This window comes from Thermobia domestica, chromosome 2 (assembly GCF_964235325.1).
Source record: "Thermobia domestica chromosome 2, izTheDome1.hap1.1, whole genome shotgun sequence".
NCBI lineage: Eukaryota > Metazoa > Arthropoda > Insecta > Zygentoma > Lepismatidae > Thermobia > Thermobia domestica.
The window spans coordinates 140,041,961-140,114,049 of NC_137455.1; the positions used below are offsets into that span (position 1 = coordinate 140,041,961).

General features: G+C 34.9%; 1 non-coding gene across 1 annotated transcript; it reads right to left on the reverse strand.

Annotated features, from left to right (window-relative positions):
* Positions 1–33,661: 33,661 nt before the first annotated feature.
* On the reverse strand, positions 33,662–33,735 carry TRNAQ-UUG (transfer RNA glutamine (anticodon UUG)). The gene has a single exon. It is a non-coding gene; the product is annotated as a tRNA-Gln (tRNA).
* Positions 33,736–72,089: the final 38,354 nt, after the last annotated feature.

Below are 72,089 nucleotides of genomic sequence, written 5' to 3' on the forward strand. Positions count from 1 at the left end.
GGATGTGATGCTTTAGTATTTTTTAAAAAAAAATCAACACTTCCAGTGTACCCGTAAAAATGTAATAAGGAAATAGTGGCCATGTTTTTTAAAATATTCAATTAGAACTGCACAATCTACATGAAATTTGCAATAGATCAGTGAAAAAGACATCATTCTAGAGCCTGTACTTTCCAAGACCTCATTGTCGAAAGGATTGGCCACAAACATATAAACGTCCATAAACATATAGTTTAAAAGGACTCCAAAGATGGCAGCACAATTCATTTTCATTGATTTTAGAGAAGACTTATTAAAATACAAAGGCTTTGAACAATAATTTTATATCATAAACTTTATGAAAAAGATATAGTTAATTAATTTAGACTATTTAAAGTACAAATACTTAAAATGTTTGTCTCTGTTAAACGTGAAATCACACATAACCGTAAATGAAAGATTTGAAAGCTTAAGTTATAGGTTAGAGCTCAGGCGCTTTTAACTCTGGCCACAGAGAAGGTGTTGCCTTCTACGGCCTGCCCATCCATAGGATGGGAATGAAACTCTTGTTTTAAAAAAGCGCTTTTAACGGAACTTGCCACCTGGAGCTCTAACCAGGTTTTAAAAAATAGGGTATTCGTAGCTGGCGGAGAAAAATAAGCGAGTTATTTAGTATTTCCATTCCCTTTGGTTGAATCGCGAACATCTTATATACGGTTGGATTACTTGCCTCGTTGAGGTCAAGGAAACAACCGTCGAGTTGATTTGAAGCCTCCACAGAGGCTAACTAGCTGATCTTACCTATCTACGACTTTGCTATTCCTCTTGGTTTTACGGTTTATTTGGCATCATCTCATACTCGGGCTTAGCCCACCAGGCGGTTTTCACTATGGCGGACAATGGCATTGATCGTGGCAAACGCACAATCAGCAAACACACTTTACCAAGTATCATCCTTGGTCCTTCTGGTTGCTCCACTAAGGTGGAAAAACGCAAGGTACAGTCACAAACCACTTCTAGTCGTACCAGAAGCTCATCTCAAAGCTTTATTACGTCTGTGGCTTCTCGCTCTTCAATCAAGCAAAGTTATTCTAACCGCTTGCAATTCTCACCACCTGCAAAGAAAGCACACACTACACCAGATAGAGTGGACAACCCTACGGACATGGAAACAGATTCTACTGCGGCTCCAGCTTTATCTCAATCAATTTACTCGTTTCTATTGACCAATTTCGATTCACGTTTCTCGACTGAGGAACAAATTGCTTTACAACTGCTCAAGTACCTTCCTCGTGCCTCACTCAAAGAAATAGTCAAGACTAGGAACGGCTTTATTTTCAAAACAGAAGATGCAAACTTGCTCAGCACTATAAGGAACAAAGTACCTATAGATACCTTGGGCAAAGATGCTAAACTTACTAACCTCAATGCATCTCAACGCAAGCAAATACCACCACCTCGCTGTCCTCCTCTCCTTTCCGTGGTGATTCGCGGTGTTGATCCTTCTTATAGCGATGAAGAGATTCAGGAGGAACTTACCTACGAAGGACACACACTCCAGAAAGTTATACGAATTAGAAATGCTGCAGGCCCCACGTACATTGTTCGAGTACTAACTCCTTCTCAAACCACCATTAATTCTCTTCTGACTGATGGGGTATACATTTATAACAGAAGACACAGAGTTGAACCTTCACGGTTACCAGCACGCCTACCACATCAATGCGAAAAATGCCAGACATATAATCACCACTTTACCGCAACATGGCCAAATATCACTATCTGCGACTACTGTTCTGGTGATTACTCCACTCGTTCATGTCCAAATCTACAACCACCGAATTGTTACACTTGCCATGAACAACATCCGACATATAGTTACAAGTGCAAGGGCAAACCTGCCCCTACCGAAGCTCACCCTGAGTACGTGGCACCACTACGTATATATAACTATTCTGCAGACGTTCCATATAACTATTCTGCAGACGTTCCACAATCACTGGACTTTTCTATAACAGTGCGCAATATGCTTGCCTTTCTAACGCTTACTCTTCAAAGTATTCAGCCATTTCATCGTTCGCATGTCTTAAAACAAATTACTCATGCAGCAAAAGAAATATTCCATGTTACATTTAATGCTACTTATTCTGGTCAAAATATCTATTTTCATACATCATCTTTGGAAACTACTGTCTAACCTACTGATCATGGATATAGTCTTTATATTTCTCAATATTAGATCCATTCGTTAGAATAAAGCTTTATTCGAAGTGTTGTTAGTGGAAGAAAGAGCTGCAGTGTTTATCCTTAACGAAACCTTTCTCACTCCCTCTATTTTCCTGTCACCTGGAAAACCTCTAAGATGTTAATGTTTCCAAAACCAAAGAAACCTCCTGCCAACTTATCATCCTACCCCCAATTCAATTAGCATCTACTTTTAGTAAAATACTAGAACTTATTATAGTAAGACGTCTGCATGCATACAGAGAAAGGCGCCAGATACTTCCCATACACCAAGCAGGATTTCGCCCAGGTTATTCGATCAACGATCAACTACTTCGCTTAACCACCATGGTTACACAACACTATAACTCGGTCAAACCATCATGTCTTGTATTATTTGACATCGAGAAAGCATTTGATAGGGTATAGTACATCGCACTTATATACAAATTAATTCATCTTCGATTTCCTGCCCCATATATAAGACTGATATACAACTTTTTAATCGGCCGTCTGTCATATGTTTCAATAAATAACTGCCTCTCCCATCCTATTTTCCTTCACTGTGGAGTACCGCAAGGATCGGCTCTGTCACCACTTCTCTATCTTCTCTATGTTGCCGATATGCCTCCACTTCCTGATAAAATTCACCTCTTTCAATATGCCGACGACACTGCCTTTTTTGCCTTAGGATCTAGTATTCAATCCATCAACACTGCTCTACAGTTAGCAATTAACAGTTTTCTTCGCTGATGCAGCAAATGACAGCTAACGATCAACGCCACAAAAACACAGGTCATTGTCTTCATTCCTCCGAAAAGAACATCAAGAGTCCGTAGAAATCCTAACTGCCTTTCACTAGAAGTAGACCAAACTCCCATCCAGGCACATTCAACTGTGACTTACTTGGGGCTCACAGTCGATAAACATCTCACTTGGAAACAACATCTTCAAACAGTCACAAAGAAAGCATACAATAGATTTAACTTATTAAAAAGGCTCACCGGAACGTCCTGGGGACTGAAACTGAACACAATTATGAATACATACAAGGTATTTTACGCCATTTTGCTGACTTACGGAAACGTTGCATGGATTGCGGCCACCCGCACAATTTACGAAAGTTATTTGTGTTAGAATGACATGCTTTCCGCATTGCATATCGAGTCAAACTGCCTAGTGCTACAGCAGACTTGTACAACCGAATTCAGTTTCCTATACTTCAGTTTCTTCTTGAAACTTTACGTTTCGCATACATATGCTCTCGTTATAAAACCCAACAACCTTTACTTCTGAATACTATGCACCACTTAGCTCTCCATTCTTCTCCATCTCGATATTACCCTCCACCGCTATCGTTACTCTATACTCTCTACTGCTACACTCTACCTCCTGACGCCTTAGACCAGGAGCTCCTCACAAACTATCAAGTTCATGATCACCTTCCACTCATATTTCCATCATTTGCACACTGAATCCATCTGCCACTAACAGGGCTCCCATTGTCTATATTGAAGCCTAGAGCAGCCCCTAGGCGAGAAGATAACTTCATCTGCCTGACTAACACTTCTGTGTTGTGATGTGATAGCACACCTCGCCTCATCCCTCATGCTCATCATTCACAATGTACAAGTATGACATACTTTATCACTAGATATCCATTATTCTTTCCATATTTCTACTGTTCCAGTTCTGTACAATACTACATTAACTGCAATTTCCTCGTTAATTTCCTACCAAATGTTAAGTATCGGAAAGATCCTTAAAACCTTAGCAATTATTATAATGTAATAAAGAAATTCTATGAGACCATCACACAATCCCTTAAATCCTCCATGTATCCAGCACACTTCCCTAAGAGAGGGCGTAACCCTGTAAAAGGATGCTAGTCATGATGACTAGCTATGAACGAACGAACGAATGCGCTTTTAATTGCTATTGTAGCATTTTAATAGATAGATAGATAGATAGATAGATAGATAGATAGATAGATAGATAGATAGATAGATAGATAGATAGATAGATAGATAGATAGATAGATAGATAGATAGATAGATAGATAGATAGATAGATAGATAGATAGATAGATAGATAGATGTTTAGGTACCTTAAAGTGGACCTACACAATTACGTGTGAAAGGTTAAACTTAAAAATGTTCAATTCTTATAAAACTTGAGCTCCATCAACAGTTGTATATTACTATTGGATGGAGTTATAACACACCTAATTGTTAGATATACAGTTTTTCAGGGAGAAAGAGCAATATTTTGGAAGATGGTAGTATCGGTGATTTTAAGCAAAAACGTTCATATGAACATGGGTCATATGAAGGGAAATTTGGAAGTTCAGATTATTTAAGGAATTGGATGACAATACATATGTACAAATTTCCCTCAATACTTTCCTTTCCCAAGACACTACTGCCACATGTTGCATACCATTGGAAAAGCCATTGCTTAATCTTTTAAATGTGCATGTTTCATCTCTATAGAAGAGCTACAGGATGAAAAATAAGCAACATAAGGTCAAACATGTTTATAGCCTGTAGCTCTCAAACCGTTAAGAATGGAATCTATGTTGAAATGAAACTCTTTTAAGCAAAGAGTTTCATTTGAACATAGATTATATTCTTAACGTCGTCTTCAACCACATGTTTAAGCAATCAGCCATACCACCATCTCCCAAAATATTGCTCTTTTCTGCTGAAACATCCTGTATATAGGTGTTGGAATAATAGCAATACCGGAGATAGTGGTCTTGTAGGAGGCCTTGAAAGAAACAAAAAAAAGTGTCTAGTAAACATAGGGAATAAAGTGTTTCCTTTCAATATTATAAGCTGCCAAAAACGACGGAAAATAAAATTTAGAACTCTATAGCTCGAGAACTATGGGACCTATTATAATCGGATCAAGCAATTACACACAAATTAGTATACTCCCTATCTAAATATCCAAATTTTAGATTCTTTTAATAAAGGCATATCGAATTTTATAGAACTAGTTGAAGTACGAGGAGACATATTTAAGTAGTAATCAAGCATACATGGCAATATTCATGTAGAATGTTACTTTAAAAATCACTCATCGCTTTGTTAGTAATCGAAAATGGCTAATATTGGTTTTCTCCTTCATGTAACAACCAATATTATGTTCAGGAGTTATGCAACCACACACGGGAAACTTCAAAGAAAAGGTTTATTTTTTTTTAAGTAATAAACGGATCAAATTACGACATTTTATATAATTTGTTAATGTTTAAAGGATGTATTTACTAACTTGTTCTTCTTCAAGAATAAAAATAACAAAAGATATATCTTAGAATTCGACTGTCATTTTTTTCTTGAAATACGAGTTGTTTCATAAGAGCTAAAAATGCTGATCTAGTTGGTCGTTAGAAAGTTCAAAAGAATGAAAAAATAACATTTTACCGTTTAATTGGTAGAGAATTGAATAAAGTTTCTGATTTGCCTACTGTTTGATTCTTACTGAATGAGCAGAATTTTTTTATATATTGATAGTGTTTCAGAGCATTGTCTGAAAGCTATATATTTAATATGTAGCTTTTGGCACGTTTAAATATATACACACACACAAACAAACAAATAAATGCTTTTAAAGTGTCTTCCTAATAGTTTGTGTGTCTATAAAATAGCTCCCAGGGTCGTTAGTTTAACGAAAGTCTTTAGAGTAGCAATAAGGTGCAGCACAGGGGCGTCATTTAGAGGGGGGCAGGGAGGGGCATTTCCCCCCTCCATGAGTTTGAGATGTATATAGATTTTATCAATAGAATAGTAGTAAATCAGGGAAAAACGCGAAATTTTACTTATATCAAGTGGTCTTGCCCCCCCCCAAACAAAATCTGAAATGACGCTCCTGGTACAGCAACGAGGAAAGGGAGAAGTACAAATGGGATCTCAGTATCCCAAACGCTTTAATACACCCCTAAGTCTTGTGCATTTATTAAACATATTTATTATGTGAATGTTTTACAACAAATGAAGAACGTTTATATTCGATTGCTGCGAATGAAGTGTCCGCCCCAGATACGTCAATTTTAGAGGCCTTAAACTGTAGCCTTTAATATGTAGTTACTGAAAATACTCGCCATCTTCAACCACATGTTTTATTATTATTATTATTATTATTATTATTATTAGTAGTAGTAGTAGTAGTAGTAGTAGTAGTAGTAGTAGTAGTAGTAGTAGTAATAGTAGTATTTTGCCATTGTAAAGCCTACGATTAGATTGCATAGTAAAAAAGTCTGGAGTCTGTGATGGCAAAAAAATCCGGTCCTCAACAGTACGTTTCAACGTTCATTACTCAGGAAATATTTTCCTCTCAAAATGTAACCGAGATACTGAAAGACGTGGTAGTCAGTGGGGGAATACAGGGGTAGGAGTTTCATACTGCTACTCACACAGAATCTGTACCGTTCTTTGCGAAACAGCCTTATGCCGTGCAACATTAGGACACCATGCCACCATGTATATAACGCGAGCATGCGTTTCTAATTACTATTGGTGGATACTAATTAACAACTTTGTAGTGCATTTCATGGAGTTGAGCACTGTAACGATCTACATTGATGGTTGGTTTTATCTCGCCTAAGAAAGACTTGATGAGTAATTCCCATTATTAATAACCATACCAGCGACAACATATCCTAAGGATAAGAAGTGCTTTAGGAAACCGTCGTGGACATGGATCACTATCAAATCATTGTCCTGACAATTGTTTACGATTGTCATAGCAAATCCACTTTCCGATGCAGGAAACTGTATACTAAAGTATCATGTTTTCACGAAGTACAGCGCACATGGAATAATGTTCTGAAATATAAGAAAATCTAGTAGATACGCTGAGAAAATTGTTCCTTGCTAAGTGTGGGTTAAATGAAAACTTGATATCTAGTAGTCGAATTTTTGTTAAAAGCACTCTTTTTGAAGAAATTCTCTGGGTTACTATTAACCGAGCATACATAAAAAATATTAGTCTCTGTATTAAAGTACATTTTATTCTGTTCTATCTATCAAAATATTTGATATTGTATAGCTTCCTACTTTACAACAGACCATCACGGAAACATTTGAAGTCATAGCTTCTAAAGTCCGAAGTTTTTTAACTTCACATAAATCATTTAATCTTAATCTATTAAAAGCTCTGTCCTCAGCTTATTGTGACATGCTGCCCAGGTGTTTCCTTTACCAAAGCATATCTATAAATTATATAACCAGGTATTGTTTTTCCTATGGCATAATAAAACTTTATGCATAGCTCAAACCCAACTGCGTTTGACTGTAACAGAAGGAGAGGTGGAGTTTATGAATATTGAAATTCAGACAAATGTTCTTCCCGTGAACCGAAACTGTAGTAGGGTGTGTTCATATCCGAATTCTTTCATTGCTACGGTTTACAATATCTGTTTTCAGTGTCTTGACCTTGTGCTTTCAATTCCTATCTTTCCTTATGCGATTAAGTTCCCTCAACTTCGTCATGTTGTTGTTGAAATGTTTGTTATATGCAATAGTAGCTCAAAAACAGATCGAAACTAGGTTGCTTAAGGAACTTTACTGGCAATATCTGCGCTCTTGTTTACGTGTTCAGCCACACATAGTGGTCCGCATGCCATACAATAATTTGAGTATTATTTGTAAACACATCACTGCTAAGTTTTAAACAAACAAACAAAAAGAAATATCGTGTTTTATTGTTAATAATATATATGAAATGCTCAATGGTTATTTAATTTAGGGATCACATCTACTAATATATGTCACAATTGTAATTAGATAAACACTCTTGAACACAGATTCCATAACTGTCTACACATGTCATCCATTTGAAAGAGTTTTAGCTCTATACTTAGTAGAATATGTTATCGTTTACTCAATGTTTTGATGTACATAATGTAATCTTGTTTCCAGATTTTCACTACTTTCTAGCTGCAAACATAATATTGTAATCTGATTTACTGCACAAACTAAATAATATTTATTCTTGTAACAGCATAACTATTATCCATTCAGATGTATGAAATGTATATAACATGCCGGGCTAAGAAGCTCTCTGCTACATGTAATCGCAAACACTGTATTTTACCAACTACTTATCAGCAGTACCCCTCACATATTATTGTAACTAACAAAACAATGAACTGAAAAAGTGAATTTTCCTTAACTACTACATTTGAGTTTCAGTGAGGATGCGAAATATGTTAATATCTTTGTAAATTATCTATATTTTGATGTACAAAATAAAGTTATTTGAACAAAGAAAAAAAGATGTAGCCGACCATGTTACTGCTTTATCATACTGATTCGTGAGTCGGTGATTCAAACCATCTCAATGCTATTCTATTTCTTTCCTAATTTTGTTAATGATCTATACGCACTCGATCAACTAATCCCCTCGGTTGAAATTAGTCAGCTACTTGGTTAAATGAACAAATACTAACTAATCGAGTAGTACTTGGTTATAGTAATCGTGAGCTCGGTGTGCAATGTATTGACAAAGCAACTCATTGCTAACAACCGAAGTAACCACATGGATTCTTATAATTATTTTACGAATCAACCAGCTGTTATGTAGAAATTTCAAACTAAATATCTTCGAAGTTTTAAAGGAGGAAGAAGAAGCAGTTCCCAGGAAAATTAGAGATTTACTTTTCCTCTCCACTTCAACATAATAATTAAGAAATTATGTTCCATCAATGTAAATAGTCAAGTGCAAAACAATAATTCAAATTTTAGTTATTTTCATTTTCTCGTAAAGATATATAACAAAATTAGAAAAAAAAACTTATATCCCAAGTACCGAAGCAATAAAGCAAACGTAGTCAAGCAAGAAACATGGCTTCAAATTCTCTGCCAATTAGGGTAAGATGCTTTCGCAATTTGTACCTCTTACTTGTTAGTAACCAATTATCTTAAAATCGTTAGCACTCATATAACAACTACATATTTCAAGATAAAAGTAATTGACCGAATCTGAGATATTTTTGCTATTTTATTCTTAAAGAATAATAAATTAGTAATTACGTTGTTCAAATATTACCAAATTATATTTTAACATCAAAATTTATTTCATTTCATTATGATTTTTTTGAAGTTATAATGTGTTATGTATGGTTACATAACTCCTATACATAATATTGGTTATTAGATGAAGGTAAAAAAAAACTAATATTAATCATTTTCGATTACTAGTGAAGAAACGAAATGATTTCTAAATGACGTCTGCATGAATATTGTCATTTATGCTCAATTAGTATTTAAAAGCATCTCTCCGTATCTCAACCTCCTCTATAAAATTCAATGCACCTTCACCGCAGGATTATGAAACATGGATATCTGGATAGAGTTTTTACTATCTTCTGAGTAATTCCTTAACAAGACTACGAAAGGTTGAATAGCTCTCAAGCTATGGAGCTTTAGAGTTTATCTTCCGTCGTTTTCAGCACCTTATAACTTTGGAAGAAGGTATTTTCCGTCCTATGTCTACTAGATATTTTTTTACTTCTTTCGAGAACTTCTACAAGATAGTTATCTCCACTGTTGTCATTATTTCAGCACCCATTATAATCTTCGTTCCGATGTATTCAAAACAACTGTCGAAAATAACGAGTTTCGATAAGAAAGTTAGGTTGCGATATTTTATTTAAATGATTGAACTTGGGTAACTAAATTAGATTCTTGTATGGTACAAAAGTACCTTGATATCTCCCAATACTTTGTATAATTATAATACGTTTAATTGTAAAATTAGAATTAGAAGAGAATAGGAGAGGAAGAATTGCAGGATATCTAAAATATAATAAATAACGTTATTGAAAAGAGCAATACAAGATTATTTTCTTACAAAAGGCATTTACTTCGCTTTGAGTTATTTCACATTGCGTTTCGGTTCATGTAGCTCTTTGATCGTTTATCATTATGTCACGAATTCGTAAAGAGCCTAAAGATTAATACAAACAGAGAAAACCCTAAAACTATTCCTAGCTTTTTGTACTCTTTCCATTAGGTCTATTGAACGGCGGTGGCTTCTCTTTTTCACAATGTGATGGAATTAAGGAACAAATCGTAAAGCATATTAAGGAAGTATATGAACTACCATTTCGTTGCGTTTCGAATATAGAGGAAGCTATGTGAAGGAATGGAAGAGACGCAATAGAAAGAGGAACTGAGAAGGAAGGAGCAAAATGAAAATTACTTGGGCTATAAATTGGGAAGCAGGTAGTCATAGAGTGCAGCCCACTTGCAAATAAATCAACCTTCCAGGTCAAAGGAACAGTTCATGAACACTCGGGCTTTAGATGACGACACTAAGTTAAAACTTCCTGCCTTCGTTGTCTGGTTCGTTCTATGGTGATACATGTTCCTGTGATTTTCACTTTCTGTTAGTGATTCAATAATAATTTCTGGCTGTATATTGCAATGCAATAGTGGCAATTCGTTCCTTCTATTACTCTAAATTTGTAACTACGCATATCTTACTCTATATTTTGATATTAATGCGTTTAAATGTTTAAATTCATCAATTAACTTGTTATTAATCAAAATGATTATAAAAATCTACATCTACGGAAGAATTGCTCAGAATATTGCCTTAGTATTCCAAGTGTTTGTTCCCACTCTTAATGCATCCTCAGAATTTCTACCGCATTTCATTGATTACTTTTGCACAATATTAGATTCTAGCTTTTGTCCTTTCTCGACGATAATCCAGATCAAACGTTTTATAGTATACATCTCTCTACGTTAACTTGATTGAATTTAGTTGATCGTGGTAACTATTTCATAAATCATCTCTCAAACTATCGTATGAGAAACATCAGTAATTATTATTATTTCAGCAATAAACTTTATAGCCGCCGTATAGAGTGGTATATAATTTAAAGGAATAAAGAATATTAATTTTGTACGTGGTTGGGCAGAAATTTTATTAAAATCTTCATATATATTAAAGTAGCTGAAACTAGTTGTCGTAAGCAAATCTTAACTAGATGATTGTGTATTCGTTTTCACATTTTTGGTGTACAGGTATTCATTATTGTTGTTGACCAACAATAGTTTTAGGATTTGACGGCAGATAATTCCCATTACTTGTAAACAGTTTACCGTTGAATTTACCTGATAAACCTCCAACCTTTTCTTTAATATACGTATTTACCCTTTAATCATAAAGACGATAAACACTTTTTTATATATATCTCGGCGCTTCATTCTCATGGAAAATAGTTTTACATTAATTTCAAATTCCAGGCAGGTGAGAATTTAATTGCAGAAAAGGACGATGTAAGAAACAGTTGATTTTCTTACTTAAGTTATTATATGTGGTGTAGATTACAGGTAAAATACTTTTTTTTAAGTCTGGAGTCAAGCCTTGCAATTTCATTGTGCCCAATATATATAGAGACACATAATGTATAAATAGATACCTTGCAAGTAACAAAATGATTTGAAGAGCATTTATGGTCGTAATTTTTTTCTTTTTCCATGTGTGGACAAAAGATTTCACAAAACAACGATTCCGCAACTCAAAGGAGCCAAAGATTTGGGTTATTTCGAACTTGGTCTGATAGTGGGATAATGCGCCCTAGGTTCAAGCTAAAGACAAATTTCCCGAAACCTTTAGATTCCATTGTCCACCATCAATTGGGTTATTACCTAGATGAAAAAGCATCACAAGAGAAATGTGAATTTATACGTTCTTGTCGGCCAGACCCAACGCAATGCTAGTTGAGGACTACTAAAATGAGTTTGGAACAAAACTCCCAATTGCAAGGCTGCAGACCTGGAAGAACATTTGAAAGTGGGCTTGATTACAGCTGTCAGATATCTCCATCGACTAAACAATCGCGAAAGAATTCCAAGACGTAAACCATTGTTTACGGCAACCGATATTAATAAGCGGAAACTGTGAATAATAAACATGGTGCGACACGATGTTAAGTTTTATGAAGGCTATGGTGGCTCAGTGGTAGAGCCTCTACCCCTAGTTTGTGGGACTTTTGTTCGATCTCAGCTACGTTTCTTGTGCCTACACGGCATAACCATGAAATACAAAACTGAAAATTTTGAGCTTTTCTTAAGTTTTGATGTCAAGTAATTTTCTCCGGTGAGTTTATACTTCCCAATTTTCATCCAGCTAGTGGAAACGGGTCTCCAGACAATACCTTTAAGAATTCCACTTGGGTCGTTTTTCCCAGATGGTGTACAAAGCCACTTGGACTATGGACGTTCCGAGTTGCTGGAATGTGTTGTCACGCTCAACAGCGCTGAATATTTTAACATTTTGCAGAGGGACCTGCTACCGATATGATCCACTGGATTGATTTTAAAAAAAACTCTGTGGAAGATGTCCCTATAACGCCAAAAATATCCAAACCTAACAGACACAAAATAGCAACCAAACACTGCCGTGAGTCAGTCAGTTCCTAGATATGAACCCAATTGAACATATTGGTGAACTATATTGTACCATCAGTCAGCGTCTTCAGAAACACGTTCCATGTGGAAAACTTCTTCTTTAATTGTATGAAAGATAGGGAGAAATCCTCCAAGCCAAACTTACGAAATAAATTAATTCGATACCCTAGTAGATTAATACCTCGCTCGAAGCTAACGGTCAATCAACAAGATATTATTGACCCTGCGTTACCCGCGCTAGAAAAGTTACAATAATGCTCGCGCACGGACTGAGAGACCATGTTTCCTTTTTATTGCTAAAATTGGGTTATAATGGAACGGAAAGTTGAAATTTACGGAAAACTTTAATATTGCATACAATAGCAAGTATGCTAGTGGTAATTACATGTTTTACGTAATTACATGCATACAATAATAGCTGCACTTAAAAACTTCTACTAAAAACTTGTAACTAAATATCTGACTAAAAAAAAACTTTTTACTGGAAATAACTTATCAAAAAACATTGCTTTTGGGCCTGTATGCTCTCCACAGATGTATTTCTTGTATCTGGCACTTGTAAATCTGGTTTTTGTGTTCTGATTCCACGACCAAAACGAGTATCTTCCAGCATTACCTTCGACAGTTGCAGGTTACTGATGATCTGGAACTCCATTGCTCTTCGAACTCTCATTTGCAGTTCACGAGGAAGGTTTATCTTCGCTGCTCTGGACTTGGAGAGGTAGAAACGGAAGCTATACGGACTGTCCGCACGTTTTACCAACTTATAACGATGAATTAACTTTAAAAACCTATGCCCGGAACGTGAGACCGTGCGCGAGTAACGCAGGGTTAACCTATATCTCTGTATCATTTTGTTACTACTTGGTTCCTATCAAGTGGATACAGTTTAATAAAAGGAAACGTTTATAAATAGAGGTATCTATTCACTTATGATTTGTCTGTATGTATACACAGTGGCCATAAAATTGTTCAAGTTCAATAGAAATAGTAGTGACAACAATAGGCGTTATTCGTCCAACTCTTTAGGCATCCATGTTTATTTTGTTTACTACACAGCATTCTCTTAGATAAAGAAAGGCAGTAAATTCCATTTAGTAGGAAACCTGTTAGCCCTGATCAAAAAACAAACAATATGTTAAATATTTATATATGCCTCGTTTCCTAACCTTGATTATAGTATGTAACTTTCAATTAATAATACATAGTGATCCACAATTTAAAAATTTAATAATATATAGTGTTGTGAATCGTTTGTGTACACTTGTTACCCGTCACTGGAACTGTGATTTACTGGAACGGTTCTTAGTAATTTCCTTCAGTTTCACAACCTAAAAATGTAGCTCTGTTCTTTTGGAAGTGCTTAGATCGTTGTCGAATGAAATCTCCCTCGGTTTTGATGCAAAGCTCTATGCACCTGTGTTCCGCCAATATATAGACAAGGAACTACCGTGAGACACACTGGTAACATATGAAATGGTTTCGTACGAGGAACGAGAATTTCAAGTAAGTCGTCTTGCTCTTTTCCGTGTAGTTCAATGACGATGTTTTTTTTTTTTTTTTCAAAAAGAATATTTTATACATCAATGTCAAATCGCTAAGAAAAGGTGGTATTTAAATATTTAAATTGCTATTTAAAGAATACGTTTGATGTTATATCACTACATATATGTTATTTGCAGTGATATAACAAATTTTCCAGTGTAGTTTTTGCAGAAGTTGTAAAGTCTAAAACTAACAAGGGAACTGATGGACTTCATTATCTTAAAAATAAAAGCGCTTCACATATCCGTAAGCGTTATCAATAAGCTTTCACAAAAATGTCTACCAAGTGAACTTAAATTACCTTCGTCACATGAAGATCCGGAGTATTCTTACAATGGTTATCCTCTTCCATAGTCGATTCTGCACTTTTATAGTATATTGCAAAATCTGTGTCTACTGGTATATCTCCGAATCTAACAAAATGTATATATCTGTGAATTTTTGAAGGGTAAAAACATTAAATTTTATATATGGACTTCTCATTTAACCCTCTAAACACATATGTGACATGTAAACACAGACTTTTCGGAGAATTTTCTCAAAACGTATTCGGAAAATATTTTTCTCATAAATATATATTTCATTAGACAAAATATATTATTTGTTCTAAACAAATTTATAAATGGTAGTGGTTACGCTCGGAATATTTTCTCAAAAGTGATTCAGATAATTTTATTCACATTTCATAAATAAATCTTTGATTAACAGCCTGACAATATAACGTAACTCATTTGTCTTAAAATAAGGTCCACAGGGGGTATTTTATAATTGGTGGTCAGCATTTTTTGGGTCGGTAAGCCAAGAAAGTAAGGTAGTTGAAGTTACTTAGGTAATTTAATAAATTAGTTTATTTTATTTAATCAAATGAGTCCTGTCTTGTTTTGCAAAAAAAAAAAAAAAAATACAAAATATATTGTATATTAAGATCAAAGAAAAAAATGAAATGAAATCTTTGAGTTTTACGTCCCATGGTTATACCGGTTAGGCTAAAGGAGACGGTGATGATGAGAGATGAGTGAAATGGTGGAATGAAGAAAGTGGGAGGAAACGGGAGAACCCCGAGAAAACCCACGAGCACGGTGTTTGTCCACCACAAAGTTCACTTGGCGGGGGCTGGGATCGAACCCGGAACCCCAAGCACCAGAGGTGAACGCTCTACCACTGAGCCACCGCGCCCCCCAAGAACAAAGAATAATTGGCAACGTTGCATACCATTTTGTGCGCAAAAGTGTTAAAATGATTATTTGTTTTGCTTCTTATCTGATTGGAATGATAAGCTGGAAGAAAGTATGCGCAATGGATCGATTCCTCGCGAACAACTCAGCAGATTTTGTTCATAATTCATAAAAATAAATGTTTTAATAATAACTCTATAGTGGGAAATAAATTACTTCCTACGAAAGTATCCACAAATGTAAACTATTCGTAAAGTATCCTATTTACGTTTTAGGGTCAGTGTTTCTTTAGACAATTTTCTCAAATACAACTCATGCAATTTTGTTGATATTAGATAAACAAACATTTTCTTAATAAACTGAATATTTGGCATAAGTCATCTCTTATGAAAAATCCAAAAGTTGTAGTTTAATTTTGACAGTAACTTTTCTTTCACAGAGTTTACAGAGAATGTCTTGTAACGTAGTTTCTTATTTCAAAGAAAATATCTCATTGACAACTGCAGCTCATGATGATTTAATATAGAACTAAAAGGGAAAAGATCTAGTGCCCGTACCTTTTACTTACTCTTCTTGAAGATGTCTAAAAATTCAACTTATTCCAGTTCATTTCTTAACTTTAGATTCACTACTCTAGTCTTTATAACTAGAGTAGTTGATGCAATACAATGCAATGACACATATCAAACAAGCTTTTCCTGCCATTTGCAAATACATTTGCCAACTTAAAATATACGTATACATAATGTTCTATGCTCCGATCGCAATCCAGTCTACCTACAAAATTTCACTGGAAGTAGAGCTTATCATTGTCTTTCCCGCGCCGCTCAAATCTTTAATTTTAATTGATAGGTTAGTGTACTTCCCTTTCTTTTCCGCGTAAATCTTCTGCTGATTGTTATCTAATGGTACTGCAATAGCTATTACGATGGTTGATTTTTTGGTTCTTGTCCTTTAAGATAATATCTGATACATTGCATATTATAGTTTTGTATGTGATGATGATGATGGGTCTGTCCTAGCATAGTTTGAAAGTTTTTTTCTTTTTTTTATGCGAGGTATTGGCCGTATTTGTAATATGTAAGTTTTCTGACATCATTTCGAATTGTGTTGCTATGATATAGTGTACAATTTTTGTTACATTATTATATTCTTCTGGGAATTCAGTTCGTGTTTTACTCTCACATTAAGCAATGCACAGACTACTTTTATCAACTCAACGATCGGTATGCAATTTATAAGGAAGAAAACTTTACCTTTTCAATGTCTACGTGGAGTTTACGCAAAATGTGGGTAATAATGTTTTCACTTTTTTCATTATTACCTGCATGTTTAGCCGCGTTTGTGGTGGAAACAGAGTGTGATTAGGTGTGCATGATGGAAGGGGAGAGTATTTCGATGTACACAAAATTTTCTGTTAGAAAACTTGAAAAAGTCTTTTATCTTCCTAAGAAGAAACTCCGCCGCTTCATCGTTAAGGATTCAGGTCGTCTTTCTTTCAAGACCAGCTTTCGCCTGATGTTCGTTAAAACTCGTGGGTAAAGTTCTTTCTTTGTTTCGGATAGAGAATTTCATGCACGGCGAGCACAATTTACACTTTTTTTTTAAAAAGTATTTTCTTTGTTTTAAAGGGGATAGAGACCAGGTTTCCTTCTTTGAGTTGCTAATTATTATTATCGTTCTCGCCTCCATGGTTCTGCTCTCCTCACTTCGCTTAAGAGTATCGGATTTTGTTTCTCTCCTTCTTTCATGTTTTCTTGTCGAAGAATTTCCTTTGCAGTTGCTTTCTGTGGTAAAAGATTTGCCGCAAAACACTACCGCCGCTGTTTCTCAAGGAAATCCAGCAAAATTAAAACATACAAGCTCGCTTCATTTCAGAAAACTTTTTTTTTTTTTTTAAGTTAGAAGATACACAGCTCTGTACCACTAAATGTTGGTTGTTTCAATAATTAAATCAATCACAATGGACAACCAATGACTCACGTTAATGATACGTACCTCAGTAATTTGAGAAACTGATGGTATTGTAAAACTGAAAATGGAGGTTCGATGCTATAACATAGTACAAAGGATCTTTGGGTTTAGCTTTGTGTATTTTGTTTAGCAATTATTATTATTATTTATTTATTTATTTTATTTAATCATAACTCATCATATCATAAATCAACTTTAGTACACTCTTCGCCATTAAAAATGCAACACCAAGGAGGAGACAAGGTGGCAACGGCAAAGTTAGAAGGCAGAGACACGATGGTTCAAGTAGCAAATGATTAAGCGTACCGCTTTGTGCGATATGTAAAAATGTAGTGATTGTGAAACAGAACTGGCTAGTATAAGCACATTTTGGGTCCACCATAGAGGGCCTAAACAGCTGGAATATGACGAGGCAGAGAGAGAGGATAAGCCCTTGGATGTCCTTCTGGGATATGTGTCTTCGACGATACGATACCACAGCTTATTTTCCTAGCTAGTGCCTGTAGCTAGTGCAATTCGCAACTGTGAGCAGCGTTGTGCAACAATCTACCAGATATGGTAAATCGGCAAGAGGTAAGGGGAACGCGCCAACCAGGGAAGTAGTGGAACGTTGGTCCAGCCAGGAAAAATAGGTCAGCACGTGATACATGAGAGTACGCATTATCCTGCTGAAAGATAATATCTTGCAGAACCTGAACTAAAGGGGCCACAATCGGATCCAATACCTCGTCAATTTACGTTGGCTGGTCAAATGCCCATCAATGCATGTGAGGAACGGAACACAGTGGCACCACAACAGTGCCAGGTCGATGTGGCGGTGCAAAATGCATATGTTACCCAGTCTAGTGCCTGACATCTAACAGTTTTACGTATATCACATGTATATACTTATGTTACCTTCGTCAGCTATATGTTATATATATAGCTATACGTCAGCTATACGTCCATTTGTATGTGAGATCCTGACCGCCTACATTGTTTCATTCGGAAAGTACGTATAGATGGAACACTTATACAGAAAGAATTATAAATTATGCGTTTTCAGTTATACGTCTGCTGTACGTTAAGTCCAAAAACTACAGGAATTACGCATGTAACCTATCTTTTTAATTACGCCACCTGCAATTATTTTTCTCAGTATACGTAATTAACACTATACAATTACAAATCCTAATAATAATATCATAAATGCAATGCATTGATAAACTTATTACAAACCACTGAATAGTGTCGCGTGAACTTAACTATAGTATCTAATTTTTACTATAGTTACTATAGTATCTAATTTTTCTTCAGAATCTTAAATTTTTAATGCTGATCGAATTGTAAGTCGTCTATAGCACTAAGTATATTACAAGAAACTAGTTTGTATTAAATAATATATCGTAAGAATGAAATGTAAGTGTAAACACAAAATACGGAGAAAAAGCAGAAAAAGGTCATACTTGGGAAAGTTAAAAAATAGAATAGGTCAAAATCATGGTAGAATTCGTGATTCAAAGAGCGCTCGCAATCCATATAGTCGAACAAAGATGAAAGGATTACGGAGGAAAATATAGAATGTTAAAAGATAAAATGAATCGTGGGGAAATTAATACATGTATGTATAGGGTAAAGAAGTAATGTGTAGAAGAGAATGTGTAAATGGAAATCAACTGTAGTCCTCTCTGGGCACTATGTAATGATATGCGCTTAGTCAGATCCACACACTAACTCAATGTCTAATTCTCCGTAACAATAAATACACTTATTTTTCGTCTTCAAATTACGAAAGTAAACTATATGAAATTAATATAAGTCATTCGTTGCCAATCGTGATTTACCTACTCATTCAAATACTCAACAGTAAGCAGCAAATTTTAGAGAGTTATAATACATTTTAGACCATTCTACGAAATAGTTTATACAAAGTCAGAGGAAGTTGTAGCGTCCAAACGTTCTACAAACATTCTGTAGCTCAGGCTTGAAGATAGTTGCTTGGTCTTATTAATCATTTATCTTTTAAACAATATTGAACAACATTTATCTTTAATTCCCGCCAAGTGGGTTTGTGGTAGATAGCACTGTGTGAGGGATTTCTTCGGATTCTTCCATTTCCTCCTAGTTTCTTCTTCCGAACATTATCATTCACCTCATTGTTATCGTCATTAGCCTCGGTGCATAATTATTGGACGTTAAACTAAAAGTATTGCTTGATTTGAAATTTAAATTCTTCGGCAACACTGATCTTATATGGAACGAAATCTGTAGTTTAATTCTTTATTTACTAACGGCACTTTAAAGTACCACCGGAAAGAAATCATTATGGGAAAGGACTCGTACGCTGTGTTCGAACGGTAATCCTTAGAAACAATTTTCTCTGTTTTGCAAATTGACTACTAGCTGGCAACATGATGTAGAAGAAAGATATTTCCCGCTAAAGCCATTTTGTTTCAGATAGCATAAGAGCTGAGTCGCTGTTTTCACTTTCCAGTGTTTGAGAGACTCGTTAACTTAACCCTACAATGCATATTGTATCATATTTGATACAAAATAAATTATGGCTAGTATTAGTGTTCAGGTCGTGAGCTGTATCACAAATACATATTGTATTATATCTGATATTTCTCCTGAGCACATAGTGCACCATATATCCGGTAGAAGTCAGGAAAATGTTGCTTCAGTACAGAGAGAAAGAAGTCGTGCGCGTGCTTAGCGAAGGTGAGAATAGAGGAGTTTATTGGTCGTCTACTCTGAAGAACAAAGAATAGTTTCGAAGTTACAAAAATTCCAAGTTCATGAAATAAGTTTTCTAATTGTTTTCACGAATGCTATAATTTGATTTTATACGAGAGAGGAACATGAACTGTTGATGCATAATGTATCATAAGTGATACAAAGTATTTTCATATTTTAGCACGAAAAATTACGTTAGAATATTTTTCTATTCGGATATTAATTAGAAGTCTCTTATACATCTGTATATTATTTCACTTAAATACAAAAAATCATGCACTATAGGGTTAATCTAATAAGGTTAAGTGCTCGGATATTTTTTATTTTATTTTTATCATCACACTTGGTAGTCATGTGTTCATTGTTAAGTTTCGGAATCCTTTGAGTGTTGTGTGCGAGTGAGCCAACAATTGCTTTTTTTTCTAAACTTAGAAGTACCGTCCGGGCTGGAAAAGTATACTTTATGGCTCTTTTTTCTTTCGTTTTTGATTTTTTAGGAAGAATTTCGAGTACCCTTCTCCACGAGTTGTATTTGAAACTTCTTTGAATAATTGAAGCAGACATATGTCTGACTCAGAAGTCAGCAGTGACGTACGTAGGCTTGGGTAAAGCGTCATTTCTCTCCATAAAGTTTTGTTATCATGTATAATGTATATTTGAAATAATCTGAAAAATGGATACGAAACATGTAACGTGAGGGGTTTCAGATAAATTAAAGTAAATATTACAACGAGATACTTTGTATCGTTTAATAATTATCTGTATCTTGGGCAGAAAGTGCTTCTATACAAGCACTATACTTGATATAATGCTAATTAAAAAAATAACAAAAGAAGAATGTTTTTAATATATGTAAGAAATATACATTATTGTATAATTGGTTGCTATGTAGTTGTTTATAGATACCTATTCAACATGTATGATTGCAAGACAGTTTTGTGTGAATAAACGTTAAAAGAGAAACAACGAATAGATTATTTAATACTCACCATCGACTTGTAATTTCAGTAGAAAAGGTGAGAATACTAGTGGATATAGTTACGGAGGATATTTTAAGGTGTAAACAATTACTACCACTAAAGATTTACTTATATTATTAGCCGAACCAGGTTGATGACTACCTTTGGTGAGTCGTTGTAAAAATTTTGGTGCCGAAACCCGGGAATCTTGTAAATTCATATCCTGAAGTCTAAAGTAAGGGTGAATTTACTTCAGTAAGAAGGTTCATGACTACGAACTTAACTATACTTAGAAGTGGTAGAATAATCACAAGAAAAATTATGATCGGTGAGGCAGTGGAGAAAGAAACTGTTGACAGTGGTAACAACGAACAAAATACAGCACCTATTGTACCTGAAATGTTGACATTAGAAGACAAAATTTTAATGGCATTACAGCGACAAGAACAAAGCCGAAAAGACGATTTGGAAGCCATGAAGCAAAATTTGGCTCAGATGTCCAACGAATTAAAGCAGACGATGCAGCAGAAATCCGAGGAATCCAGCAAACAGTATGAGGAATTAAGTAGACGATTGGAGCAGAAGTCCGAGGAATCCAGTAGACAGTATGAGGAATTAAGTAGACGGTTGGAGCAAATAGACCAAAAATCAGAAAAGACGAAACAATCTATTATCCAGGCGGTGAGTGACATCACATTACAGTTCGATGAAAAGCTAAAAAGAGTATCTGAAGATTGCCAGGATAATTACAACCATGTAATCCAAGAAGTCAATTGTGTAAAAAAGGATTTGGAAGTAATAGAATCTTCTGTACGTCAACAAAAGATTCAGGTCACGGATAATTCTAACCAAATACGTGCAAATACTCAGTTGATATCTACTTTACAAGAGGAAATTAGGACGCTACAGATTAAGGACAACGCATACCACAACAACATGGTTAATGATCGTTTGGAGTTCCCTTGTTCACAAGAGATGACCTCGCCTTCACCCGTAGCAGATCAATGTGGACCTTACGTTATCTCTTCTTCAAGTAATCCATCCGATGAGGACATTATTTTGGAAGGAATTCATCCAAGGAAAACCGATGGGCGGAAAAGAGATGGTGGAACTACACATCATGCAGTAGGTAGGAATTGTCACTCAACACGAACACGAAATGGTGAAAGGAAGGTAAAGTTAAGTGTAAAGATGAGCGAAATACGTGCTATGAGTAAGTTCAGTGGTAAATGTAACGAAAATGCTACTTCTTTCCTAGAAAAATTTCAGGATGAGTGCAATATAATGTGTATAGATAAATCGCAATATATGAAACTAATCCCTCATTTATTACTCCCACCATGTTCTTTATGGTTTAAAGCAGTACGAGATCACGTCAATACATATGATGAATTCAAAGCAGCGCTGATTGCAAATTACGAAAATGACTTTTTACTTGCAATCAGAGATGCCACGATTAGAAACCAACCTTTTAATCCTCGTTTGCACAAATCTGTAGTTGATTTTGTTGTAAATACGTATAACGAATTAAAAGTCGTAAATCCACTGCAATCGGAATCTAGAGTGATTGCATCAATTCGAAATTTACTACCGTTTAAACTACAACAGATCCTGTTTTCTACACAGTGCATGAGTTTTAATCACTTATTAATGCTTGTCCAATGTTATGAAACTCAATACCATGCTCAGAATCATCAAGCGGGATTAGGCAAAATTAAAAACAATTCAGATCACCTTGTACCTGTTCGGAATCTAAATATCCGTAATGTGAACGATACGGAACACAACCTAAGTCGAGCAAATTTAAACAATCAGAACGATCAAAATAGGCAAAGATATGTTGGGAATCCACCTAACCTAACCAATCGAGACAATAATTATGTCAGATCACCTAATCGAAGTAGACTCAAAAACAGTCGAAATACATGGCGAAATTCTAGAAATGCTATAAATCCTATGGATAGACATAACCGTAGTTCAAGAGATGGCACTTTGTATCAAAATCAAAGTCATGACGCGATTCATATACAAAATAATGCGGAACATAATCACGATTGTGCAGTACAATGTACTTTATTAGAATCATATGCAAGTACGAATTTAAACTTACTGCAGTTGATGAAGTAAGGGTTAAACCCATATCAGCTATAGATTCTTATGAACATTTATCTTCAAATTTATGTGTTAATGTCAATCAAGGATATAATAACAAACTACTTCGTTGGTCGTTAGAGCTTCAACCCTTATGACTTTTAGATACTTTATCATGTTTGTTTCAACAAATGATAATTTTCAAATGATTTTAATTCTTTCTTGTTAATGTGAAGAATTATAATTTAATTCATAATTGATTAAAAGCAAAGGTTATTTATATTATATTGATCTGTGTTGAAACTTTGTTGTCAAAGATTATGTTAAGTATAAGGTTCATTCTATTAAGCTAATTATTCGACGACTGTCTTCATGCGCTACCTTATATGTTACTCGAATAAGATTCTTCTGTATTCTGACGCCTTATTGATACGATGTATACATTAAAAATATCATCTAACGTTGTTATTATATAATGCGCCCTGAAAAGATCAAACATTTTTTTTAACATCACCGTTTTTAATGATGATTGAAACTGTTGATCATTGTGATTTATGTTTTAAAATGTAATTACCTCTTACGTTTTTGACTTCGCACCCTTGGTTGATTATATTAGTAAGCGACGACGTTTTTATAATAAAAGATAAATATTAATGGAATAAAAGATTTATTATAAATGTATCTATATGTAGGAAATTTAATGAAGATACATACGAGGGGCGATCAAAATGTAAAGGACATAAGTAATGTAATATCATTATTATAAATGGACCAGTGGTTCTTAAATATAAAAGCCAAGCTCGCTTGTAACTTTTATATTCAGTCCCATCGTCGGGAGACATTTTATACAACGAGATACTTTGTATCGTTTAATAATTATCTGTATCTTGGGCAGAAAGTGCTTCTATACAAGCACTATACTTGATATAATGCTAATTAAAAAAATAACAAAAGAAGAATGTTTTTAATATATGTAAGAAATATACATTATTGTATAATTGGTTGCTATGTAGTTGTTTATAGATACCTATTCAACATGTATGATTGCAAGACAGTTTTGTGTGAATAAACGTTAAAAGAGAAACAACGAATAGATTATTTAATACTCACCATCGACTTGTAATTTCAGTAGAAAAGGTGAGAATACTAGTGGATATAGTTACGGAGGATATTTTAAGGTGTAAACAATTACTACCACTAAAGATTTACTTATATTATTAGCCGAACCAGGTTGATGACTACCTTTGGTGAGTCGTTGTAATATTCATATTATTTAATCGTAAATTGATGCATATGATAGAGAGTGGAATGGAGTATTCTTCTCCCATATTTTATTATAGGCTTTTTTTTAGGCATCAGATGGATCCAGCGGTCTGAGTGAAATTTGCCATTACTTTTGCGATACGTTTGTAACGCTGGATCCATCTGATGAATTGTGAAAATTGTTAATTTCATTTGGAAATAATTTTAATCTGAAAAAAGTGGATAATGTATGAAAAAAGTGCACCATACATTATCAACTTATTGTGAAGAATGGTAGGAAACAACAATAACTTAGGTGAAAAGAAAAGCGTATCTGTAGGAGTATGGCGCAATTTTTCTCAGAAAATTCCTTATTATTAATATTGAAAAAGCAGAGAAACAAATACCGACCGCTACTCAGTATAAAATATTCCAGTCAAGAGTTAACAATGCCATGAAATATATGTCGCATTCTTTGTTAGAAACCAAAATGACGTGTGGGAGCAAGCGACAAGGAAGGGGGATAAGTGGTAAAGTCCAGCAGTTTTTGAATGTCCTGTAAATAACAAGGAAGGGTCACGAAGTGGCTCCGCTGAGATCCGAATGAGACAATTGTGTTTGCATTTGATATTTTATAACTATACATTGTTCGGCGTAAGCTCTAAACTGCGATAAACAAAGCCACGTGAAACTAAATCTCGCTGATTTGCTGTTGTCCTACCGACGCTTGTATTCTTCCGCAAAATAGTTCATGTGATTGCATTATTACTTTTACTATGAAGCTTCATATAAAACTGCTATATTATTATAAATGACAAAAATATAATACGGATTATCTAATAATACTGCAAACGAGTGTGACTAATGAAACAATAGAAATAAACACTAAGCATGCGCAGTAATTATGGCGCCAACTCAACTGTGGACGGGTGTTCTGCCTTTAAAGTCTGAAAGATGGCTGGCATGAATCCCGGTTCCGCGAGTGTTGCGGTGAAACACCAACAAGGTAAACCTTTATTCACTAAGCAACAATTGTTTACCAGCGAAATTCAAATACTTTTTTTTTTAATCTTTCTGGTTTCTTTTCTTTCTTTTCTGCTGCTGCTGTAAGTATCTGGACAACACGAGACAGTATTGACAAAATGCACATGTATATTTTGCTCCTCCCCGTGGGGAGTAGGAGTGATACATCACTAGCCAATCGTATTTGTGACAAGCGGGAGCATACAAATATTTTGTTTATCGGAGTTTAGAGCTTACGCTGACCAATGTATAGACGAATCCCAAAGTTATACGTGCCACTGGGCGGGATATCGTGAGCTACAACATATTTTGTAATCTAAAAGCTACAGAAAATTACCAGGCAGAATAGTTTGAACCTCGTTATTTGTTCGAAACGGTTGAGTAAATGGAAATTTCGGGGAACATGTATCCCATCATTTTCAAGGACACACTTTTGGAGGTAAAAAAAAGTTTGCCCCAGGGTCCTCCAGAGGGTCCTAGATGGAATCCAACTCAACAGTTTCAAATGGCAAATTTCCTTGTATGCCGTAAATTTTGGAAAACTGACATTTCTGACCTGACGGTACTTTTGAGTCAAAGGGACTGCCAAAAATTCAGAAATAACTTTTTTGCAATTGTTACGCAAAAATATTTCATTGTGGACCAATTCAAGGAAAAGCACCTCACAAGTTCATGTCTAACTCCATTGTTTGAAAATGTAAATAAAGGATTAAACTGCAACATAAATCACTTTAGTGTGTTCAATACTTTATCAGGAATCGAATCCGGAACTGCGTGCACTAAAAGTATGCTCACTAGCCAATTCTTAAGGAACTGTTTCTTACTCCTCTTATTTTTGTTCTTTATACCCTAACCCTTAATAAATACCAGGTTCGATAAGAGCACGACCATAGAAACATGGAAGATAATTAAAATACCCAAGCTCTTCAGACAGAGGGAAACCCCTAATACATCTTGACTTACGATCGTCAACCTAACTCTTCAGACAACTTGACTACATCACACTAATATAACTAGATCAGCGAAAAGATTAAAAGGCATTGAATTTATCTTGAACTTACATTGTTGACCAATTACCAGTTTTAATCGCTTTATTTCACTCAAATCAGTAATAGACAAATTACGTTTGCAATTATTACGCATAGACAAATGATGACAAGTTGACGTAATTTATATAGATTTTGAAAAATCCTTTGACAGATTCAGCTATTTGATGCTATTAAATAAGCAAAATTGCTATCATTTCTCTTATTTCTTCATCAATTTTTTTCACACTATATAAGCAACATGGCCATGCTGTTCTGCATAATGAATTGAAATGCAGAGTTGGCGTAGGTCAAGTTTTCTTTGACCCACGACCCACTGACCCACTACCCAACGTGACCCACGACCCACAATGACCCACCACCCACCATGACCCACTATGACCCACCATGACCCACCACCCACCGTGACCCATTGTGACCCACAACCCACCATGAACCACTCTCATCCACTGTGAGCTACTCTGACTCACCAAAATACATCGTTATCAACTCTGAACACGATCCATGGCACCTGTACTGACTAAAGAGTTTACACTTGTAGTAAAACAAGACTGTGAAACTGTCACTAATCTGAGTTTGAATTTCTAGTCAATCGCTCAAGCACCACTCTGTTACAATAACGGTGGATCTGACCTTTACGTTATAAAATGTTAAAGTGTTTGTTAGTGAGGAAATTGAAATAGTTCGAGATGGGGGGAAATTAGTGTGTGCCTAAAATATACTTGTACTAAAAGAGTATTCTTGCAAGTGTTAATTTCTCAACGCATTCCAAAAGAAACTTCTGTTTGCAGGAAAATATCCCTGTACAATATGGAAAAGGTTATGGTTTCTCAGTTCACAGTATTTTTCTCACAAAAGACTTGAAAAATCAGTTTTTCATAGCATATAAAGGTGCTCGGGTACCCTATGTAAGAGCATCTCCATAAAGTATGCTCATAATTGTAATTTGTGTAATCACTAAAACACCATGTTAAATTTAAGTTACAAATATACATAATTACAATTATTATGAATATTCTTTCAAAGTACTTAATAAAAGAAGAGACTTACTAAAAATTAGGTACAAAGTTGAATAACACAAATAAGCCATTAGTAATACAAGTATACATTTTCCATAACTCATAATTTTCCACCTTAAAACAAATCTGAAATCGGGTTTATTTCGGTGGTAAATCATCCGCAGAGAAATGATGTCCATCCTTCAGCCAAGAAAAAACTAGCTCGTCTACTTTGAGCTCGTCTAGCAGTGGGCCATTAACATTGATGAACAACAAGTTCATCGATAATCGATAATCTTTGAGCACTTAGTCTACTTCTAATATCAGTCATCTGTAAATTCATAAGGGGAAATTGATAGTACTTCTACCCGATTTCTACAACTCCTCATCGACAATCTGCTTGTTAGACTTAAGTCTGATAACGATTTTTCTTATTCAGTTTTGAAATACTCAGCAAGAAGTATCATCTTTCTATCACCATACAACATCTTTTCAATATCGACCATGTCAGTTGATAATGTCGACTCATCGAAAACAGAAACTTCATCTACCACGCCTTCGATAGGGAATCTTGTGAATAAATATCAATTAAAGCCTGATAAACTGATGATTTCTTATTTGTTTATAATATAATTTTTGTAATTACACATAAATGTTGGATGCCATTACCAAGTTCCCTCCCCCGTCTAGAAAGCGAAAGGGAACGAGGTTCCTGGAAAGAGTTCAGTGGTGAATGGGAATTTCCCTCCTTCTTCCCCTTCAATTACCACATTGCTGTTTGCCATGTGCCAAATTACGATGAATTTCAATTAAATTATCACAGTATAATTATTTCCTTGTTGAATTATCGATACTTTTCAGTGGAAAAAAGGATGAAATTTGAAAATTCCAAATCAAGGTAAGTAGACCAATGTAAAAGGGAAAAAAACTGTAAAATTTTCCATATAATTATGCGTACAATCCAAACTTAAAATTTTCGTGCAATTAAGCTTACAGTACAAATTTTATGCCTATTTTTCTCCCAACTTTATTGGTTGATTGCCCTGTGCTGTAAGCGCTCCATATAATAAATATAAGCTTAAGCAATTATTATAGTAGAAAGCAATGGATATATGAAGCCAAGCACTGTATTTTTTATTTCTGATTTTTTGTTATATAACATCGATCGTTTTCGAGCCTTTTTACAAACCAACTCACTACAAATTCTCCATATATAGAAATCCCCCCCCCCCCATAAAGAAGAATTTAAAAAATGGTAAGATGTTTATTTTCAATAAAGAGTTAATACACTGAATTTAAGCTCCGTAAGTTTCGCGGCTTGCGAGATACTCATTTTTTGCCGCAAAAATTCGGATTCTCACTACCTCCTTAGGATATTATGCATTATAATGAAAGCAATATAACAACCCAGTTTGGATTAAGGCCTAACTATATACCAAAAGTAATTTAATTTGACTTTGCAATTTGACCGTGATGATCAGGCACACATAGTTACATTCATTTTTGTTAATAATTTATATATTACAGTGATTCAAAAATGTATTTTTTCCAGTAGTTAGCTCCTCTAAAAACTCTCAGGTCTCGAAAGCCAAGTAGTAGTATAAGTTCTATTGCTATTATTACAATTAAAAATATCAATATCCAAAAGTGCCTGAAGTTCTTTTTTCACTTGGTTAGATATACTCACCTCAGGTAAGTAGACAGAAACAAATGGAAAAGGAAGGAAAATGAAGGTCTTGAAAGTAAAACAAGACAAATTTACCAGTCTTCAGAAGAGATTGTCTACAATGCAGTGAGCAGAGTGGGTCGGTAGATCATACTGAGTCGGTGGGTCGCAGCGGGTCATGGTGGATGGTAGGCTGCAGTGGGTCACGGTGGGTGATGGATCACAGTGGGTCAGGGTGGGTGGTGGGTCGCAGTAGGTCACGGTGGGTGGTGGATCACAGTGGGTCACAGTGGGTCACATGCTGTTGACCCACGACCCATTGACCCACTCAGAAAACTTGACCCACTTGACCCACTGACCTACCAACCCACTGATCCACTCCATCTCTGTTGAAATGAAGCGAATGTGTTTCCTTTTCAGTATTACTCACAGTCTAACCTACGTCAAAATATATTTTTCCTTTTTTATTTTATTTTTTAATAATCTTCCTGGTTATGTATCTAACACTGAAAAAATATTATTGGCATATGATTTCAAAATATATTTCAAAATACATACTAATATAAAAATTCATCCGTGATTCTGATAATTTACATTACTTAGGCAATATTAATAAGTTATTAATATTGCCTATCAGTGACAACAACACCACATATATAACGTACTATTATTTATTTGGAACAAATATTAATTAAATTTTAATTATGAAATAAATCAATACTTAATAAATATTTAAAACTACAATGAAAGATCGTGATACCACATTTGATATCAAATTAACATTCAATCATACCACCAGAAACGTAATCATGAGGTTTTAAAGCTACTAAAGTTCATTCTCGGAATAGAAATTATTTTAAAATATTAATAAAAGTGTATTTTCCCTGTTTAGCTCGAAATTAAAATATATCGTTATAATCTGAAACTCGTTCCATCAGACACATGGTTAGCAAGTGGGAAAAGTACAAACAAAATTTATTAGATATCTGGCTTTAAAATAACTGGAATTTATTTCTTTTATGAGAATTATATTACTTCATAAAACACTTTAGTTTCATTTCAACAAAACGTAAGCGCAATTTTAGACTTCCAAATATTATGCTATGCATAAGTGTCTGTCTGTTCGTCCATAGACAAGTATCAGAACAAAACAGTAACAAATATCGAAAAGCAGGTCTTTGCAATTGATTCAGCATTAAAATAATTGGTTCCTAATCCTCCATTAATCAAACTAGAAGTAGTTAAAATTTCCAGTTTCGATCGTTTCCACCGTAGAACGAAAACGGTAACAGAAACCAGGAAGCAGTATTTTGTAAACGATTCGTCGTATCAAGACAACATGTCATTACCACCAGCAATACTCTACCAAAACCGAAACTAGTTTAAGTTTACTAGTATTTCCGGGTTTCAATAACGATTTCCAAAGAGCAAAGACAGTGAGAGATATCGAGAACCAGTATTTTGCAATCGGTTCAACGTCGCAATAAAATAGACTTCATCTCCTTCAACTCCCTATTCAAACAGCAAAAAGTAGAAATCAACCACTTCCGGTTTCAACGTTGGTCTCCATTGAACAAAAACGAGGTGCCTCCAGAAAACATAACACCACACCAACAGTCTACCAAAACCAGAAATGATTGAAATTTACTTGTACTTTTAGTTCCAATGTTTATTTCCATAAAGCAAAGTTTTTTTTTGACAGTTTCTGTTTCTCAATAATGAGTTTGGTCTCAAGTTTTATCTATCTGTTCAAATTGGAAGTAGTGAAAAACTAGGGTTTTCCGGTTACAAGACTGATTACGTAATGAATAAGACGGAAATAGCGAAAAGCAGTTTAAAATATGAATTCAATACTAAAAGAATTTCACCTATGATTTTATTCCCCTATTGGAACCGGAAATGATGGACATGAATTAGTACTTCCGGTTTCAAATATTAATCCACATGGAGCATAAACAGTAAAAAATAGTGAGCAATGGCTTTTAGGTATGGATTCAGAAAGTACAGGTTCTATCTTTGATCTTATTCTTGTATTGGAGCCAATGAGAGGCACGGTGGGTCAATGGTAGAGCGCATAGTGAGGTTCCTACTGTGTGCGCCAGCAAAGGTGGCTTCTGACAGTTGCAAAGAGCACGTGGAGTATTGGAGGCGCTGTTGCCAGAGGCTCAACAACAGAGACAGCAGCTCTGGCGATAAACTTAAGACGTTTAGCAAGTCGTCTCAACTACTGGCAACAGCGCGGTCAGTGACCTTCGTCGCCAAGAAACAGCGTGGAAGGATAGTGCTGTGATTGGCGAATAATCTTCCCTCTCGTTTTGTTTACACCATGTGCAGCTATCTGTCAGAGGCCACCTTTCAGTAACGCGATAATAGTGAGCGCTGTGAGAGATCCCTAGCTCGATCTCCGGCCAGGTAAGTTTGTAGTGGACAACATGGTGTCCGTTTGTTTTCCGGGATTCTTCCTTTTCCTCCCACATTCTCATTCCACAAATTCCTCCATCGCCAATCACTTGCCTTCATAAATCGTCTCTCTTAGCCTAAAGTAAATAATCCAGGGACGTTAAACTGAAATATTTCATTTCTATTGCAACCAATGGTTACAGATTTCAAGTTTGAATACACATAATTTGAAAATTTACTGTAGTTCCAAACTGCAAAACGAAACTTCCTGGTTATTGCATTGATCTGATATTTAGTAAAAGTAGTATAAAATGAATTAGATTGCGTGGATCTTATATTTACACATAAACATCCATGTATTGTCACTTAAAACTCGAACAGAGAAATACGACGTCTTCTATTGAAAAAGAAGCTGAACTTATAAATTCGAAAAAATGTTCTCACAGTAAAATATGTTAATACTTCTGTATAACGAAATTGATATGTATATATAATATAATCAACAATTCCTTTAGGAAACATATAGTAAATATTCGTTAAAATACCCAACGTTATTAGGCTTCTGACTGTTGTAATAATTAAAAGTTATTAAACAAGATGATTCCTCACATGACCGCCTTTACATTTGGAAAATTTTACATCGATCCAATATGGTAGATTTTAAGATGGCATGTAAGAGCGGGAAGTACCCTGAAACATTCGTCTGCTATCCTGGTGTACAGTGGCGAATTTGGAATAGTCGACACCTCCTCCGTTCGGAGAAAGAAAGGTGTCCAGGAGGATCCTTTTGACTCACCCTATATACATAAAGCTACTCTCTTTACTATTTCGTAAATTTATCGTGGATTAAATCTTTTAAAAAGTAGAGTTGTTAAGTTTAATTAAATTAAAGGTTGCAGAAGTTTGTTAAGTGGTGAAAGGTTGGTTAAAGTGTTGAAAACCTAGTTAGTGCGATAGAAAGTTGATTAATTTGGTACCAGGAAAGCTTACTACGATGAAATTTTGTTAAAAAGAAATTAAACACAGAGTATTTCCGACGGCTGAAAACTACAAATACTGCATTCAAATTATGTACGGTTGCAAGCAAATTGCATAGTATCCGATTTGAACTTTTAGAAATTACTTTGAAACCCATGAACTAATTTGAGAGTAACGAAAATGTAATGATTTGCTTATTACAGGAAATTACTTTCAACATGACTATTTACTTCAAGCTTGATAATAAATAAACAAGCAGGAAAGTACTTGCAGGTGATCATACTCTCTTTACAAGAAAGTAACATGTCCCCAGTTTTGTTCAGTCGATCGCCTTCAAGATGTAGAAAGACTTTCCTGCTAGTTGAAGATAGAGAAAAGTAAGAGTAAAAGAAAACAGAGATCTTGCATGATTTTTAGCAATAATTTCCTGCCGCAATGCAAACCGGGAAAAATGAAATATCTTCCCCCTCCGTTTCGTACCTCACAGCCGTGCTAACTCAAGGCTAATGGACCTCCGAGGCGCGATTAGGCAACAATCTCATTTCGCACAAACTTGATTGCATACAATGCGTTGAATACTAAAATCTTCCATTCTCAACTTCCAACCTTCCCCCCCAACGCCAAATTTTCTCTTCTTTTTCTTTTTGTTTTTCCTCTCTCGAGTGGTTGAGACTAGCACGTATGAAACCTATCCCCTGTGGAATGACAACTGTTGTGGTGGCTAGTTAGTTCTAACACCTGTAAGAGCATAGAGTTCATACTCGCCGATAGAATTAGATCCATTTAAATAAAGAGAAAAGTACATAAAGGAATTTTACATATAAACATAAAAAAGCTTATGTTAGCCTATTGTTCTATTAAGTGTACATCGCTAGTTTAATTTAATTTTGCTTATCAAAAAGCATCCCCCTGGTTTTAAACCAATTTACTTGTTGAGTGGGTTAAATAGGTTTGTAGGATGTAGGATTTAGATTTCTGGGCTTTCAACATCTATGGCTATTTAGCCCGTCACGTTTGAGAGATGACGTCCCTCGGCAAGCACACTTTCCGCGGAAAGGGAAGGGAGAAAGGATTGGGGTAGGACGGAAGCGGCCTGGGACCTATACGTTAGGTACCACCCCGGCATTTTCCTGGTGTGAATAAGCAAAGCCCACGAAAACCTCATTCAGGGTGGCTGGTCTGAAAAAGCCGACTAAAGCCGTTAAACTTTTTCGACCGAGTGCCTCCACCGGGAATCGAACCCGGGACCGCTCGCACCAAAGGCGAGAGCGTTAGCGACTACGCTACGAGGGGCAACCAAGCAGGATTGTGATCTCGTTTCTAATAAATATTTTCTCATAATGTTCTTGCGTTTTTCATTCAGAGTAGAGATGCAAAAAAGCCGGCTTTTTTGAATCGATGGTTTTTTTCACATAAAAAGCCGGCTTTTTTGGGAAAAAAACGAGAATTTTGGAAATTTTGGCTTTTTTTTCAACTTCATGATTTTTCTATCTAAATAGCTTTCTTATAGTATATTCTATAGTTAGATAAAAATTCCATGACCTGAATGTGATATTTCGCTCTGAAATTCACCATCAAGATGGATGGAGTACATGTTTTACGAATTAAAGCTAACATGAAGAATGTAGTATTTGAGGGTAATTTTAGAGGCTATTTAACTTTATTTTAACTTTTGAGTTATCGACATCTTTTTTCTTCTCTAGTTTGTCATCCGTGTTTCATTTCTAAGAGCTTTTAGTACTCTAGCTTCTAGCGCAAAAGTTAAACTTGCCCGTTTTTCTATTTATCCGTCAAAGCGTACGTTTTTCAATATATCCGTCAAACCGTATTTCCACATTTCTGTTATACTGTAGCTGTGAAGTGATTTAGCAATAATTTTCCGGACACAACCTTGAATACCAATTTATACAAATAATCAGTAGCGAATTTAGAAAAGTACTTTAGGAGGGTTTTTTCTGATTGTTTTGTTTCCTAAAAAGTCCTAATTTTATTTGGGAAGTGCTTGAAGTTTATGAGTACAGGCATAACTAATATTTCGTTTCGTTTATATGTTTAGCAATAATCTTCCGGATACAACTTTAAAAATCATTTTATACTGAGAATCAGTGGCGGATTTAGAAAAGTATTTTGGGAAGGGTTTCTTACTAATGTTTAGTTTTTTTAAACATTCGTAATTTTTATTTGACGGGAGCTTAAAGTTTATGAGTAAAGGCATAAATAATAGATATTTCGTTTGTTGCAGACATTCCGTAACTTTGGGAAACGGACTTCAGTCCGAAAGACCGCCCCCCTAACCTTCGCAAAACCGTCACTGCTGGTAATTAGTAATAATAACGATTTAAAAACAATAAGAAAGGAAGTCGCCCAACTCACAGTACACGTACTATTTCTACAGTCACAGATGGAATGAAGAAAAGCTTTGTCAGAATGGTCGAATGCTGGTTGAATCCCGGACTTCCCGATAGAAGCGCAAAAGCTAATCACTCAGTCATGTTTGTTGTGCAGTTGTATTTAGCTTAACTTAAATATATTCCGTAGTTCTTTTTTTTGGGGGGGGGGGGGAGTTCCGTAATGATACGTTGAATCCCTCTTGTTAAAAATTCAGAAAACTTGAGGATTGGGTAAACTGTGATGGTGGTTCTATAAAACTTAACTGTAGAATTTCAAGAATATAGAGAACCAAAAGCTCTAGATGTGCAGCCTTTAAGTGTATCATATAAATCTAAGTATTTCTCTTATGTTTTATTTTAATTTTATTTTGTTTCAAAAAGAGGGTATGGAATATTTTGAAGTAAAAATACTACATACTATTTTGCTAGTTATTTGTGTATTCTTTAAAAAGAAGTGTTTACTTTTAGGGTTGATTTAGGGTTGGGTTTGGCTGATTTACACCAACTTTTTTTTTTTTTAATAACTGGTTTAAACCACAAAAATAAAAAGAATGAAAAATGCGAATCGTGTGAACTTCATGGTAACGTTTCCAGATATCAAACTACCTGCAATAGTTTTATTTCCCTTTCACCTTTTAATCAAGGTGTCCCATGTTCAATTCTCGGTCGAACCACAATCCTTCTTTCATGCGTAACCCAAGTAGCGGTTCGGATGTCAGTTTAAGCGAAAGTCTTCTCCTTGATAACCTCGGTATTTCGTAAGGATGTTAAGCCTAAATATACGAAACAAACCAAATTGTATATTTCTACATGCCTAAATGCGTGTTGTTTTATAAAGAAGCCAATATTGCTTAAATATATTGATAGAAATTGGCAAAATTTATCGATTGCCTACGTAGCTTCCAACATTAGCTTGGATTGGACTTTCAATGATATCTACGTACCGGTACTAAATTTGTAATTTAATACCTCAGTTTTAGCGTACTGATTATGGTACGTTGACCTTTAAATTTTACATGCAAAGCAATAACAGGATTTTCCCGTTATTGTCTTACATTTCAAGTAATGACGGGATTTTCCCAATGACTAGGGCGGGAGATTCTCAACTTAAGAAATTTACTGACCGCACTTCTTTAAGCTTATGGGAGTTCTTCCGGCATAACCCCGCTGTTGCATAATAACATCAAGGCGAAACAAACTTAGGCTATTTCTGTGAATATGTAATATAAATACATAAAGCAAAGAATCTAAGTCAAAAAAGCCAGGTTTAAACCAAAAAAGCCTGGTTTAAACATCCCCCAAAAAACGGGTTTTTGGCATTTTCAAAAACAACCACGGTTCTTGCCAACTCTGCTTACTTTTGTATATAGGAGGTTAAAAAATTCTTATTATATACACTGGTTAATCCTGTGGAATTCATAATGTAAATATGTTGAAGAAAAATTGTTTGAAATATTTTTTCGAAATTCATAGTTTATTTTCGATGTTTTATATTATTATCAGCATCAACCACTAATTAAATGATTTTTTGTGTTATAGAGAAGCGATACAAAGTGTGTTTTATCAATTTAAAGCAGTATTTTGAAAAAAGCCCAAAATTTCCGAAGCAAAAAAGCAAAGCAGAAAAAACAGAGTTTTTTTTTTTTCAAAAAAGCCGGTTTTTTTCCGAGCCCTTGCATCTCTAATTCAGGGTAAGGCATGTTTGGAGTGATTTATTCAGTAACTGCTCGATAAACTATTATCCGTGCTATTACTAAACTATTTGCTTACTTTCGTCTTGTCTCAATAACTAAGCCAATGAAGAAACATTATTCAGGCTACTGTCCTACATAGTATACTTCTTTTCTTTGCTCCTTATGTCAATTCCGTATACTAAGATAACACTAATTTAGATAGCGTACTTTTTGTATTTCAATGTTTTTCTACAAATTTTAAATTTCTAATGTTGTCTTGATACTAGTGACTTGATACTTTCACCTCATTGCACAAAAGTATTATACTAGGAGAGTTCCAAGTCGTAAACAACTAGTCAAAAACAAATTTTATCTATTAATGTATAGATTATTATTTCAGAAAAATTTTCGAAACATTTTTTCCTTAATAGCATTCCTGGCTTTTATTAGCGTTACTCAAATCTTAAAGGTTAAGTTTGTAAGTTTGCACAAGTTTGCATTTACACGTCTGCAGACCTAACCAACTCTATAACAAACCTGCTATTGTGCTGCCAAAATGACTTGAGCTGTGGCAAAAATGCGAACTAACGTTCACACCCTCACACACCCACGCGTTGAGCCAATAAGGGTTCAGCTGTTGCTAAGCGAGAGAAAGCGAGTGGATTTCCTTCAGCCGATAGCAGCGCTTGCAACGGAAGGCTAGGGATCAAGTCAATGTGGCATGTCAATAGTTCCAAGACCCCAAATTTGCTTCAGACTTGCCAATAATACGCAACATAAAGCTAGTCTTAAAATTCCTTTAAATTGACGCAATTGCCAATCATGATTTAAAATTGACTCTTCTCAATGCCCTACACAGAGAGAATCTTTAAGCCTATGTCTAACGAGCTCTTTTTTTAATAGTCTTCATATTTACATCTGGTCTAAGCTTATGCAGGTTTATAAATCAAGGCTATCTGGATTCGAAACATAACTTAAAATTTACACTTGACAAAGCCATACAAGGAGGAAGGTATGCAATAGAAATTTCTGATTATTGCAGTAGAAGAAAGAAGCCTATGTACTGGAAACAAAAGTTAGGAGGTAGAGGTAATTGTGACAGCATAATTTATTATCTTCGACGATCTAATTTTGATTCTCGAGCATACTAAAATAAAAAGCTCATTGTGCAAAATGGTCGTCCCACTCTTCAACAAAATATTTCCACTCAAGTGAAAACATGTATTCGACATTTTCATATTACAACAATTCATTGTTATATGATTGTTCTACAAACAAGTTATGTTGTTTTTTATTCAAATTAAGAATATTTGGAACAACGGAAGTTATAAAGACACTCATGTAAAAAATTATTGTCGCATGTCTATAAATATCTTGTTGTAGAAATATAATTTGATAACGAATTCGCCCGGTATTTCTTATAATGTTAGGATGTGTATAATCGGCAAAGAAATGTATGTGGCAAATTTCATGTCAAAAGAGCAGTAAATAAGAACAATAAAACGAAAATAAAACTTTCTTGTCTATTTACATTTTGTTTTACTCACTCTAATTTTCGTATTTATAATTTTTTTTCCTATGAAATTTACCACAAATATACATTTCCCGATTATACACATAGTATCAGTATTAAAAGTACCCTGCAAAATCATTATCAAATTATATTCTTACAAGAAAACAATTATGGATATGCGACAATAATTTGGACATGAGTGTACATAATACTTTAAAATGCATTGTATTTTATCAATGTCATCTGCAAGCAGTAATTATATTAAAAAAAAAAAAAAAAACTTTTCGAAAATCGAAACTTGATCATTATGCTTGATGAACAAAAGAAAATAAGTGATCAGCAACACGAGGAGCGCATTCGTAAGCACGACATGGTGTTTGATGTTTGTTTCTTGGACAAACATGAAGAGGATTTCAGGAGTTAAAATGAAAATATAGATTATTCAAATAAAGCAAATTATTCAAATAAAGAACATTACGTGTAGCTGCTAACTATAATTAACAAATATGATCCATTATTATTCAGATAATTAGAAAATTCTAATGTATTTAGTGGATTATCTAATGTAGTTCCGAATGATCTAATAGAATATGTTTCTAATGTGTTGTTTTCATATATGAAGCAAAAAATTTGTAAAACTAGTTTTGGTTTGATCATCTTGGATGAAGCCACCGATGTACGCAGTTTTTTCAGTTCTTTTATGTATTTCATTGCTTAGGGTCTGATGGCACAGCAGAAGAAAATGTATGGATTTCCTTAACGTTTCTGAAAATCGTCAGCTGAAGGCCTTCCTAACATTGTCTACGGGGTAATTGTTGGGCACAACTGTGCTCAAAAGATAGTAGTAAAAAGTTATGATGGTGCAGTGGTTTTATCGAATAACTTGAAGATACTTCAAGCAAAAATTAGAAAATTGTGACCTCTGCCATTTTCCTCTATTGTTTCACTCACAAATTAAACCTTGTATTGTCCCAGGTGATCCCTAACATCAAAGACTGAAAATTGTTCTTTCTGACATTAAATGGATTAGCAGCATTGTTTCTACGTCCACAAAGAGGAATAATGTGTTTGATACTGAAGTTAGGAGGCGGATGCCCAGAAGTGTCTGCTACGCTCTGGAACTATAATTTTCTTTTAGTTAGAATATCGTATCAGGATATCGCAAGGATTTTATTTCATTACTTGAAACAATGTCAGATCCAAGTGAAAAATAAGATAAATAAGCATTAATGGCTACTCGTAAGATCTTAGTTTCACTAAAACGTTGCATTCAATTTTACATTGAAGATATATTCAAGCATTTACTCTCTGACTGATATGATGTTTCCCATCTTGCAATCGAAATCCTATGACATCAACTATTGTATTAGTAAAATAAAAGAATAGAAAGCTGGAAGAAAAATATGAGCAATAATAAGAATACTAGGAAAAGGAGAGTACAGGAAGCAAAAATGTGTATGTAAGCCAGATAGAAATATTTTAAGATTATGTGATGATCTTGATATTAAGATGTCTCATAAACACCAATGCGCAAGGCCAGAATAGGTTTAAAAGTTCAGCACTAATTTCTATTAAATGAGATTTGTTTTCAGAGCTACGAAAGAACCCATGATCAGGTCATTAATGATTTTCGCAAGAAAGTCAGAAATATTGAGGCTGCTCATTTGAAGTAATCTAGCTTTAGGCTACTTCTTCACTTATTATTGTTATTATATTAATACCCAGTGGCGTATTTAGGGGGGCTTCCGGGCTTAAGCCCCCCGAAATCTTACTTACTATAGTAAAGTATATGAAATATCTTGCAGAATTTTCACATTTTCAGGCAAAGCCCCCCCCCCGAAAGTTAGCAAAACCTCCCCCGAAACCAAATCGTAAATACGCCACTGTTAATACCAATAATAATAATAATAATAATAATACTGTACCAATAACTGAGTAATATTAGGAGTAGTGTAACAGCAGAAGTCATTATTTTAGTACTTACTTGTAGCAGCGGCTTTAATTCAAATGTTAAATGTTTTTAGAGTTTACAGAAAATAGACAACAATCTTTGTTGGATTGCTTACCCAAAGTAAAATTTCACCACGCTCCACTAATTTCCAACAATTTTGGTTGGCATTCATTAACCCTTTAAGTGATTATGACGTATCGGAAACAAATCAATAAGTGACTCCGAATAGCCATAATGTGTAAATGTCATTGGTTTTTGGAATAACAGATAGTATATTGTTGCACCTAAGCAAATCTTTGCTGCTGTAGTAATAAAAGAAGCAGAAACAGCATTTCAAAATAGTAGCAAGCGTCTTGGTGAGTCGAGAACGTTTTTTTTTAACGTGTTTGTTTATCCTTATGTACTATTGTTGTTTTTGTGAAATATATCATTATTTCATAGATCTACAAAGTAAATATGGCGTCCACAAGCAGAAAAAAGAAAAGTGTGTGATGAAAAGGCAATGCATAGGCTGCTTGAAGATAACTGTTCAGATGACAATATGGATGACTAGTTTAATACAGGTGACGAAAGTGAGCCAGAAACGTCAGAAAATGGTTCAGAAAGTGAATATAATAATAATAGTAATGATGATTCCGACAATATGACTTGGAGTTCCAAGCCTTCTGGCTTCGACGTAGTATTACGTCTACCACCTGAGAGTACACATTTCCGGAAAATATGCCAGTTAAAGGGTTAAGTAGTTCTTCAGATTTTTTGTTTCCAGTACACAGAGAGAGAAAGAGAGAGAGCCAAAAAGGGTAAATATTTAAATGAGTTTTTGTAAATGAAACTCATTAATTAAAAGAGAAATAATGAAAAATCTAAATTAATAAATAATATCTGTAAGAATAGAAAATAAATAAGAATAATACCTGAAAATAGTAATAAAACAGATAAAGACTACAACGAAAAATCTCAGAGAACATTGACTATGTTCATCTTGCAATGTGTACATGCCTGCATCTATTGTATTAACTATAATAGAACTAAATATGTGACGTAGTGTTCTGTTGGTCATTAGTACGTTGAATATATGAAATGATCAGAAATGTACAGGTGATAAATTAAGGTAACTATAAATTATGTGCAATAGTTTTATACTTCACTTACTGCATAAGAAACATGCATATTAAGGCTTCCAATCTATGCTATCCGTACGTGCTGGAAATGTTATAGAACGGCTATATGGTCTGTCTATCAACAGATATAAGAGCAGAAACGATACGATATATCGATTGGCGTTTTTTAATCGATTCAGAGTCCCATAGATAGGTTCCATTTCATCTGTTAATCCTCTATTCAAACCGGAAATGGTAGGAGTTAATAGCTCATGTTTCAACGTTGTTTACTATAAAAATCGGGAACAGATAGCGCCAAGTTTTTTTTTAATCGATTCACCATCTCAAGCGCGGACATTATTTTGATCTGCACCTAATACTAAAACAGGAAGTAGTAGAAATTCTCTTATACTTCCAGTTTTGATATTGATCTCCATAGAGCAAAAATAGAACTAGACAGCGAAAAGTAGTTATCTGGAATCGATTCAGCGTCCCAACAATATGTTTCATCTACTCCGTTAACCTTTTATTCAAACAGGAAGAAGTAGAAATTAACCATTTCCGGTTTTAACGTTTATCCTTACAGAACATAAATTGTAATAGGTGACATTATCATTTGTTTGGGACTAAAGCCGGAAGTGGTAGAAATTTACTACTAGTTTCGGTTTCACTATGGATGTCCATAGAGCAAAAATAATAATGCATAGTGAGAAACAGCGTGCTATAATCTATTAAGCAGCCGAAAAGTATGTTCCACCTCTGTGTTCCTTCGGTACAACCGGAAGCTCCACTTCCGGTTTGAATAACAATCTTCATACAGCGAAAGTAGTAACAGATAGTAAGAAATGACTTTTTGATATTTCTTCAGAGTTCCAAGAATACGGTAAATTTCGTTTGAGATCTTGTTCCTCTGTCGCAACTGAAAGTTATAAATCTACTATGACCAGTTTCAGTATTGAGTTTGCCAAGTTTGAAAGACTACCTTAGTGTTTAACAATGTGAAACGAAATTTACTTGTTAAAACAATATAATCTTTTCCTTTTCAAAATATTTATTTTCTATAGTTTGATACTTTTCAATGAAACCATTATGAATTGTAACCAACATACATAAATTTAATTTATTTTAACGTTTTTTTTAAACAGAACTTCTCTATACAGGGAGGCGGGGAATGGTTGCTCAGTGGTAGAGCGATTATCTCTAGTGAGTGGGGTCCTTGGTTCGATCCGCGGCTAAGAAAGTTTCTGGCGAACATCATCATTTCCATGTTTTTCGCAACGTACTCCCGTTTCCTCCCTCATTCTCATTCCACCAATCATTCCATCATCATTTATTTGTCTAAATCATCCGTACCCCTAAGCCTAACTGGCATACCTGTGAGACGTTAAACTGAAAAGATTTCATTTCATTTCAAATCGGCTTTTTATAATTTATATTTACCCTATTCGTTCGGAGATTAAAAATATACTTCATTGATTATCATCAAATTTGATGAAAATATAGAGGGTCAAAAGTCCCCAATCGAATTCGTTGCTGGCAATAATATTTAAACCGGAAACGATAGAATTCAACTTTTTCCGGTTTTTATAATATGTTGATCATTATATTAGCTAGTACAGTAATATATAGCGAAAAGTTGTTTTCTCGAATCGATTAAACATCCCAAAAATACGTTTAACCTCCATTCTTAACTCTCTAAGAACCCGATTTTAGAGCTAGAAGTGGTAGAAATCGACTATAACTTCCGGTTTCAATATTGAGATACATAGACCAAAAACGATAAGAGATTGTGAAAAGAAGTTTATTGGAATCGATTTAGCGTTCTAAGAGTAGGTACTACTTTCTCCCTTAACCCTTTATTCAAACCAGAAATGGCAGAAATCACCTACTTCCGGATTCAACATTGATTCACATAGAGCAAACACGATAAAAGGTAGCGAGAAATAGTTTTCTGGAATCGATTTATCAATCTTATATATATACCATCTTTTCTCCCAAGCCTTTATTTAAATAGAAAGTGAAAGAAATCACCTACTTCCGGTTTCAATGTTGATAACCATTATATAAAATCCGAAAAGCGTACGAAGGATATATTTCATTTCCACTCTAGTTTCTCTAGGAGCACGATGTATCAGTGGTAGAGCGCTTACCTCTAGTGCGTGGGAACCCTGGTTCAATCCCCGCCCAAATAAGAAAATCAGCCACCACTTCCGGTTCCAACAGTGATCGCTATAGACCATAAACGGTGATAGCTACGTTGAATTGTTTTTTGCACTCGAATAAGCATTCCAAATATACATTATCATCTTCATCCTTAATTATCTACTAAAACTGGAAATGGTAGAAATCCACAACTACTTTCGATGTCAATATTGATTTACATAAAGCAAAAACAGTCGTGGATTTAACGTTCTAAGAATAAGTACCATCTTCTTTTATTAACCCTCAATCCAAGTCAGAAGTGGCATAAATCAATCACTTCCGGTTTTAACGTTGATCGCCATAGAGTGAAAACAGTAATGAGTAGGAAGAACCTGTTTTCTGTACTCAATTATGTATCCCAAGAATGTATGTCATCTCTGGTGTAATTTCTCTACTAAAACCAGAAATGATAGAAGTATATGGCAATTTCCATTTTTAATAGTTATGAGTAAGTATCACGCCAAACAAACCAAACTTCTTCACGTGGTGGACACTGCTCCTTGCTATCAAATTAAACAAGGAGGAAAAAATTCATACAACCATATTGGAGGAAAATAAAGAAATCAGAATATTAACATTTGTATTAATTTCAAACAGAAAAGGGGAAAAAAACCTTCATATATAAAAATAATTGACTAAAAAGTATCAAAAAATTCACTGATTGCTAATAATTTTATATTTACATTCAAAGATTGGAATATCAATTAGAGCAACTACTTTGAGTGAACATGTTCTAATTTTAGATGCGTTTGTTGCTACAAAACGTGCAAGTTGTATGGAAGTGTGGCAAGTATCAAAGTAAAATAATTTTAGGAGAGATGTACCATTTGTTATATTATAAACAACAAAGAATTGAACTATCGGTACACGTGTCACTTGCTAAAGTTTCTTTTTTAGCACGACTGGTACCACATCTCCTCCATTTCTATTCGCTTTTAAAACAATTGTAGTGCAGTTACGTATCAATAATGCCAATTTTTCTTCATACTGTGATCAAAAGTATCCGGACACCCCCAAAAACAGTTTTTCATATTAGGTGCAATGTGCTGCCACCTACTGCCAGGTACTCATTATCAGCCACCTCAGTAGTCATTATACATCGTGAGAAAGCAGAATGGGGAGCTCCGCGGACTTGGAACGTGGTCAGGTGATTGGGTGTCACTTATGTCAGAAGTCTGTACGCGAGATTTCCACATTCCTAAACATCCCTAGGTCCATTGTGTCTGATGTGATAGTGAAGTGGAAACGTGAAGGGACACATACATCACAAAAGCGTACAGGACGAGCTATTCTGTTGACTGACAGAGACCGCCGACAGTTGAATAGGATTTTAAAGTGTAGAGTGGGTAGGAGGAAGATGCCATGATTTTTAATCATAAGACAATAGCAAACAGAAAAATACAAGTTAAAGACTGAAACGTACAGGATAAGTAGTTTAGTCCTTTCCCTAGACCGTGCTTGACGGTCGTGAAATAACTAGATACGGTAATGATAGAGGACCGTATAAGTAAACATCTCCAAATAGGCATCTTTCCCGCGCTGTCGGTGTAAGATGCCTATTTCTTATGGGTAAGATACCACACCATTTTTCGCATGGCTGTTACCGTAAGATTGGGAAATAGAACGATTTTTGTTTATTGTAATGTCTAATAAATTATATACCGATACAATACTGACATCGGCTTAGTCTAATGTACACAAATAAAGTATATGGGATGCATGTAAATAATAGAACAGTCAACACACTGTAGGAAAACCATCGAACATAAAGAAAAACGTACCTTTACCACGAAAACAAAGTAATTTTGATACAGTTATAACAGGTTAAGTAAGCATTAAGACAATACCAGAAAGTACAACAAACATTTGAACAATGAATACAATGTCAGGAATGTTAAACCGTTAGGCACTAGAAATGTTCAGAAAACTATAACGTACAAACAGGCTTTTGTAAACGTAGTGTGGTGTATTATTTTGGAACATAGTGTAACCGAGCACAATCTTATCTGGTCGTTAACCTGTAAGCAAAAACAAGTAGGGTCTAAGATTTCCTTAGCCTGTACGATTACAAACAACTAGAGCACTTAGCGGGATCTTCAAGAACATGTAGCATAAAACCATTTCTGACAGGTAATACACCTATATCCAATCCACTTTATGACTATCTGGATCAAAATAATACAACCCATGAACACTACAATAGTTATCCGATTGTGCAGCATAAGTACTTTTCCTTCTTTCCCTGGTGTTGGTGGTTTGGGTGGAAAATTGTTTCGCAGACGTGTTTGGAACATCCAAATTCAATACACACTCCTGTCATTTACTTCGGACTTTTCTTAGTACGAGATCTGATACAGCACAAATATCATTTAGATACTTGCGGAGACGTTTGAATTGCAGCGGTTAACTCTATATTGGTCGAAAACCGGTCAGAAAAAGCAGAGTTTGTTGGCGTATCTTCATGTGAAAGCTGGTCAGGCGATGTCTTCGTAGACCTAAGTGTGTTTGTAGTTCTTCTTCCGTGCTGAGGAAGGCGAGAAGATCCCGGCTGCGGCTCCAATTCAGCATCAGAAGAGGGGAGTTTTTTTTATCGTATCTGTGTTTGTACAGTGGGAAGCATGCCGTCAAGAATGAGTAGACTAATATCTTCCCGGTCTGCGCAGATCTACGTGGAATGAAGTGCTGCTGTAACCAGGTCATGGAAATGTCAAAATTGACGTACGCAAATTTCTAATTCGTTAATATGGTTGCACGATTGGACATAGAATCCGCCCATCCCTGCTTTTTGTTCTTACCTTTCAAAATGCATGTAGGAGGCAGAAAGACATCCTCTATTCTGCAACACATGATGACAGAAATGGTTTCACCTTTTTCGCATGACGTAACTTGGTTCGTTGGAGACCCTTTAACACAACGTGTTCTAAACATGCGTTCATTTGGAGACCGGCTTCATCGACATTGACGGAATTTGGTAGAATTGTGATGCCTGGAATGCATTCACCCTTCCTGTTCGTAGTTGTTCTACTGCGAATTGCAAGCTTTCTTCCGACCACTCCGCTTGTTGAGACATTCGTTGATATATTTGTGGAATTATCTGCAAAGACAAAATGGGGCATATTTTGTCACTATGACAGCAGTATAATTGTGTATATCGAATGAGAAAAACAACTCTTATATTAGGTTTTACATTTCTATCAATCTGTAGATATCCACATATTTCTCTTGCATTTTCTGCTGCCTTGGGCATCTTGTACTATAGCATGCAACTTACACATTATAGACATCTTGCACCGCACTTTTTTAGGCATCTATCCCATTCAGCGGTTCAAGATGCCTACTCCCTTATCTACATGCCATGTCCCTCCAACTGCATTTGATTCATATATGTTCATGTCATAACCTCTCTTCGTGTTTCCTGCCCAGTTTTAGAATAATAACTTTAATAGCTACTTATTAACCACGACTTATGTGCACCTCACCAACTATTTTTGGCTATAACAAAGGGTACTAACCTCACTTTTTCTTCTCCCCGTTCACATATTACTTCAATCACCTTTTGGCAAAGTAACCTATTTACAATCCTCTCTCTGCTGTGGGCATTTGTAGGCATCTTCGACGCATAGGCATCTCACCCTCATCCATTCTAATAGGCAGACATCTATCCAGACCATCACACAGGAATTCCAAACTGCATCAAGATCCACTCCAAGTACTATGACAGTTAGGCGTGAAGTGAGAAAACTTGGATTTCATGGTCGAGTTGCTGCTCATAAGCCACACATCACGCAGGTAAATGCCAAACGACGCCTCGCTTGGTGTAAGGAGCGTAAACATTGGACGATTGAACAGTGGAAAAACATTATGTGGAGTGACTAATCACGGTACACAATGTGGCGATCCGATGGCGGGCTGTGGGTATGGCGAATGCCCGGTGAACGTCATCTGTCAGCGTGTGTAGTATAATTCGGAGATGGTGGTGTTATGGTGTGGTCGTGTTTTTCTTGGGGGAGGCTTACACCCCTTGTTGTTTTGCGTGGCACTCTCACATCGCAGGCCTACATTGATGTTACAAGCACCTTCTTGCTTCCCACTGTTGAAGAGCAATTCGGAGATGGGGATTGCATATTTCAACACGATCGAGCACCTGTTCATACTGCACGACCTGTGGCGGAGTGATTACATCCGACTTTGTTCCAGGCCTCACCGACCTATCTCGATACCTCTCCTCAGTTCAGCACTCCATGAAGAATGGTCTGCCATTCCCCAAAAATCCTTCCAGCACCTGATTGAAAGTATGCCTGCGAGAGCGGAAGCTCTCATCAAGGCTAAGGGTGGGATAACACCATGTTGAATTCCAGCAGTACCGATGAACGGAGCCACGGACTTGCAAGTCATTTTCAGCCAGGTGACTGGATATTTTTGATCACATAGTGTAAGTGTAAGGGAAGGAATTTTTAGGTTTACTTGTTGCAGTATCCTTCCATAATACGTATATATGATATATTTTTGTGTCTTTGAATACCTTAATTGAGCTTCTATATTTTCAGGTGCAGATTTAAGTCTAGTTACCTATCACTCATTATTGTTATTAAATAATGTCTAAGTCAATCACTGGTATTTTTTCTTTAACAATTCCAAGTGCCGTATGCTTAAAAATTGTCGTAGTCGAGATTGCCCCATGTAATTGTTTATTATTCCTTGATACAAGATACCTAGATAAAGTAAATAACAGTCTACATTCATAAACATTGTTTCTAGTACATTACTGTATTATGCTTAAACCGGTTAGAAGCATGGTAGAATTAATGAGTAGTTGAATCAATTCTATATAAAACAACTTCTTGTATCAAATTAAATAAATATTATTAATTGTTTTTGTGTTAAATAACACATTGTCTTAATGAAAAAAGCTCAAAATTAAACCTATAACAAACAAAATAATTTCTATATTTCTATCATCTTGATCAATTCCACATTTGCTTGGTTCAAGGTACGACAGATGGTCCTGTGATTTCCAGTAGCAGCTCAGAGAGTGCTGTGAAATCAGTTGTGTGACGAGTGTCGAGTGAGGTGGGAGCAACCCACGTTGAGCAGCGCGCACATATCAAGATAGTCATTCTCTGAGAGACAAATGCGAGTGAATGTCATAAGTGAGTTGGTGGAAGTCCTTGGAAATCCTACCCTCCCATACTGTACAGTAGCATGGTGGGAAAGTTTCAGCAAGGAAGTGCGACAACCAGTGATCAGCAACGCTTGGTACTACCTGTCAGTATGCGGACCTACGTGACACGTGCCATCATCGAGCAGCTCCTGGAAGAAGACAGACGATGGACGCTACTGGAGTTAAAGTGGGCAAGTGTCATCAAGAAACCCACCTCAAGAGGACATTTCCAATGCTGTTGGACAACAGATAGTGTGGAAAATTGTATTCCAGATGGTATTCAATACCTCCTATATCATTGGCAGCGTGTGGTATGCGTTGCATGGGACTACTTTGAGGATTTTTTATCATGTCAATTGTAGAACAGGTATGTGTGCTGTGCTATACTTATTAAAACACTGTGCTTCGTATTTTGCGCCATGAAATCATTATTGTCCTGCGCACGACCGTAATAAATACTCGTATCTAAGGCACAATGTTCACGTGTCATTCCACATGCACACATGCAGTTCCCGCCTCGTCCTTTCATATATATATATGTCGCATTTTCTAGTCGGGCTGTTATCTCCAGTAAACAAAAACTTGCAAAGAATTTTGCCCCAACCCTCGTACTCAACTTGGCAGTACCGGTATACTACTACGTTTTACTTTTAATTGGGAAATCTCTCCCCCACAGTTGCCTTACATCCATGGGCATCGATCCTCAAAGCTGAGGTGTTCTCCCTCTCAAATATTGCGTGAATCCCCAGAATCTGGATATTTTTGCTTGGACATATGACATTGAAACACACATACCTTACGTCGCCGCCTCTGTTGTTCAAAATTATACAGAAATCGGCACCGCTGGTTACATTAATCAATGATTTAGTGATCTCCAATGACTTCTACTAGCTGATCCACCTGATTGCCAAGGACTGTAGTCTTAAAACTGCGGTTTGCATAGAATAACATTATACAAAGTATTTTATAAGAAAAGAAAAACACACTTAATCAATTCATTCTTTCAGTTTCTATAAATATTTTTCTTATAAACTCTTCTACCCAAAGATAAAAGAAAGTCTGAGCAAGCCAAGACGTTAAAGAAAACACAGAAGCAGGAAATCGAAAAGAGATGTTTAACATCTAATTAGAATTTGTTAGCACCCGCCCATTTTATTCTCTTGCAAATCACTTCACCTTCCTTTTAGCATTTTCTTCTCATCAAGCACTCTGCACCTAAGGAAGATCCAACAACTTTCTCCTTTTGCGTCTCTTCAGCCCACGCAATGTAAAACTTCGTTGAAAGGGATTCCTCCTGACGGAGTTAGCAGTTGACGTAGTGAAAAAATAGTAACTACACGACTACATTTTATAGGTTATTCAGATTTTAAATAAAGAAAATTAACTTTAATCTTGGTATTAAATGCCATATATAAAACAACAACAACAACAACAAACAAATATATATTTTCTATCTCCTTCTATGTATCAATTATATAAGAGAGGTCATAAAGCCCGTTGTCCGTTGCTTTCCCTTTAATTTTGAAACAGCTGAAATTTGCGAGCATCGACTATCTGTTATCCTTAAGGAGCATCCTTGTGTCACCTTGTTTTTTTTTTTTTATGTTCCTCAGAACTACATAATTGATTATGTTTCATAGTTTTCATATAGCTTCAGCCGTTATTTAAGGAGTAACAACTCCTTTCGTCCGCCTAGACATAAACTGACACAGTCTTATAGAGCGAAACACGTAGACGGCGGCTCTGTGATGTGGACAATAATTTATTAGTAGTAGGTCAGTCAATGAAGGGTCGAATAAGGAAAAAAAGGTGCAAAACTGGAACAAACCTCATTTTCTTTATATAAGTGTCCGTAACAACATACTAATTTTGTACCACTCTACCACCCCGGATTTGGTCGCCATCTTGGAAAAATGGCGCCAAAAATTAGTTTTTTTTTGTAAATATCTCGCATGGAAAGCATGTTAAAGCAAAACATGTTATTACAAAAAATAGTCTACATTAGTTTCTCTACAAGAAATGTTTTCTTCATTTTTTCTATAGGATGCACCGTTTAGATGTTATAGGCGTGGCAAATTACGCATTTTTCTTTCAGTATCGCTTTGTAGCAGAACCTTAACGAAAATATCTGATACTATTTTGTTTTAGTAATTTTTTCATGTAACATATAAATGAATATATTTTTCATTCATTGTAGGTGTGACTAAGGATAAGTAATCAGGTCTGTTAGATCATCTATGTTCAACATGTCATCTGAAAAATGTTTTATCTGTGAGAGACTTCTCGGTGATGGTCTTACATATACAGGATAGGATTCAAAAGTAATGAGCCTTCGTTCATAAAGACAGATTTATTGAGCTGATCGGTACAACTGACTAATAATCTTCAAAATAGGCACCTCCTGCATCAACGCACTTCTCAAAGGCTTCCCCGAAGGCCTGTTCCGGAATGGGTGCCTGGACATTTGCTTTGATGTTCTCGATGGAGTCGAAACGTTTTCCTTTCAGCGCTGATTTTAACTGCGGAAACAAGAAGAAGTCAGGAGGCGACAAGTCTGGACTGTAGGGAGGATGGGGTACCGCAGGAACCTTGATTCGGACCAGATAGTCGCTGACGATGAAGGCGGTGTGGCTGGGGGCGTTATCATAGTGAAGCTTCCAGCTGTCCTTGGTGTTCCTGCGATTGCGCGCGACGTTTCTTTTCAGCCTTTTCAGGACTTCTTGCTAGTAAGCAGCGCTCACGGTCTGTCCGGGACAAACTCGTAGTGGACGATCCCCGTCACTCCGAAAAAGGATTATTCTCGAGGCGTGAAATAATAAATACCCTCTGAGATTTCCTGTACGAGTTTTATCCTGTTCATTTATTTCCAAACGTTTTCATGTTAGTGGTACTGGACGTTTTATGTGACAAAGGCACCATGTCTTGGCGGCCATTTTGAAAACGGTGACCCATATGAACAATCTTTTGCCACAACGCTGTTTAATGTATGAAGATCTATCGAATGAGGTATCACTTGAACCATATTTTCGATTAAAATTCCTAAGTTGGGCCTGGGTCCTATCAAAGGCGGCCCTGGGGGGCAAAGCGACATCATCATTCGATTTGTTCTATGGCTTTCCTATTTGAGTTTTGTTTGGTTCATTTATGTTCAACCGTTTTCTTATTAGTGTTACGGGACGTTTATCTGATACAGGTTACATATCTTGGCGGCCATTTTGAATACAGTGACCGGTATGAAAAATCTTTTGCCACATCGCTTTTTAGTTTGTAAAGATCTATCGAACGAGGTGTCAGTCGCCCAATGTTTCTATTGAAAATTTTAAAGTTGGTCCCCGGGCTCCCTTGAAGAGCGGCCCTGGAGGACACCGCGATATCATCATTCGATTTGGCCTATGGTATTTACTATTTGCGTTTTTGTTCAATTCATTTATGTTTAACTCTTTTCGAGATATTTCCGTGGAAAGATTAAAATGAGCCACCCTATATATATATATATATATATATATATATATATATATATATATATATAATTTGTAGATCATACTTCCATTACCTTCTCTTGCATACATAAGTAACAGCGCAAGAACATTGCTTAGAAGTGGCATACAGCTGATATACAGTTTTGACACTTTACTAAAAGTCACGATAAATGTGATATTTTTTTAGAATAATGTTGCAAGTCCCTCGAGGTGATAATCCGCTAACCATGGTGGATTTAACGAAAGATGCGCACCGTTGCTAAACATATGTTTGAAACCAAACTATGGAATACAAGTGTTAATTACCAAAGGAAACGCAGTCCAGATCAGGTTAGGCAGATTTCGCTATTCACAAGTAGGTGTAAGTACCAAGGTTTAGAATTAGCATAATATAGAATGCCCTACTCAAGTTTCGAACTTAAAATACATAATTAAATTGTATGCTGTTTCCGAACGAACATAAACAGGGTATCTAAAAGCGATATTATTGTCCATATGTAAATAACGTAAGTATATAGAATTAAAAATAAAATTCATTGATATATTATTTTTAATCTTTTTAGCAATGTGGAACTTAGGTTTCTTCTAAGATCTACCAGCCACTCCATCATCAAGATATCACAGACAAGTATAGGTATTTTCCTTGTGATGGTTTTCATTTCCAGGATGTGACGAGGTAAGTCATCTTTTATTTTTTATTAGATGTAAGTTAGATTGATATTTTAACTTTAGAATGTTGGATTTGATCTTAACAACAGGTGTGTTTAAGTTATTAACGAAACTACATATGTTTGTTCATTCTTTACGTATTTGAGTATAGCATGCATCTCGTTCATTTGGAGTCCCAAATACAAGTCGTTCCTGAAAGATATTATTATCATTCGTATATTTCTTTCTCATTTTATACAATTATTATTTTACTTTCAGTGTTTTTTATTTGCTTCATTTAATATTTACTTTAATATATCAAAATGAAAAGGAATGAAGACGTACTAAAGGAAGCTAATGAAGGACGACGATCATGAAGATATTAGGAAGAAGAAGAAACAGCATTCTTGGCCATCATCTTCGACACTCCGATTGGATCACTGTGCTGATAGAGGGAAAGGCAGAAGGAAAATCAGGAAGAGGAAGACCAAGCATAGAATATCTAGATGAAGTTACGAAGAAGAGGCCTTATCAAAGTATAAAACAGCTCTCCCAAGTGAGAGAAAAGTTTTAAAATTTCCATGTTGCACACCAACCTATGGTGGAGGTGAACAAGAAGAGACGAAAAAAAAAAAGTTCACCATATTTTTAAACTAAAATTATATTTTCATTACTAGAATTTAGATAGGCATTTAATTAATTAAATCATAGGTATTGTAGTATTCATCGGGTTCACGAGAAAAATAACGGACTTGGGTGGTCCCTGTTGAAATTATTGTATTGTGTAAAAACATTTCACTTATAAACATACACAAAGTAAAACCTTAAGTAAATTTTACCTTCATGTTTCTTGTTGTCTTTGGCAAATATCTTGCCTTTTACTTCTTCAACAAATCAGTTCCCAAAATCATAAGTTGATTATTTAATGTATATTTTCAATATATTTTGATTTTAGGAGCAAACTTCTAAATTTCAAATAATGAATATCTTCTGTTTTCTGTAATTTATATTTTAGAAAGTAAGTAAAATAACTCTTGTTCTTTTAATTTCAGAATAAATGGTGCAGAATCTTATGACTTTCTTCCAGTCATATCAATTAAAAATTAATGAATGAACATCCAAATTCTAAAAAAATGATGAACATTGAGAATATCATAAAATGACAATATTGACATGGAAAACATTAGAAGAAATTGTATAACCTTGTGGAAGCTGAAAATAACATACATAAATTGTACTTTCAAGCGGTGCAGTACAAATGGAAGGCTCCAGGTTCAAAACCAATGGCAAATGTCTCTGACTGGGGGCTTTCCTCAGATTCATCATGGGAATGCTGTTATAAAACACAATTTTCAGATATATTTATAGTCCTACGCGACTTTCCTCCGAAAATGTCTTCTCTTCTTCCGTTCTTATTGGTTGGTTTTCATGTTGTATCTAAATATTGTGAATACTGCATCAATATACGGTAGTAGCATTGTGCCAATGAACAATGTTGTATCACGATTCCAGTCAATCAACCGATGTCTATAATATACAACTAAATATAAAAACTCTGGAATCAGTTTATAGGACAATTTCGAGAAAGAAGGAGTATTCGAAGTCAAAAATAAAGGCGCTATAGGGTAAAGAAAAGGAAAACCTTCTTCCACAATTTATCCTTCTAGCCGTACTATCCTGCCAAACGCGTTCGTTATCGTTTGCGAAAAGATTTATCGTTTGGTTTGAAGTTCTTCATCCATTGTTGAAAACTGAAAAGACTTTGTCGCTCGACATCTTCTGCAGAAAACTTGGAAAAAGACCCCAGAAAGAACAAGGAAGGGGTCTTCATCCCTTCCACCCACCCATACCTCGATCCTTTTCTTTCGTAACCCCCGTAAACTCTAAGGAAAAGAGAGAGAGAGAGGAGCCTCCCTTATCAAGCAGCAATGGTCTGGACCTTAGCCAGCTGGACTAATCCAAACAGAAAGTGTAAGTTAATCCTGCCAGTCTTTTTCCTTCCTATCAGGGGCATTCAGCGTTAATGTAGCCTAGAAATTGGTGAAGAACGAACTCCTAGGAGCGGAAGGGTGAGTTAAGAGAATGGAAGAACACATTACCCATACCCTTTATATCTTATACTCCCCACACCAGTTCACATCATCCCTTCCTCTTCACTTCCTTTATGATACTTTTTTTTCAGTTCTTAACCCTTTTACTCAAATGCCACATACATACACAATAAGTCCATGCATGAAATAACAATTGTTCAACTTACCATTCAAGTGCAAACAGTTGTGGTATCTGAATATGACATTATAGTTTAATAACCTCTTTTTATTTTTATATTTTCTTTATTTAATGAAAAACAGTATCTAATTTACTTAAAACATGCATTTGACCCATTGTTAAGAATATATAAATCAGAAGTATTGCATATATCAAAATAATTTCTTTATTTGTCCTTAAGAAAAATGTTTCTTTAAAGATTAAATCCAGAACATTGAATAAAATACGGATTCATATATCTGTTGCTATGAGTAATGAATCATATTCAACTTACGTGTATGTCTGTTAATGGCCTCACGTGTATGTGGCCAAATTTTATACCTCTAAATGTCAAAGATCAATATTAACAGAGGAAAATCATATTCACGAAGAAATTAAATGTCGACTAAAAGCAGGGAATTCGTGTTACTATTCGGTTCAAAATCTCTTGTCGTCGCGAATTCTGTCGAGGAATTTGAAGCTTAAGATATACAAAACGATAATTATGCCTGTTGTTCTGTATGGCTGCGAAGCATGGTCACTTACTCTGAGGGAAGAACATAGACTGAAAGTATTTGAGAACAAGATCCTGAGACGAATATTCGGACCCAAGAGAAACGGGAATGGGGAATGGCGAAAAATTCATAACGAGGAACTACATAATTTATATGGTCTACCCAACATTGTTAGGGTCGTCAAGTCTAGGAGGATTAGGAGGGCGGGTCATGTAGCTAGAATGGAAGAAAGTATAAACGCTCTCAAAGTCTTGACTGGAAGACCAATCGGAAAACGACCATTAGGAAGACCTAGACGCAGATGGGAGGACAATATTAAGATGGATCTCGCAGAGATTGGAATACAAAGTAGAAACTGGATGCAGTTAGCTAAGGATAGAAGTCAGTGGAGAGCTTTTGTGAACGCGGCATTGAACCTCCGGGTTCCATAGGCCATAGAGTTAGTTTTTAAATGTCAAAGATGATAAACTAAGGACATTTTATTATTACAATTGCAACGTCCACTTCTCCCCCTTCCAAGTCGAATTTCCAGTAACAAGATGCCAATATATATGGGACTCCCTTCAGTGAAGTTTTATTAAAACACTAATAACTTTTTAATTATATGTAGTATGAGAGTCACTGCTAGAAGTATGTGTCGCTGTTATGAGTCTTGTTCTACGGTAAGCGGTCTGTGCATCACTATTAGTATTACGTGTCACTGTAGAAGTATTGCTTCACTGTAAGGTGTCTATGTCACTGTTATGAATATTGCTTTATTGTAAGGGTGTATGTCACTGTTAGAAGTATTGCTTCACTGGAAGGGTGTGTGTGTGTCACTGTTAGAAGTGTGTGTCATTGTTAAAAGTATTCCTTCACTGTAAGGGTGTATGTATCACTGTTAAGACTGTGTGTGTCACTATTAGGAGTATGTGTCACTTTTATGAATATTGCTTCACTGTAAGGGTGTGCGTGTGCCAGTTACTATTAGGAGTGTGTCAGTCACTATTAGGAGTGTGTCACTGTTATGAATATTGCTTTACTATAAGGGTATGTGTCACTGTTCGGAGTAAATGTCACTATTAGAAGTATTGCTTCACTGTAAGGGGGTGTGTGTCACAGTTAGAAGTATTTCCTTCACCGTTAGAAGAATATAAACAACAATTGATACAATATATATATTTTATAATTCATACGCAGTATATAAATAATTACAAAATCTGTTGAAGCAAAATGAAAAGTATCAATTATTATTGGCAAAGAATGGCATACTATTTAGCACCATAAACATTAGTTATTATTTCTACATTTTCTCGAGAACTACTCATCAGACTTGATTCTCGAGCATCTCATTTTCATTAGTCTTAGTCATCTATCTATTCATATGTCTCATCCCTGCACAATATTACAGTTTAGCAAGCTAAATAAATAAAATTTAAGAGTTAATAATAATTTCGGACTATATGTCTAACCACACTTTGAACTGCCATCGTGCTATTGCGACGTAACAATTAGGAGCCTTTAACGCGGATTTACTTCAGTATCAGTTTCATATTAATAAGTGGTGTGGTATTCTGCAGCATCATTTTTGTTTGTTCTTTCTTAATTGTCAAAAATTACATTTGTTTTCACACTGACACATATAATGTTGTTTAACACAATAAGAACTATCAGTTGATATATATCTTATCTTTGGACAAATTTCCGTTGAATGCTAATAATATTGCAGAATTTATTTATTACTTTAATATTATAACTTGCTTTAAATGTTTGTTAAAGTATTTCAGGGTGTTGAATTTTACAAATATTAATTAACACAATCTTGTGATGATCTGTGTTGTGGGTTATTTAGCTAATTTATACAATATTTTTAAATTATTGATATTAATGTGTTTCAAGTGCTATTATTTTAATTAATTTATACAATATTTTTAAATCATTATTGTTAGTGTGTTTTGAATATTATTTCCTTAATTAATTCATACAATATTTTTAAATCATTGATGTTGGTGTGTTCTGAATGCTGTTATTTTAATTAATTTATACAATATTTTTAAATCATTGTTGTTACTGTGTTTTGAATGTTTTTTTAGGTAATTTATTCAATATTTTAAAATCATTATTGTTAGTGTGTTTTGAATATTGTTATTTAATTTAAGATAATTTATACATTGTTTTGAAATCATTGTTGTTAGTGTGTTTTGAATGTTGTTATTTTAATTAATCTGCACAATATTTTAAATCATTGATGTTAGTGTCTTTTAAGTGTTGCTATTTTAATTTATTTGTATGTTATTTATAAACCGTTGATATTAGTGTGTTTTAAGTGTTGTTACTTTAATTCCTTTATACAATATTTTTAAATCATTATTGTTATTGTTTTTAATGTTATTATTTTAATTAATTTATACAATTTTTTTGAATCATTGACGTCAATGTATTTCGAATATTGTTATTTTAATTTATACAATATTTCAAAGTCATTGATGTAAGTGTATTTTAAGTGTTACTTTTTAATTCGTTTATACAATATTTTAAATCATTGTTGGTAGTGTGTTTTGAATATTGTTACCTTAATTAGTTTATAGAATATTTTAAAATGATTGACGTTAGTGTGTTTTAACTGTTGTTATTTTAATACATTTATATGTTATTTTTAAATCATTGTTATTAATGTATTTTGAATGCTAATATTTTACGTAATTTATACAATATTTCAAAATAATTATCGCTAGTGTGGTTTGAATGCTGCTATTTAAAGTAATTTATACAATATTTTTAAATCATTGACGTTAGTGTGCTTTGAACGCTGTTATGTTAATTAATTTATATAATATTTTTAAATCATTTATGTTAGTGTGTTTTACACAATATTTCTGAATGCAGTGATTTTAGGTAATTTATGCATTGATTTAAAATCGTTGCTGTTAGTGTGTTTTGAATATTGTTACCTTATTTAATTCATACAATATTTTTAAATCATTGATGTTAGTGTGTTTTAATTGTTGTTGTTTTAATTAATTTATATGCTATTTTTAAATCATTGATGTTGGTGTGTTTTGAATGCTGTTATTTTAATTAATTTAATCAATACTTTTAAATTATTGAAGTTAGCGTGTTTTGAATCCTGTTATTTTAGGAAATTTATATAATATTTCTAAATCATTGTTGCTAATGTTTTTTGAATGCTGTTATGTTAGGTAATTTAAATATTGTTATTAATGTATTTTGAATGCTAATATTTTACGTAATTTATACAATATTTCAAAATAATTATCGCTAGTGTGGTTTGAATGCTGCTATTTAAAGTAATTTATACAATATTTTTAAATCATTGACGTTAGTGTGCTTTGAACGCTGTTATGTTAATTAATTTTATATAATATTTTTAAATCATTTATGTTAGTGTGTTTTACACAATATTTCTGAATGCAGTTATTTTATGTAATTTATGCATTGATTTAAAATCGTTGCTGTTAGTGTGTTTTGAATATTGTTACCTTAATTAATTCATACAATATTTTTAAATCATTGATGTTAGTGTGTTTTAATTGTTGTTGTTTTAATTAATTTATATGCTATTTTTAAATCATTGTTGTTAGTGTGTTTTGAATGTTGTTATTTAAATTTATTGATACAATATTTTAACTCATTTATGTCAATGTGTTTTAAGTGTTGTTATTTTAATACATTTACTTGTTATTTTTAAATCATTGTTGTTAATGTGTTTCGAGTGTTGTTTTTTAGGTAATTTATACAATATTTTTAAATCATTGTTGTTAGTGTGTTTTGAATGTTGTAATTTTAATACATTTATACGTTATTTTTAAATCATTGACGTTTGTGTGTTTTGAATGCTGTTATTTTAGGTAATTTATACATTTTTGGAATGTATTGTTGTTAGTGTGTTTTGAATGTTGTTATTTTAGATAATTTATACAATGTTTTTAAATCATTATTATTATTGTGTTTTGAATGTTATTTTTTATTTAATTTATACAATATTTTTAAATCATTGATGTCAATGTGTTTCGAATGTTGTTATTTTAATTTATACAATATTTCAAAGTCATTGATGTTAGTGTGTTTTAAGTGTTGTTTTTTAACTCGTTAATACAATATTTTAAATCATTATTGGTAGTGTGTTTTGAATATTGTTACCTTAATTAATTTATAGAATATTTTAAAATGATTAATATTAGTGTGTTTTAAGTGTTCTTATGTTAATACATTTATATGTTATTTTTAAATCATTGTTGTTAATGTATTTTGAATGCTAATATTTTAGGTATTTTATACAATATTTTTAAATCATTATCGTTAATGTGTTTCGAATGCTGTTATTTAAAGTAATTTATACAATATTTTTAAATCATTTATGTTAGTGTGTTTTACACAATATTTCTGATTGCAGTTATTTTAGGTAATTTATACATTGATTTAAAATCGTTGTTGTTAGTGTGTTTTGAATATTGTTACCTTAATTAATGCATACAATATTTTTAAATCATTGATGTTGATGTGTTTTGAATGCTGTTATTTTAATTAATTTATACAATACTTTTAAATTATTGAAGTTAGCGTGTTTTGAATGCTGTTATTTTAGGAAATTTATATAATATTTCTAAATCATTGTTGTTAATGTTTTTTGAATGCTGTTATTTTAGGCAATTTAAATATTGTTTTAAAATCGTTGTTATTAGTGTGTTTTGAATGCTGTTATTTTAATTAATTTATACAATACTTTTAAATTATTGAAGTTAGCGTGTTTTGAATGCTGTTATTTTACGTAATTTATATAATATTTTTAAATCATTGATGTTAGTGTGTTTCGAATGGTGTTATTTTAGGTAATTTAAATATTGCTTTAAAATCGTTGTTGTTGGTGTGTTTTGAATGTTATTATTTTAATTAATTTACACAATATTTTAAATCATTGATGTTGATGTCTTTTAAGTGTTGCTATTTTAATTTATTTGTATGTTATTTATAAACCGTTGGTGTTGGTGTGTTTTAAGTGTTGATACTTTAATTCCTTCATACAATATATTTAAATCAATGTTGTTGTGTGTTATCAGTGCTGTTATTTTAATTAATTTAGACTATAATGTTTAAATAATTGTTGCTATTGTGTCTGGCGATGAGATTTTGTGTTGATAGTTTAATTAATGAACAATATAACTTTAAAATGTCTTGTAAGGTCTAAGGCTGTAAAATAAACATGTTATATGGGGCTACTGTAACAATTGTCCGATTTGCCAAATATGCAATAGTGGAAATGAAGTTATTATAAAATGGATGTTTATGCATACTGAAACATTTTAAGTGAAAGAAGTCCATTTATTTTTTAATTATAAATGCATTTATTAGTAATATTATAATCATGTGTGATAGTGTAAATGCGTGTGCATGTGCAAGGTGCAAATTCTGGAACATTTATGCATTCCTAGATACATACATCTTATTATAACAATTGCAATACCCACTCCTTTTATTTTCATTTTCTCTTCTTAGGTCAAATATCAAGATATAGATGTTTTGCCAACGCATTTTTGTTGCTTGTTGGGTCACTGTTGCATACACTATGGGTAGGGCTACTTACTCCAACGGAGTATTTGGGAATTCCTCAGTTCCTGCTGGAAAATCCCTTGCGCCGTCACTAAAAGATTCTGGATCATGAATTTGTGGATAGAGCACATCACAAGTCTAAGACGATAACATGCTGCCTCAGCACAATGCCTAGTATTTTGGAGATATTTACCTCTAAAGTAATTTTTCCACGCTTTCGTCAGCTTGTAACTCTAAAACTAAACGATTCCGAGGGAATGTTTTCTGATAATTTCTCCCTGTTTATATGAGTAGTTACACCTTGCACATTAACACGCTATACGCAATATATCTTTTCACCACAAAGCTCTGTCTCCATATTTGCTTCACTTTATCTGATCATTGGGTGGGGTATAACATGTATCTATAATAGAATCAATCATATATCGTTAGGGCAAAATAAATCAAATAATATTCTTCCTCCTGCTCATATAGCGTTAGTTGTGTTTACAAGTGTCAGGGTAAGACTGTACCAGACATGCCATTCACAAGAACTTCTAGACTTAAGGTGACGAATACAGGATACAGTATGTAACTCATTTGTTTGTACAGTATGAATATACTGGGGAAATTGCTCTGTAACCGCCAGAAAGTGAACTTTATGCACTAATTTTGTTTTAGTTTGTTGTAAGGAAACACCCCAAGCATCAATATATGAAAACCACGAATCAAATACAACATGCAAACCCTGAAAATAGTGAAAAGAACGAAAAGCTAGTTATTTCGTGCAATGCACTTGCTCCTACACCAAATATGCTTTCACGTGTTTTCAGAACGGTGACACCAAATTTGCCACACCGTGCTTCCAGGACGGTGATACCCTTTCTTGATCTCTCTTGAGCTTGCTACGTATTCGCCCTATAGAGGCCCAGGTTGCATTACGGAAGACGAGATCGCACGCTAGTTTACGCTGTGAATTTGCTTTGAAGAAAATGAGGAGTCGAAAAAAGTTAAGACTGAATTCAAAAAAAATTATGGTAAACCTTGCCTTAAGAGGTAAACCACTTAGAAACATAGGAAAAATTATGAACAGATCCCATTCAACTATTCAGTACATTGAGAGCAAATTAAAATACAATGGCTCAACCAGAAATTTACTGCGCGGAGCGTCAAAAGAGAAACTAAATGAGAGAGATGAACTAATGATTGTGAGTGAAATCAAAAGAAATCCTAAAATTAGTGTACCAAACTTCGTCCATCAGTTGAAATTGTGCGTGGGGAAGTAGTATCAACCACACAATTCGTATAGTGTTGCGGAGAAACGGCTACCACGGTAGAAGAGTAAGGAAAAGGTCATATATTAGCAAGAAAAATTGTGCCCTTAGACGTGAGTTTGCTAAGAGGCATCTGAATGACAGGAATTTTCGGATCGTGTCATCTGGTCAGATGAGACAAAAATGAATTTATTTGGCTCAGATGGCATCACAAGAGTGTGACGAACAGCGAATACAGACAATGATCCGATAAACACTCTCCCAAATGTAAAACATGGTAGGGGCTCGCTTATGGTATGGTGGTGTATGTCCGCCATAGGAGTTGGAACTATATACTTCATACATTGTATTATGGATAAGTGGGGCTATAACACACTTTTGAAACGTGAAGTAGATTGCGGAGAAGATGAGAATGACAGCAAATTATGAGTTTCAACAATAGTAATCATATGGTGCACATTAACCAAGAGTAGTTGATATGGAATGATCCTTAGCAATTGAAAACACTTCCAAAATCTCCGGATCTCAATCTTATTGATCATATGTCGTCACATTTGAAAAAGCGTCTCCAAAGTTAATGTAACAAGTAAAAACGACCTTAAGAGCGTTATTCTCAAAGAGTAGGAACCGATTACGCTTCTAAAGTGTCGGCAACTTGTTCGATCAATGAAACGAGGGTGTGCAGCTGTGTTCCAAGCCAAGGGCTATTCAACAAAGTATTAACTGATATTTATGTTTTGGTTTGTAAAGTGTATTTTTGTATTTATTTCTTTGAGCGTAAGAACAAGTGTGTTGAACCAAACCAGAACATCAAAATAGGCATCAAAAGGAAAACAAATTGAAAATAACAACAAATAATTAAAATAGTTGTCATTTCAAACAAAATAAACTGTACTATCCTCCAGTTGAGGTATTTAGCATAAACAAATCAATTTTTCATAACTCTGTAAATTCATTTATTTTTAGCATATTCCCGAGTTCGTAGTGGCGCCCGAGGTGACACACTACAAATCTCTTAAGCAATTATCACTTTCTTGGACCCTCAGTGTATGAATATATTTTAACTGGGCCATCATAACAATATTAGCAATACAGAAAAATCCTAGACTCTCATCTCTTTTACGTACATACATGTAAAATAAGCAGTTTGTCGTCGAACCATTAAAATGTAGACATTTTTTTTGAAGATCACTTACTCATCAACAGATATTAAATAGTGTTAAAACTGTAATATTGTATACCCAGAGCAATAAATACCTCTGCAGTAAAGCAATCGTCTGTCTCGACTTCAGACAAACCTAATCAAGTACTTCTAACATACAATCAAGTTCTTCCGATTGACATTTATTTCCTATATTCTTACTAAGAGCACATTGACAACCCAATAGACGTCATTAAACTATAATCATTCATTTATTCCTTGTACCTCCCATTCCTCATGACTACATCAACTCTAGAAGAGTTCCTAGGAGAGTATCATAAGTTCTCCTTGAGTATCCTGTGGCATAGTGTTACAGCGAACGCACATAACATTCCTTCTTAAAATATTTAAGTACCATCATGCATTTTGTTGATATATGAAATTATAACACTTCAGAGCCATTTTACCATACAAAAAGTCCAAAACTAATCTGTAAAATATATAAAGTTGTGTAAATTTGATACTTTCAAGGAACCACTCTTTGTGATCCCTGTAGAACTTCCGAATTACATCTTTATAACACTGCTCTAATGAATACTGAAAATGTTCTCAATGTCTTTCTCAGAATTACTGACGCACTGGAAATGAAAATACCTTGAGGCCTATTTTGGTAAACTATATATCAATACATTAAAAAAGAAACTTTGAATACTTTATTTATTGTAGTTCTACCTTTAGTTTCCGAGACAGAAATTGGGAAGTGACTAGCTGGAAGGCATAAAAATGAAACAAAAAAACAGATTTTCCTTAAATATTTTGCCGAAAGTTTGTTTGATATTAAAGAACATGCTGAGAAAAACAGGAAAAAAGAATTTTAAATCTCTAAAACCTACTTTCTCTAATATTCCATTGCCTTAAGGTTTAAATATCGAAAGCCAGCTTTTAAAAAAGAAAATAATAAATTATATATATAATATTCTTTCAAATACACACACACACATTTTATCATTAAATTAAACACATGAAAACAAGCTACTAGTTTTGGATCTCATTAACACAGCATGGTTGAAAGACATGCATAAAAGAAGGAAGTTTTTGCAGATATAAACTCCATAGTCTTTTATCTACCGTTATCCTAACATAATTAGACAGAGAATAAAAGAAGTGAAAAGAACACAATAATAAAGAAAAAGACAAAAGAGTCGGAGAAATGAAAGTCGTAGAAACAGTGAATATAAGGAAAGACAATAATGGGAAATAGAAACAGATACTATGTTGTTTCCTTCTGGTCATTTTTTTTCAAAACAAAGTCACTAATTTTTGACATATTTAAACGAATGATATGAGATTATTTAAATTTTCTTGTGCCTATGTTGTTTCATTTGCATTTTTGTATCTTTTAGTTTAATACCTCAGTTTTTAATGCTCCGCAGCTAAGGGAGGAGACGATTATGATAATGATCGAAATGATTTTAACGAAGACATTGATTTTAACGGAGAGAAACTCAAGAAAACCCAAGTATACTAGTTTGTTCACCACAAAACCCATTTGGCGGGAGTTGGAATCATACCAGATCTCCGACGCACTAGAGATGAGGACTCTACCATTGAGCCACTACATCCTATCATTGATAAATGAATTTTTGCCTTTTGTCTTTAGAATGGGAAGCTCGGATTAAATTCACAGTGGCAGCTCTTTCATGGTTCATAGTAAACTTCTATGGATACAATTCATCGTCCTCTAATCTTCTAGTAGATTAGGTGGATCTCCTTTTATATAGTTTCTCCTTAAAGGCACTAGTCACTATGAATGCAAGCTTCTACAGGATGTTTCAAAACAACACCGACAACGTTTGGGAGGTGATTCCTGACACCAAAATAAGACGAAATGTATAGAACAACCTGGGTACACAAATGCTTCCTTTCGGAGTTATAGGCTGCCGAAAACATGAAAAAATGAAATTGAAAGGTCTATAGCTTCAAAAATATGAGACCTGATGTAGTCTGGTCAAGACTTTACTTAGGAACTAATATGTGCTCTATCGAAAAATACATGTTTGAGAATCCTAAGATACTCGCGCGACAATTTTTGTACAGGCAGTTTGGTTACGGGAATATAATCTGAAGTACTCACTAACTACCTCTATAAAAATTGTTGCGGAAGTACTCCAGGATTCTGAAGCATGTATTTTTGGATACAGCACATATTAGTTCCTTAGTAAAGTTTGACCCGACTGCGGTAGGCTCCATGGTTTTGGAGCTATGGACCTTTAAAGTTAATTTTTTCACGTTTTCGGCAGCCCATAGCTCCGAAAGAAAGCATTTGTGCACCCAGATTGGTCTATACTTTTTGTCTTATCATGGTGTCACGAATCACCTCCCAAACGTTGTTGGTGTAGTTTTGAAACAACCTGTATACAGGGTGGTGCATTTAAAATTTGCCATCCCTATGTCATCGAAATGACTGCGAATATGAGAAAACACAAAAACATGTCCATCATTATTTTAAGGGGCTTAAAGTTTGAGCCTGGTGTGGGAGACCTTGGTTCGATTCCCGGCGGGAGCTCATGCGGTTCGGATTCCACGTTAATCAGTACGACCACGTCTCATATAGCCTCGCTGCTGGAAGGGACGCTAAACTAAACTAAAATCAACTCAAATTTTGAGCCATAAAAGGTCCACCCCAGGCACCCCCATATAGGAGTACGTGTGGTCAACTTGAAAATTTTAAATGGCAAAGGGGGTCGAGTGATATACCGCTGGAAATGTCTCGACAAGAGAAATATTTTGCCGAAAATTTCAAGTTCCTATGTTGACCCCATCTAAAATGGCGGGGGTTCACATTTCGCGTCTACAAAATCCGTTGCCACCCCGTGTATCTGCGAAAAAACTGCGAACATGAGAAAACGAAAAACCACATTCGTCATTATTTTAAGGGATTGAAAATTTTGCTATAAAAGATCCACCCCCAGAACTCCCAAATTACCAACAACTCGCATACACAGTCCCAAATTACCTTCCAATTAGTTACATTGGCGTGAATCAACCTTTGCATAAACATCTTAATGTGTCACTTGTTCGTTCTGAGATTTGCCTCTAGGCGCACCAGTCTAAGCAGACTTGACTACACAGGTTGAGTGTTCAGCGAGGTAAGTTATCCATTTGACAGAGTTGAGTTGAGGTGATTTTGAGGATAGCGTCCCTTTCAACAGTGAGGCTACATGAGACGGGACCTACTGATAAACGTGGAATCCGAACTGTTTGAGCTCCCGCCTGGAATCGAACCCAGGTCTTCCACGCAAAAAGGCGCGCACCCATTTGACAGAGACAGTCTTAAGACCAAGAAAAATTAGGCTAACGCAAGCAATTAAAAGTACAATTGCCTATCCTATTTAGACCTTTGGATGTTATTTTCCTTAGTAACTTCTACATTTCCCACACACAATTGTGAGTCATGCGTTGCAGTGCTCATAAATGTTAATATTGTTGGAGTTCTGCCTGTCTTCGCGTCTAATCCAATCTTCATACAAACGTATGTAATTGGGTGCAGTCTTCCAATCAATATTGAAGTGAAGTAGTGAGTTGTTCTGTTCTAAGACATTTTATCGAGGATAGTTTGATTGAGCTTGTGTGTGAGTTTTGCTGAAGATTTTCTTACGACATTCATAATGAATCGTATCAAAGGAGCATGTTTGAACTTATTTTTCTTTTCGTAGAATGTGGGCGAAACTATCGTGCGACTACTAGAAGCTTTAGTGAATTGTATCCCGATTTTATAGCACATAATTTCAATCCCTTAAAATAATGACGAGTGGTTTTTTTTTTTTCTTTCGTTTTCTCATGTTTGCACTCGTTTCGCAGATACACGGGATGGCAACGGACTTTATAAACACGAAATGTGAACCCCGCCATTTTAGATGGGCTCAACATAGAGACTTGAAACTTTCGGGAAAACATTTTCTTGTCTAACGGGTTCAACGATATATCACTCGACCCCCTTTGCCATTTAAAATTTTCAAGTTGAGCACACATACCCCTATATGGGGGTGCCTGAGGTGGACCTTTTATACCTCAAAATTCAATCCCCTTAAAATAATGATTGACGTGTTTTTGCGTTTTCTCATATTCGCAATCGTTTCGAAGATACAAGGGGTGGCAAATTTTAAATGCACCACAATGTATAAGTAATGTGTATGACTATGCGTACATCCTAAGAAAACTCTTCGCTACTCTAATGTGTCGTAGTGAAATAGAGGATTGTTTAACGTTCGGAGAGGTCCGTTTTTAACACTTTTATATAAATAATTTCATGTTTCTATTTTAAATGCAAAGAAATTTTCTGGATACCGTGTATGTCACTCAGACATACACTAGTTTAACATCGGATTTCCCATACCATGCTTTTAGTATTATACTTAACTATAAGTAATATGTTACTGAGTAAATTTTCTTTATATGCTTCTATTCTACCAATTGACATTAATATCATTGTAACTATTCTGATACATCCTTTGTAAATATCCACTATATTTATACATCATATATTACATTGTTAGACGTAGTCAACCTCTCTACATCGCTACGTAACAGCTTCACATAAAATATTATAATATGTAAGCAAAAGCTTGCAACACACCCTCATCAAATGAGTATTTTATACAGGGTGTTTCAAAACAACACGGACAACATTTGGGAGGTGATTCCTGACACCAAAATAGAACAAAAAGTATAGACCAACCTGGGTGCACAAATTCTTCTTCGGAATTGTAGTCTGCCGAAAACATGAAAAAATGAACTTTAAAAGTCCATAGCTCCAAAATTGTGGAACCTACAGTAGTAGGATGAAGACTTCACTTCGGAACTTGTATGTGCCATACCCAAATATCCATGTTTCACAATCCTGTAGTACTTCCGCAACAATTTTTATAGAGGTAGTTTGTAAGTATTTCAAATTATATGCCCGTAGCCAAACTCCCTCTATAAATATTGTTGTGTGAGTACCTTAGGATTCTGAAACAAGTGTTTTTGGATAGGGCACATATTTTAGTTCCTAAGTGAAGTCTTCATCCGACTACAGTAGATCCCAGAGTTTTGGAGCTATGAATCTTTAAATTTCATTTTTTCTTGCTTTTGCACACTATAACTCCGAAAGAAAGCAGTTTTGCACCTAGGTTGGCCCTTACTTTTTGTCTTATCTTGTGGTCAGGAATCACATCTCAAACGTTGTCGGTCTTGATTTCAAACACCCTGTATAATTAATGATTTCCTTATATCATGAATCTTCAATGCATGGCCCGCAGAGTTCTTTACTGTGGCCCGTTATTTGTGAATATGTTAAAAGAAAGTTTCCATTAACGAAGTCGATCGAGATAATTGCTGTGACTATTTATTGGAAAAACAACAGAATTGGAAAATCCACTTTTGTTCAAAAGTTGTCATGTGGCGAAACTTACTTGTATGAGATAGTGAAGTCACTGTTACCCAGCGAAGTTGTGAACAGATTGATTCTATTAGTGACCTCGACCGAAGTAATCGCTCTAACTATATGAAATACAAAAATACAGAATACAAAAATTCGTTTTTGTTCAAGAGTTATCTTGCAGAGAAACATATACAAAACAAAGAACGCAATAAACAAGAACGACGGAAAAGCTAACCATTCACCAAGTATGGAGTAAACTAAAACGGTTAAGAGGAGTGATGACAATTTTTCGGAAAATTTTAGGATTCATAAAAACATACTCCACTTATTCCTACACCGTTATTTAGCCGTAAAATTTATTAGTAATAAATATTGCCTGAATAAAGTTTCATGAAGTGAAAATCTAATGATTCTTCATTCCTGCAAAAATGTTTCAAAACCTTCAATGTGTTTGTTTCCCTCAGAATTCACCTTTCATCTCACAAGATTATATTTCGTCAGTTTAATATGCGTAAGACGAAGATTTCTCATAGCTTCCTACTTTTCTGGATTTACATATTTGCAACATATATAAATAAGTAGAGATAATATAAAGTACCTACTATAAATTTTTAACTATCCAAAATTCCAGCTTAATTAACTCACGAAAACAAATACTAAACATTTTCTGGAAATAAACATTTATTTATTCATATATTCATTCAGAACAGAAAGTAAAATGTAACTAATAACAAGCTGACTTGCGTAGTTGTTTTTTCAATACAATAATAAAAGAAGACGTAAACAACTACGCTATTAGCATTGTGTTCTAAAACAACAAGTAATTTTATTTTAATTTAGAAAATAAAAAATACATTTCTTTTTGTTATATACTAGCAGCGTTCACCCCGCTTCGCTGCGGTCACCCCGGAACGCAATAAACTTTGTTACTTAGATAATTTTTACTTTTTCGCTTTCAAGTGATATGATAAAAACCATAGAAGATTGCAGTAAATGTTAACATTATATCGCCTGTCATTTATGTTAACCCGCCCCGCTTCGCTGCGGTCACCCCGGAACGCAATAAACTTTGTTACTTAGATAATTTTTACTTTTTCGCTTTCAAGTGATATGATAAAAACCATAGTAGATTGCAGTAAATGTTAACATTATATCGCCTGTCATTTATGTTAACCCGCCGAGTGACACGGTCATGCGGGTTGCATATAAATACGTTTATTTTTACCTATGATGAACTAACAAAGGATTTGTACGTTATGGACACTTGAATGGTCAATTATCTCAAGACACTGGTAATTAAAAATTAAAGTGATATGATAAAAACCATCTAGGGTCCAAATCCTAATAACCCCCCAAAAATAAAAGAAATTGGTTCAGCCGTATTAGCGTGATGAGGTAACAAAGGATTTGTGCGTTCTCTTTTATATATAAGATGTATAAAAATAACCAAGAAAGTTCTGTCGTTTTTTGTGAGGTCTGTATTCAATTGGCTCTCACACCGTGAGTTGAATGCGAATGGAGATAAGGAGAAGGTCAGTTGTTGGTGTAGATATAACCAACATAATACTCGGTTGTAGCAGTTCAGTTACGCCGTGAACTTGCGTAAGGACAGAGGGAACATGGGACCTCCACAGAGGGTCATAAGGGCGTGTATTCTGTACAAGTTCAAACTGGGAAAAAACGCTGCTGCAGCGGAGCGGAAGATATGCCAGACTTTGATGTGAATATCGTGACTACAGTGCAGTGGTGGTTTAACGAGTTTAACGACGGTGACGCAACACTCGAACACACACCACGTGCTGGAAGACTAACACATGTACAAAATGAAGATCTTCAGGCAGCAATTAAGGTGAACAGTAGCCAGACATTTGAGGAACTCGGAATACAATTCAGTGTGAGTAGAAAAACCATTCGGCAGCACCTCCATCAACGATTGAGTCGATGAGTTCCACATGATTTGACTCCGGGCCAGAGGGCTACGCGAGTAGACACCTGTGTTACTTTCCTGTCTCGTCTGAGGAAGGATCCATTTCTGGACAGGGTATTGACATGTGATGAGAAGTGGATCCTGTACGAAGCTTCACGGGGCCCTCATCATTGGTTAGCATCCCATGAACCGGTTCCAAAACAGCCGTGTCGCAGAGGAGTCCTTCTGTTACAGGAAAACGCTAAGCCCTATCTGGCTAGGATGACCAGGGACACCAATCTACGCCTTGGATGGGAAACACTATTGTATCTGTCATACTCCCCGGACATTGCACCATCCGATTATTACTTGTTCAATTGCTTGGGCAATCACTTTAGAACGCGCCAGTTCAAATCCCTATTAGAGGTTCAAACTGCACTTGATACCTTCTTCACTTCAAGACCAAGATCTACCACGAAGGAATCCATGGCCTTCCAGGACGTTGGCACAAGGTCGTCGATGCTGATGGGGACTATTTTTGATCTTCCAGATAAGTCTTAGGTGGAAAATAGATGTTTTAAGGTGGTGGATGAAAAGGCGGCAGAACTTTCTTAGTTACCTTTATACTTGTTCTATCGAATATTTACTATTTCTAATACATTTTTATACATAATAATGGTAGTTTTACAATACAAAATATTTGCTTTAAGATGTTGCTTATATAAAACTTCAATATGGAAGTTATAATTTACGAGTGCTAAACACAATAAAATCAAAGCATTTCTTCTTATTTTCTGTTGCAAAAATAATCTTCATAAGGAAATTTTATGTAGTTATTTCATTACATAGCCAGGTCTAAGTGGGATGACTGAAAAGTTCTCAGCCTACCCAATAACGATTGTCAGTACCCCAAATGTTTATTGTTACTTTTCGACATAGTCCCCTTTTAGGGCCACACACTTTTTACACCGGTGCTGCAAGGCCATTACACATTCCTTTAGATATTTTTTTAATGTTAGGAAAAAGATGAAAGTCTGTGGGAACCAAATCGGAGGAATACGGCTAATGTCGAACCAGCTCGAAACCACAGGACTCGATAGCAAACATCGCAATAATGGATGTGTGCGCGGGTAGATTGTTCTAATGAAAAATGACACGTTTTGTCAATATTCCTGGGCGTTTCAATTTGATTGTATCCCTTAAACGCTTCAGTTGAGCAGCATAATATGCCAAGTTCACTGTTTCACCTTTCTTGAGGTACTCAGCCAAAATAATGCCCTGCAAACCCCGAAAAGCAGAGACCATTACCTTTCCTGCTGATGGGACTGATTTGAACTTCTTGGAATTGGAGGGGGAAAGGTGTTTCCACTGTTTAACAGTAGAATAGGAAGAGGTATCCTCCCCTAATGTTTACGTCATGTAATTGTGGGTCTCCTGTGTACTCATGTCCTTTCTTAGCAGATACTGGATGATCTCATGTTTGCTAGCTTTATTCATTTT